Source organism: Quercus suber, unplaced genomic scaffold (genome assembly GCF_002906115.3).
Source record: "Quercus suber isolate HL8 unplaced genomic scaffold, Cork oak 2.0 scaffold_119, whole genome shotgun sequence".
In the NCBI taxonomy this organism is placed as follows: Eukaryota; Viridiplantae; Streptophyta; class Magnoliopsida; order Fagales; family Fagaceae; genus Quercus; species Quercus suber.
This window is the reverse complement of record NW_027069584.1, coordinates 905316-970184: the sequence shown is the minus strand read 5'-3', so window position 1 is coordinate 970184 and position 64869 is coordinate 905316. Positions and strand designations below refer to the sequence as shown.

The 64869-nt window shown below is 34.5% G+C and overlaps 5 protein-coding genes across 5 annotated transcripts; 2 read left to right on the top strand and 3 right to left on the bottom strand.

The window, feature by feature from the left end:
• Window positions 1-23332: 23332 nt before the first annotated feature.
• Window positions 23333-24199, bottom strand: LOC112036607 (18.5 kDa class I heat shock protein). Its single transcript, XM_024069442.2, has one exon. The coding sequence runs from the start codon at window positions 24051-24053 to the stop codon at window positions 23586-23588; it is 468 nt and encodes a 155-aa protein (XP_023925210.1). The 5' UTR covers window positions 24054-24199; the 3' UTR covers window positions 23333-23585.
• A 3711-nt stretch (window positions 24200-27910) lies between these two features.
• LOC136068519 (uncharacterized) lies at window positions 27911-28267 on the top strand. Its single transcript, XM_065775784.1, has one exon. The coding sequence runs from the start codon at window positions 27911-27913 to the stop codon at window positions 28265-28267; it is 357 nt and encodes a 118-aa protein (XP_065631856.1).
• An 8708-nt stretch (window positions 28268-36975) lies between these two features.
• LOC112036609 (18.1 kDa class I heat shock protein) lies at window positions 36976-38354 on the bottom strand. The gene is made up of 2 exons (XM_065775811.1): window positions 38132-38354; window positions 36976-37499 (listed from the first exon to the last, which is right to left on the bottom strand). Exons 1-2 carry the CDS (start codon window positions 38297-38299, stop codon window positions 37182-37184), a joined length of 486 nt encoding a protein of 161 aa, XP_065631883.1. The 5' UTR covers window positions 38300-38354; the 3' UTR covers window positions 36976-37181.
• Window positions 38355-40733: 2379 nt separating this feature from the next.
• On the bottom strand, window positions 40734-41847 carry LOC112010000 (18.1 kDa class I heat shock protein). The gene has a single exon (XM_024042360.2). The coding sequence runs from the start codon at window positions 41670-41672 to the stop codon at window positions 40986-40988; it is 687 nt and encodes a 228-aa protein (XP_023898128.2). The 5' UTR covers window positions 41673-41847; the 3' UTR covers window positions 40734-40985.
• Window positions 41848-51207: 9360 nt separating this feature from the next.
• On the top strand, window positions 51208-52154 carry LOC112017894 (18.5 kDa class I heat shock protein). Its single transcript, XM_024050352.2, is given in 5 exon segments — window positions 51208-51405; window positions 51408-51534; window positions 51537-51665; window positions 51668-51815; window positions 51817-52154. Coding segments are annotated over 5 exon segments (471 nt in total). The 5' UTR covers window positions 51208-51378; the 3' UTR covers window positions 51857-52154.
• Window positions 52155-64869: the final 12715 nt, after the last annotated feature.

Sequence of the window (64869 nt, the reverse complement as noted above, 5' to 3'; positions counted from 1 at the left end):
AAAAACGTGGCTAGGGTTTAGTTTATATACCTAGGGTAAAAACACAAAACCCTAAACGTTTAATGAAGTAGGGCTGAGTTGGAAAATCTGCAGAAAATTCAACCTGTGCGATTTTCGATCGATCGAGTCTATTCTTCGATCGATCGAGCCAAGCCGAAAGTCCCAAGTACTTCTGCAGCCACTCGATTCCAACTTTACAATATTAAACCAACTTTGAGCAATTCTAAACAAGACTAAATACACTGTTTTGATCATGGTTTGCCAACATTACAAATTAGAGTTCTAAATACAAAAACTCCTAAGACCTTAGAACCTAACAATATTATTTTATTTTGTTGAATGCTAAAATAAAACCACTAATGTTGGGTATTTTGTCAAGTAAAGTGGTAAAATAGATAAAGTAGTTTTTTGTAGTGTGAAATTGCTAAATTTTTGTCTCAACCAATGTGGATGATCTTACAACAAAGAAAGGAAAAAAAAAAATGGGGTGGGTACCATGAAGCCCCAATGGTGGGGAGTAGAATCCTCTCATTTTCAAGTTTAAAAACAAATAATATAGGAAAATTAAAAAGCATGGACAAAAAGCTAAAATTTCAAAATTAAAGACATAAATTTAAAGGGCAAATAAAAACTAAAATGAGGATCCTACATGGATATTATGGTGACTGATGAGGAGATCTCAGTTAAGTTATGGGGTCTAGAACCTTACAAAGCCCCTGGTCTAGATGACCTTCATGCAGGGTCTTTTCAACGCTTCTGGCTTGTTATGGGGGACCCTATGAAAAATGAGGTGAAGTCAATTTTCAGCACCGGGACTATTCCGGAGTATTTGAATAAAACACTCATCACACTAATTCCCAAGTGTAAGAACCCAGAATCTTTGAGCAATTACCAGCCTATAAGCTTGTGTAACATTATGTATAAGATGGTGACGAAGATAATTGTTGCTTGAATCCGGCCTTTTTTGTTGAAACTTGTCTTGCCTTTTCAGTCAGCTTTTGTTCCAGGGAGGAAAGGTATGGACAATGAGATAATTGTTCAAGAAATTATCCATACAACGGCTAGGAAGAAAGGAAAAGGAGGGATGATGGCAATCAAGCTGGATTTGGAAAATGCATATAACCATCTGGAGTGGAGTTTTATTAGAGACACCCTTAAGCTCTTTAGAATCCCTACTAATCTGATTTCTCTAATTATGAGCTGCATTTCCTCCTCAGATATCTCTATTTTATTTAATTGGGCTGCTTTAGAGGCTTTCCAATCCTCCCGAGGAATCCGACAAGGTGATCCTCTATCGCCTTACCTTTTTATCCTTTGTATGGAGGTGTTGGGGGCTCTAATTGAAGACAAATGCAAAGAGAAGCTTTGGAATCTCATTAAATCTTCGCGAAGTGGGCTAGCCTTTTCACACTTATTTTTCGCAGATGACCTAATGTTATTTGCAAGGGCATACCGAAAAAATTACATTGCAATTAGGGATGTGTTGGATACCTTTTGTTCTCTTTCAAGGCAAAGAATTAGTGAAGAAAGGTCTCGGGTTTATTTTTTCCCCTAATGTGGAGCAGAATTCTAGAGATGAGCTTAGTGAAGTGTTGGGTTTTAGGTCCACCCTACCCTTGGGAAGTATTTGGGTTTTCCCATAAAACATAAAGGTACACCGCAAGATTTTGCGTTCATTATTAACCGAATCCAAAGCAAGTTAGCAGGTTGGAAGACAAACTTACTATCTTTTGCAGGAAGAACTATGCTGACCCAATCGGTGACCTCTACCATTCCCAACTATGCTATGTAGTGTGTGGCCCTTCCCCCCAAAATTCTTAAAGGCATTGACAGGCTGAATATGAATTTTTTATGGGGGTTCATCGGATAGTAAAAAGAAAATTCATCTCATTGGTTGGAACAAAGTCATGAGAGATAAGGAGGAAGGAGGCCTAGGCATTCAAGCAGTGAAGCCGAAGAATACTACCCCACTAGCTAAGCTAAATTGGAGTTTTAAAATTGAAAAAGTAGCATTATGGGTTTGAGCTCTCTCTCACAAGTACTGGGGACAGAGAAGAAGTCCTCCAAACTTGCTTAATATTACCTCTTGCTCACCGACTTGGATCATCATTAAGTTGGGTGAAGCTACTGCGAGCAAAGGAGCCGAATGGGTTACTGGAAGTAATAGCGGCCTTTCTCTTTGGTTGGATAAATGGTTAAACATGGGTACTCTCAGAAGTTGCATTTTTGGTCTGCTAAACAGAGGTGACGAGGATATCAAATTGACGGATGTGGTAGGTTTCTTTGGTTGGAACTAGGAGGGGCTGTCTTTTGTTCATCCCAAACCGATTTTGTTAGAAATGAAAGCCACCCCTATGCCTTATTCTAGTCAAAGAGAGGACAGATTATCGTGGGGTCCATCTCCCAGTGGAGAATTCAAGCTCAAAGATGCTTATCACATAGCAAATGCCGGACATTTTGGGCTTTTGCCCTTATTATTATTATAATATTTTTATTTATTTATTTTTTGCAATTTGCCCCTATTTTGAAAATATATAGGGATATGTCTCTGTTTCGATACTCGATTACCTTAAAATCGAGTTTCAATGAAATACTCAATTCGTAGAAAATCGAGTATGCCCGATCAAACTAAAAAATAAAAAATTAAAAAAAAAAAGAGCATGAAACTCGATTTTACGGAAATCAAGTTTTAAAACGCCACTATAGGGCTTAAAAACGCCACTATAGGGCTCCCTAAACTTGGTATGGGGCAATCAGACTTATAAAACAAAAAAAATTGCAGAAAAACGCCGCCATAGAGCTTAAAAACATCACTATAAGGCTTAAAAACGCCACTATAGGGTTCCCTAAATCTGGTATGGGGGCAATCAGACTTATAAAAAAAAAAAAATTGCAGGAAAACGCTGTTATAGGGCTTAAAAACGTCACTATAGGGCTTTAAAACACCACTATAGGTCTCCCTGAATATGGAGCAATCACACTTATAAAAAAAATTTGCATGGAACTCGATTTCCCGAAACTCGAGTTCCATGCAATTTTTTTTTTTTTTTTTTATAAGTTTGACCGGGCATAACTCGATTTTTTACGAATTGAGTATTTCATTAAAACTTGATTTTAAGGTAATCGAGTATCAAAATAGGGGCATATCCCTATATAATTTCAAAATAGGGGTAAATTGCTATAAAAAAAAAAAAATTAAGGGCAAAAGCCCAGAATGTCCAACAAATGACATTGATCCTAAGTCTATGAATCGGCCTTTCAGCGAGGATTGGGTTTGGAAAGTTGCTGCCATTCCTAAAATAAATTTTTTGCTTTGGCAATGCAGTTATCAAAGCATACTGATTCGTGCGATTCTTGCCAAAAAAAGGTATGAACATTTCTCCTCTGTGTCCAGTATGTAATGCAGCCCCTGAAACAATTATTCATGCTCTTAGAGATTGTCCCAAGGCCCAAGTTTTCGGGAATCCTTTCTCTCCTCCATGCTCTGCTGCTTCCTTTTTTGGTACTTAGTTGATGGTGTGACTAAAAATTAATTGCAAGTCAACAAGGCAGTGTGATGTTTCTAAATTAAACTAGGCTATTATCTTCCCCATTGCGGTCTGGGTGCTTTGGTTAAACAGGAACGACATAGTTTTTGGAAAGTCTTCCACTCCAAAAGACTTGAACGCCGAGACACTAGCTAAGGCTGCTGAGATGGCATATCTAGGAATTGCCAAGAAACTTAGGAAGTCTAGAACAAGAATTCAGGTCTGGTGACTGCCCCCTCCAATCAATTGGTAGAAGCTAAACTCGAATGGTTCGTCTATGGGAAACCCTGGGCTGGCTAGAAGAGGTGGGCTGATTTGCAATGAAATTGGAGAATGGGTGAAAGGATACGCAAGAGCTATTGGCAGTGCCACCAGTGTTGTAGCGGAGCTGTGGGTGTTAAGAGATGGCATTTAGCTCTGTATCTCTCTAGCTGTGGGCGTTAAGAGATGGCATTTAGCTCTGTATCTCTCTCAAAGTTCCAGTGCTTGCAATTGAACTCGATGCAAAATTGGTTGTTGAACTCTTGAAGAAAGATGTGGAAAACCCGAATGGTATTAGTGTTTTGGTTGCTGATTGCAGAGAAGGGCTGAAGGAGATCCCTATGGTCCGTATTCAACACTGCTACAGAGAGGCGAACAAATGTGCTGATGCGTTAGCACATAGGGGAGTCACTCTGAAGCAAGATTTTACCTTCTTCATTGATCCTCCATCTAATGTAGCTTTTCTTTTAAATTTGGACTCTGTTGTTACTTGTTATTTCTGTGATGTAGCCTCTGGTTTAGAGGCTTTTTAGTTCTGTTAATGCATATCTTTTTCACCAAAAAAAAAAATAATAATAATAAAAATAAAAACTAAAATGTAAGAAACTCTCCTAGATGTCTTGGAGTAGAATCTCCCACTACGCAGAGCACAAGAGTGTAAGAAAAAGTATAAACTAAAAGATCAAAAACACTATAGGAAGAGAATCCTAAAAAATCCTTGTGAAATTCTTGAGCATGTCAAGCCTTCATTTTCCGTTGAATAGTTTTTATCTTTTGTGTGTGTGTATGTGTTTTGTTGCCTTGGGTACAGAATCCTCTTTCTATAGTTGAAAAAATGGTGTGTAAAATCCACTCCTCACTCCTCAACAGCATGAGACTAGGGTGTTGCACAAATTAATTTTTGTGATTTTCATCAAAAACTTCCCATATGTGATTCTAGCTATGGTTGTCAGCTACATACGCAAGGGCTGACCCTAAGTATAAAGCAGACTGGGGTTTTCAAAATATTTTGGCAACCTTACTGTGGTATGTAAGTGGCATCAAGTGGACGAGACATGTGTGAAAGGAGCTCAAAGAAATTAGCCATAATCCCTTCATAACTAGCCAGGGGCGAAAGAGGGGGGGGGGGGGGGTATATAAGCATGTAAGAATATGGGAGCATGTAATCATCAAAGCATGTTCACGTAGGAGCATATCATTATTAAAGCATGTAGATATGTAAGCATTTAATAATCAAAGCATGGGAGCATGTGATCATCAAAACATGTAGACATGTGAGCATTTAATAACCAACCATATTTTATTTCTTACCAAATTCCATCCCCAATTTTAAATCAAATTAATTTACAAAAGAAAATCTTTTAACATTGAAAGCATTTATGATAACTTTCTTTCCAAAACCTCATCTTGGAAATAGTTGACAAAAGATTTAATTCTTATAGATTAGAAAAGATTTCATCTTTAAATGCCCTTTCAAGACTTTCCTTAAATTGATCAATCAACTTTAAATTTGAATTCAAATCTTCAAGACCAATGTACAAGGAAAGTATTATGCATGTCAACCATATAAAAAAAGGGAAGAAAAAAAAATCATGCAATCACAGTTTAATCAAGTCATTGATTACCCAATTAAATGCAAGAATTTATTTACAAACTCCATGGGACTATTTAGCTATGTATGTCCAGACACGAGGTTAAATTAGAAAACAATGCAAAGAAGGATACATTGGCTGCCATGTTTAGATATAAAAGGAAACAAAATATTATCATGTAATAAAGGAAACTAATAACACTTGTATCAATCCAAGAATTACTAAATCACCTTAGTATGCACGACCATATTCAATGCCATTCAAAAATAAAAGGTTTATTGTAAGCTAGGCTACAAATACCAAATAAAATTTTCAATCAAACCAAAATCACCATTGCTACAACCTCCACTGCTAGCACTATACACTCTACTAACTTCATAAAAGTTGAGATTTCAACAAAGGGTGATAATTCTCAAGGACAAAACTTAGGAACAGTATCTTAGATGATGTTTCTTAAGTTCCCTTTTTAAAATTCAGCCATATGGCTATTTAAAAAATACACTTTCATTTCATAAGAAAAAATCCACATGGTAGAATCTTAAAAAGGGAACCTAAAGAACAGCCCTAAGTACTGTACGTAAGTCTTACCCTTCTCATAAACCCCCCCTCGCCAATTAAAACCCATTTCGATTATTTCTTTTAGGGTCAAATCAATAGTTATGCTTTGAGGAAGTTTCTTCTCAATTAAGTTTTAAGACAAACAAAGTGTAGCATAAATTCAAAATTCAATGATTGAGAGAAACACACTACTATCTAGGGTAGGATTTTTAAAGTACTAGCTAACTAGTTACTACACACTATTTGACCTACACAATTGAATATTCCTCAAAAAAAAAAAATTCAAATTATAGAATTTAGAGAGCAAAAATATTGAAGAACCTACCTATAATTGTGAAGGCCGAGGACCTTCTCCAAGAATGTCAAGCACTGTATACCTACCTATAATTCTAATCTATTGTACATCAACGAATTCAAGTAACATGCTAGAGAAAAGTAAATCAAAAGCCACAACTGTCACTCTCAATATCAAATTTCACTTACAACTAAACATAAGAGGGGTTTTAAAAAATCAACCTGATTTCATGACCAGTAAAAATAGAAATTTAAAAACAAAGGAATCTTTAACATGATAAGGTGTCAAATCATTACTGTAAAGAAAACAGATGCAATTTGAAACCTTAGTGGAAGTCACTACAAAGTTTGTAATCTATTCGTCTGCATCCTAAAATGTGCATCATTTTTACTTATAATAAGTTAAACTAGGTTTTAGTTTTATAAAACTGGTATAATGATCAAGAGACTATATCTTCTTTGACAATTTTTTTATTAAAAGCAACAAGGCTTGCCCAAAACATAACAGAAAACATGTTCATATATACAATAAAAATTTAGAAAGATTCGCCTTCATTGAGAAATTGGATAACCCAGCTTTTATTCAAAATCAAGTACCTACTCACATTCTGACCCAGCTTTTCCAATGAATTATCTATGTATCCCCCCCCCCTTCCTCTCTTTTTCAACATATAAAAATAACAAAGTTTGTAAAACATTTCATACTTGAAAATTTTAATCTCTAAGGCAAGATCATGCACAACAACCTACATATAGGTCCCAAAACAACCAAAAACAAAATGAGAATAACTACTGGGGCAACAAACAAGTGATACATCAACTTCATAAGGTAAGAGAGACTGCTCATAAGAGTTCATGAAAATCGTTTACATGAGATTTAACTTACTATAGAGCACATAAACTCAAAACAATCTTAGGAACTCAGCTCAAAAACTTTTGGGCATATCAAGAACAATGCATAACAAGAATAATGCAAATAATAAATAAACTACTAACATGAGTATGGTACGAAAGCACAACAATTTTCACCACAGAACTATTTAAAGAACTTATAATAGTGTTGCAAAACAGAGAAGTGCTAAACAAACTCCAAGCCATTACAATCAACCAATTTTAACACAAAATAGTTCCTCACCTAAACTACCCAAAGGAAACCACCTTGCAAGATATACTACAACAAAATCTAATGCTCTGACTCATATAATACAACAAAACCAATTCTATTGGGCTACAACAACTGATCCTAATCAAATTAAAAAGAAATTCTAAGCCACTTATTGGGTCTATTAATATTGTAAATTCAATTGGGTCTATTACTATTGTAAATTCTATTGTTATTAGTCACTGTTCCTATTACTATTATGCACAACAAAGTTTTGAATCTTAAAAATGTCACTGGAATATTTTCTGCTGCAAGCACAAAATTATTTACAGCTATTTGACAGAACAATTAACTTCTTTTTGCCTAGATGGATAAACTTTTTCACCATACAAGAAGTGAAACACAATAAAAATAAATAAATAAATAAATAAAGCAGTTGTTACCTTCTTCAACGGTTTCAACTCCAGGAAGAACCTTTGCAGGACTCTTTGGCCCCAACATTTCAGTGAACGAATTATACTGGTGGACATCCTGCAACTTTATAATGTTACGAAGACCAGAGTCAAGTGCAAATAAGGAAGTTCAAATTAATTGAAAAAAAAGGATTGATACCTGAACTTCAAACACCACACATTTGTTGAAAAGGAAGTACAAATTAATTAAATGTTACATATTACATTTTAAACAAAAGTTGATCAAATCTGATTAAGTTGAAATGGGAATAGGATTCTCTCCATCTCAAATGAATCGATTTCATGGTTCAGATTTTAAATATTAAAAATCTAAAGATGTCTCTAGTGCCATCATCATGTATACCTGTTAGATACAACAAATAAAATATGAACACTGAAATGGACTGTCTCCATTCGACTAGAAATTGAGAGGAACCTTGCTCATTCAAATGATAGTGTTCTTAAGGAAAATTCTTAGGTTGAAGATTATAGCATGGCTCCAATTATATGTTTTTGACATGGCTTCACATGCCACAAATTTCAGAGGAGAAACATAGAAAATAATTTTTTTTTTTTTTTTAAATCTTTGAAAAAAACAGGAGCATGAAAATTCATTCAAGTCCGTATACATTTGAAAGGATATTCCACACCAATTACAAGAAAAAACCAACGGGGTACACCTAAGACTACCACGAAAGGCATTCAAAATTATACAAAATTGAAAACTCTAGTTAATAAAAATCATTAACATTCAAAAACCAGGAAATTCCAAAAAGGAAGAGACCAAAGAAAATCCAAAAAGAAGTTTTTCATTACTGACAAGAATGAAAATTATCAGGAAGTTGTAATTCAATTCAAACAAAATCAGAAGCCAGAAAAAACCCATTAGTCTAAATCATATGAAAGCACAAAAAAATCTCTGACCTGAACATGTTTAACCCCCTTGCTGGAAAAATCTTGTTGTTGTTTCACATAGCCTTTTCTTAAAATTCAAATCTGGAAATCACTTTCCCGAGAAAATCTTGAAACCCTTTTCCTGAATTTCCAAGAAAAGTGTTTTTTATTTTTATTTTATTTTATTTTTTCAGTTGTTAGAGAACCACTTTCTATTTGAGGATAACTTAGAACATTCAGGAAGAGAGAGAGAGGGATCAAATTTTCTGGGGAAAATCTTTGAACCCGTTTCTTCAATTGAATGGTGAAGAAGATTCGAGAGAGTAGAAATGAATCTATATGTTTTTGGGGTAAGGAAATCCCCTTCTTAAGGGAAAATTTTCTGCGCCTGAAGATGGGTTGTCTGGGAAAGTGTCTCAAAGAGAGAGGATTTTTAAAACACAAACTTCTAAGACTACCAACGGGGTACAACTAAGACTACCAACAAAGGCATTCAAAATTATACAAAATTGAAAACTCTAGTTAATAAAAATCAATAACATTCAAAAACCAGGAAATTCCAAAAAAGAAGAGACCAAAGAAAATCCAAAAAGAAGATTTTCATTACTGACAAGAATGAAAATCAGCAGGAAGTTGTAATTCAATTCAAACAAAATCAAAAGCCAGAAAAAACCCATTAGTCTAAATCATATGAAAGCACAAAAAAATCTCTGACCTGAACATGTTTTGTTAAAGAGAGCACAGAGACTCAGAATCACAAGTTGAAAATTGAAGAAGAAGAATTATAACGGCTAGTTTTTGAGTCCAACGTCTCTTTAACTAAACGTTGCCGTTTCAGATGTTGTATAAGTGAAGCTGAAGAAACGGTGTCGTTGATGTTTAGTAGAACGATATCGTTTTATGTTTGTTATTATAAGAATGCTCAACGGTGTCGTTTAAGGTCATCTCCTCTAGCAAGCCTTTGTGCACAGGGAACGCAAGGTCTTGAAGCTCTGGGTTTTAGTTTCAGTTCCAGCAATAACTGTCAATCTGTTATTCCAGGATTTGCGGAGTAAAACCTGCATTCAGTTATAAGTTTGTTATGAGCAGTTGTAATTCTGGAAGATTCTACTTGTATCACACTTAACACTATAAATAGAATAGGAACTAATGTATCAAGGTCAAGCTGATTGAAATTGAAATCATTTTTCTCTCCATTTTGTTTTCTGCTTTGCTATCTCTCTCTCTTTTCGATTCTTTCTCTTTCAGTTACTTTGCTCATCCTCCATTGTTGATCATACTTCAAGTCGGTTGTTCTATCACTTTCTATTTGAGGATAACTTAGAGCGAAGAGAGAGAGAGGGATCAGATTTTCTGGGGAAAATCTTTGAACCCGTTTCTTCAATTGAATGGTGAAGAAGATTGGGGAGAGTAGAAATGAATCTATATGTTTTTGGGGTAAGGAAATCCACTTCTTAATGGAAAATTTTCTACGTTATTTGGGAAAGTGTCTGAAAGTGAGAGGATTCTTTTAGAGAGAGAGGTGAAGGAAAGTGTAGAAAGGGTGAGGGAAAGTGAGAGAGAAAGAGATATTGAAAACACTATGCATTTATAATTACTAGCCGTTAGAGTCTTGGCACAGTTGCACGTGCGAGTTTCTCTGATTTAAACCCAAAATGACGTCTCAATATTTGAATTTTAAAAGAAAATACTGACTTTTTTTCTAAAATAAAAAAATAGTGATTTTCAATTTTTCTTTTTTTTTTCTTTATAAATTTTTTCAAATATACCAATGAACATTCTAGTATTTTATCAAAAATAAATATAAAAAATAAAAAACGAACATTCTAGCATGTTTGTGAACCTTCCCTGGACTAGGCTCACTTGGATATTTCATTGCATTATTGACTCATGTATTATGCTTCTCCATAATTGGGCTTACACACGGATTTGGCAGCATATTTTGAAATCACCCAAGATTTTTTTTTTTTTTAAAAACATTTATATTTATTCTTTTTCTTTTTCTTTTTTCAACTATCTATCAATATTGGAATGCACGAAATGCGTGGGAATGAACAGGGAACTCATAAAAAATTCATATTAATTCTTGTAAATTTTAAAAGCGTCAAATTTAAATCAACATAAATAAATGGACAATTTTGAAAAAAAATATAATTTTTCATAAAAGTGGTATTTATTAAAGGGAAAAGTTAATATATACCTAGATTAGGATATAGTTTTAGAAATTTTTTATAGGTAAAGAAAAATGTAATTAGTTTTTTGGACAAATTTTTATATTTTTCATAAAAATGATATCAAAATTTTCTTAAAATAGCTTACTAATTAATGTCTTAAAAGCACCCGTTAATTAGGCTATTTATTAAAAATAATAAATCTACAGATACAAAATTTCATAAAGCTTGTTTGACAACTATTGATATGACATATTTTGGTTTTTACAAAATTAAAATCATATCAATGATGTGTTTATATGAAAATAATGTTACTTTAATGAAAACCTAACACCCTAATAATTTGTGAAGAAAGTTGTAAAAATTGAGCAATGTTAGAGACAACATACCTTTTATTATATAAGACTTACAAACTGATGACTTACAAATTGATGTCTTACAAATAATTAGATTGTTAAAGTTTATCAATCATATTCATTGCCACATCTAGGGCTATATTTGTTCTGATTGGAATTGACAAACCTAGTTGGAGCTGAGGGGGCCACACCACTCTTAACTGTTATCAAGATGCACATAATGGAGGTTAGAGATTTTGAGGAAAATAGGTCATTAGCTAGTGTGGTATCGATTCCTATTTTAAAACTTTCTTACGAAGTCCATATCATACCGTTCTTAGGGGTATATCCTTCATAAAACCCACCATTTTGTCTAGGGATTAACACTCTGTTTGTTTCAACAATAATTTTTCTAGAAAATGAGTCATTTTCCAAGAAGCATTTTCTATAAAACTATCACATTTTTCAATGTTTGGTAATAACTTTAAATGAGTTGAAAAACAACTTCCTAATTTCCTTTGTTTAGCTTACTGTGAGATAGAGTTGTTTTCCAAAAAAATTTAATGGAAAACAATTTCTAAAAATAAGCCATATTTTTTATGTTGACTAAATATATTTTTCCTTCAACTCATCATTTTTTATACTACCAAACACTAGAAAATAAGGAAAACTATCTTTATACAAGGTTTTCCATCGACACAAACGGAGCTTGAACAAAACTCCCAACTCCTTCTTCATTCTCCGCCTTTCACGCATTTGCTTTTGTCTCTATCACTCTCTCTCTCATAAGGTCAAACTTGTGTAGTGATGTCATCCACGAGGTTCACATGCCTAGCCTACGCCTCCATGATTTGGATTGAGGAACTCCCCCACATACTTAGCTCTCCGTGCTTTGGATTAAATTTAGGAAGGTAACTAAGATTTTGATTTGATCTTAAGATTTGATGTGGCCTTTTTTTTTTTTTTTTTTTGGTGTTTTAGTCTTTAGATTTGGTGTGGTTATGTGTGTGTTTTGATATTTGATCTTTGATCTTTAGATCATATGTTGGCATTTGACTGTCACACCAGCATCAATGATCGAAAATGTAATTAGGTATTTTGATTCTTGAGGTGTGGCATTGTAAACACTGCATTTTGTACCCGTTAATAAATTTTGGTCCTCGGCTCCAATGATAAACTTGACATTGTCAACCAAGGGTAATTAAAGAGTTCACAATAGTTTGGAAGTAATCACAACTTAAAAGTATATACCTAGATTAGGATATAGTTTTAGAAATTTTTTATAGGTAAAGAAAAATGTAATTAGTTTTTTGGACAAATTTTTATATTTTTCATAAAAATGATATCAAAATTTTCTTAAAATAGCTTACTAATTAATGTCTTAAAAGCACCCGTTAATTAGGCTATTTATTAAAAATAATAAATCTACGGATACAAAATTTCATAAAGCTTGTTTGACAACTATTGATATGACATATTTTGGCTTTTATATAATTAAAATCATATCAATGATGTGTTTATATGAAAATAATGTTACTTTAATGAAAACCTAACACCCTAATAATTTGTGAAGAAAGTTGTAAAAATTGAGCAATGTTAGAGACAATATACCTTTTATTATATAAGACATACAAACTGATGGCTTATAAATTGATGTCTTACAAATAATTAGATTGTTAAAGTTTATCAATCATATTCATTGCCACATCTAGGGCTATATATGTTCCGATTGGAATTGACAAACCTAGTTGGAGCTGAGGGGGCCACACCACTCTTAACTGTTATCAAGATGCACATAATGGAGGTTAGAGATTTTGAGGAAAATAGGTCATTAGCTAGTGTGGTATCGATTCCTATTTTAAAACTTTCTTACGAAGTCCATATCACACCGTTCTTAAGGGTATATCCTTCATAAAACCCACCATTTTGTCTAGGGACTAACACTCTGTTTGTTTCAACAATAATATTTTCTAGAAAATAAGTCATTTTCCAAGAAGCATTTTCTATAAAACTATCTCATTTTCCAATGTTTGGTAACAACTTTAAATGAGTTGAAAAACAACTTCCTAATTTCCTTTGTTTAGCTTGCTGTGAGATAGAGTTGTTTTCCAAAAAAATTTAATGGAAAACAATTTCTAAAAATAAGCCATATTTTTTATGTTGACTAAAGATATTTTTCCTTCAACTCATCATTTTTTATACTACCAAACACTAGAAAATAAGGAAAACTATCTTTATACAAGGTTTTCCATCGACACAAACGGAGCATGAACAAAACTCCCAACTCCTTCTTCATTCTCCGCCTTTCACGCATTTGCTTTTCTCTCTATCTCTCTCTCTCTCATAAGGTCAAACTTGTGTAGTGATGTCATCCACGAGGTTCACATGCCTAGCCTACGCCTCCATGATTTGGATTGAGGAACTCCCTCACATGAAGGTAACTAAGATTTTGATTTGATCTTAAGATTTGATGTGGCCTTTTTTTTTTTTTTGGGTGTTTTAGTCTTTAGATTTGGTGTGGTTATGGGTGTGTTTTGATATTTGATCTTTGATCTTTAGAGCATATGTTGGCATTTGACTGTCACACCAGCATCAATGATCGAAAATGTAATTAGGTATTTTGATTCTTAAGGTGTGGCATTGTAAACACTGCATTTTGTACCCGTTAATAAATTTTGGTCCTCGGCTCCAATGATAAACTTGACATTGTCAACCAAGGGTAATTAAAGAGTTCACAATAATTTGGAAGTAATCACAACTCAAAGTGCTTAAATCGCTTTGAAATTAATATTGAAAAATGACCTTTACTCACTATTTTGACCATAACTTTTTTTTCACAAAGAATATTTGAGTGATATTTATTTCATTGGAAATTAGACATCCTAGGCTTCAATTTGAACACAAATTTTGCTTAATTGGGCTTATATTGAGTAAGTTATGACTATTTGAATTTGGACTAATTGGGTAGTCCAATTTTCTGGGTTTTTAAACTTCAGTTTAAGGCCCAAAACATTACAAGAAAAAAGTGTAATTACTAGACTATTTGACACTAACTAAAGGTTGAAGAATGAAGCTGCAACGCATAAGAGAACCGCTAAGTGACTTTGGTGATTATTAGTGGTTTCTTAAATCAATAAGTGGGATTGTGATAGCCTTTTGTATGGGGTCCAGGTGTTAACGTTGAAAGTCATCTTTATTTGCAATGACTCTATATGTAGGAGTACTAAAAAAAAGGATTTGTAATCTAATGTATCTATATGTGAAAATTAGATGTAATGTAATATAAAAATGTTCACAACTATGTAATGTTCAACTTATGAAATCAATGGCAGTATTTTTTTTCTTAAGTTTAGTAATTATCTACAGGCTTGCTCAGAATTGTATTTTCCCTTCAAAAAGAGCTTTTGGAACTTTTGGAAGCCAAATATCCTTAGATTTTATAGTTTAAATTGCCCTATGTTTGTTAAGATGCAATTTACTGCATCTCCCTTTTCTCATCTTATTATTTAGTGCACTGCCAAAACTCAGTATCAATGGAAGTAATGTCTCTAAGCACCAAGGCCCATGATCTTTAGAAAAGCTTTTCTCCGGTTTGAATGTTTCAATAAAATTGCACCATAGCATTGGCTGCTTGCCACATTTCCATTTGTAATTCTTTAATTCATTCAATATATATTGGTCCATTCCAGATGTTGGTTCTTGGAGGAACTAATTAAAAACTAATCATTAAATTTAGGGTGTGGTAAGAAAATACTGGTAGGAAAGGCTGTAGATTCATTTATGAGCTTTATGGCTTCTATTTTAATTGTCATAGCTTTCAAGATGACCAAACAAATGTCACCCTAGTTTTTTACCAAAGTCAACTCTAATTTAAGAGTCCTGGTTAACTATTAGAGGCATTGACCAGTGATACTAGATTGATAATTATTTCTAGATGTTATATATAAGTTTAAACAGAGACGTGCATTTTAACTACATATATGGTATGATAAATCAAAAGCAAGCTGCCATGAATGAATCAATAACCACCAAAAAATGAATGTGTTCCAATCTACCATGAATTGAACTTTATTCAATAACTCTAAAGCTCTTTAATTTCTTTATTATTAAAAAAATATATAAATTTTTTACATTCCCATAGAAAAAAAAAACAATAATTATACTTTTCCAGCAATATTGAAAAGCAAAAGTATACTGGTTCCATCAGTATTCTTAAAAGGGTCTCAATATGCCATGAATTGAAATATTGAATGAATGTTTACAAATAGCATATTGTTTGCCAAAAAATAACACTCAATGAATCAATAATTACACTTTTCTAACAATATTGAAAAACAAAAGTATACCAACTCGATCAGTATTTTTAAAAGGTCGTGTATCAATGAACAAAATATTAAACTAAAAATGTATTTATCTTCTTGCTACCACTAAACCTTAGCTTTTCCCTTATCCTTCTTGCCTCCACTAGTGTTGTCCTTCTTTGTACAACTTTGGCTTGTATAATATTGTGGTAATATATTTGATTTTTTTTTTTCTTTCCAAATAACCTTAAATATCAAATAATTTTGTTAGTTGTCATGTTTCAAAACAATGTGGGAAACTAGCATCTCGAGTGTTTAAAACTCGAGTTCCCAGATAAAACTCGAGTTTCTAAGTCTCGATTTGTAAGCGATGGTATCTAATGTGGAAGAATATCTGCGTGGAACTCGAGTTTTTAAGACTCGAGTTTCACCGTTTTATTTTTTCCTGCGTTCTTCTTCCTCGCCTTCTTCTTCCTTGCATTTTATTTTATCCTTCTTCTTCTTCATTCTTCGACGGCAGATCTGAATATCAGATTGTGCCTCTTCAAATCGTCTCTTCGTTCTTCCTCTTCAGATCAGATTGTGCCTCTTCAAATCGTCTCTTCGTTCTTCAAATTGTGCCTCTTCAAAACGTCTCTTCGTTCTTCAGATTGTGCCTCTTCAAATCGTTCTTCCTTTGTTCTTCAGATCTGATGTTCTTCAAGTACAAAATCGAGTCTTAGAGACTCGGTTTTGCTTTTTGAAACTCGAGTCTCTGAAACTTGAGATCTATGTGGCATCATACTGCCAACTCATCAAGTGGGAATCATGTCTTTAACCTTCGAGTTTTAGATTGAAATCAAGTCTATAAAACTTGAGATGCTAGTTTGCAACATTCTTTGAAACGCATCTTAACTTATGATATACTTCCTCCTCATTGTGCTAGTTTGCACATTCCCTCTAGGCTTTTGTGAGTTGACACATGTGTCCAAGCACCCAACATTAATTTAATTTAAAAATAAATTCTGATCATTTTTTTTTTTTTGAGATAAAAGATAGAATGATAAAAATTTTTTTAAAAAGTGTTATATTATATCCCTTTTTTTTTAATTAATATAATATAAAAAAATCTCACTACGGATTTTGTTCCGATAATATATTATATATGTTACACTAGTAAAATTAATGTATTTTTTTTTATATTAGCTCATTAATTAAATAAAATTACTAACATAATTTTTTTATAAACACATTATTATATTTGAGTTTGACATATTTAATAGCCAAGTTTAAAATTGGTTTTGAAATTGACTTTTTCTTTTTCTTTTTTTCTTCTTAATGTGAGTTTTTGAACTTGATTTGTTTGCAAAAGAAGCAAATAAAACCCTTTTTTTTTTTTTTTTTGACCAAGTATAGATTGTAATCTGGGTAATATGGGCTTGAAGAAATGATCTTCGACTTGGAAAACCTGTAGACTACAGTTCCTCTCGACCAGCTGCTGCCTCAAAGAAAGGAGAGGTTGCGCGAGTTTAGCCTCCATAATTCCTTCACCATAACACTAGTGGGACAACCACCCACTTGTTGCCAATCTCCAAATAGAAATCTATATAAGGTGAATTTCGATGGTGCTCTATTTGAATCAAAATATAGTGCTGGTATAGGTGTGGTTATTCACAACAATATGGGTCAGGTCATGGTTTTTCTCTCGCAAAAAAACTACTCTCCCTTTCACAACCATTGCATTGAAGTGGAAGCTATGGCAGCAAGGAGGGCATTAGAATTGGCTTTGGAGACAGGTTTTGATCGAGTGATATTGGAAGGTGACACACAGATACTCATCTTGGGGATAGCTCTCATTCATTGTCACACTTCGGCCACATAGTGAAAGATATATAGTACCTTGCCACTTGTTGGTTGAGAGAAAACAATATTATTAAGCTAAAAGACTAATGACTTGTGTATTAACATTCTAGTGCAAGTAATGTGTATAATTCTCTAAATATGTCACTAATGAACAAATCAAATTAATTTTAGTACATTTTTAGACGTATCAAAATTTAAATCACCATAAAATAATGGGTCATTTTGAAAACAAATGCAATTCATCATAAAAGTGTTATTTGTTTATTTGTGGGTTCCAATTAGCTCAACTGATAAAATCTCTAATGGTTGAATAAGAGTCTAGGGTCATTTTGAAAACAAATGCAATTCATCATAAAAGTGGTATTTGTTTATTTGTGGGTTTCAATTAGCTCAACTGATAAAGTCTCTGATGATTAAATAAGAGATTTAAGATTCAATTACCACCTTCACCAAAAATTGATTGGTATTTTGGTTTGATGATAAAGAATTATTATCAGAGCGGAGGTCATAGATTGAAACTCTCTAAAAATAAAATAATTAAAAAAAAAAAAAAAAAAAAAACAACAACAACAACAACAACAAAAAAATGGGGATTCGAACTGTAGTTCTCTTTCTAAGAGAGATCAAGTTTTTATTTAAATCATAAATGTAGGGACATAGAAAATTTCAAAACCTTTTCACAACCATTGATAGGATTTGATAATGCAATTTCAAAACTGATGTCTCAACAAATTTAGTAAAAAATTGAGAAAAGTCTTCTAAAATTGTGTTTATTAAAATTTGAGGACCAACGAATTATCAAGGAAGAAGAAAAAACAATAATTGGAATGGAAATTGGTAGTGGAATATCACATAAAATAATAACAGTTCCATAATTTTCTTTAAGGACTCTATATTAGCAAAAAATAAAACAAGAAAAATAGCAAAAGTACTAAGGTATCATATTAGTAAATTATTTATTGTGGTGCATATTAGTAAATTATTTACCAACTTCACAATTTTATTCTAATAATTGACAACTTAATTATAGTTTTAAAAAAAAAAAACATCATTTGAATCAATTAGAAAGACATATTTTTTTGTGTATTTATAAAAATTAAATTACCAACTTTGTACAATATAAAAATTAAATTTTCAAAAAATGAACTATTTAATTCACCATTAAATTATAAATAACAATTTAGTGTCTAATGACTTAATGTATAAAGTATAAATCATACAAAAGGAACAATCGCAAGACACTCTCTTGAGGTACCCATATTCATCAAATCCAATACAAAACAATGCGGTAAAAAAAAAAAAAAAAAAGTGAAAATATGTCATATTTTGTTGTGTTGCTCTCTTGGCCTCTTCAATTTTTGTTAGATTATCTGCGCAACTATTTACTTCATAGAAGAGCCTTAGGTGGACGGTCCAATCTCGAGCCATCATGTTTCTGCAATCACAAAGTAATTCAACAATATCCGGTGCTAGAACACCATGAGGGGTTAGCCAATTAACCACAACTTGGGGATCAATTTCTAAAATGAATGAATTTATAGCCTAGACGCCATGCTAGACTTATCAAATTGCCCAATGTTCAGCCAAATTATTGGTTTTGGTGCCTATTTTTAAAGAGAAGCCTTTAATCCAATGGCCACAGCTATTTCTAAAAACACCCCCAAAGGGCGAGCTTGCTATTTTTATGAATTTTATTCTATTAAAACTCTTCATTGAGCATAATTTTGATAGAAGATGTAAATATTTTTTATTAAATGTTTTTGTTCATGTCTAATATCAAACAATACAACTTTTATATATTCATTAAAATTTAAAAGATAATAAATTCTCCTAAAAATATTTACTAAATATATACATAAAAGTTTATATTTTATGTGCAATATATTTATAAATTATGACTTATTCTAATAATAAAACATTGAGCTTTGTATATGTAAGTAAATGGTGGTTTACCTGGAATAAAATTAGAATCACAACTCCGCCTCCCTCAAACAAAAATTCTTGGTTCCTCTTCTATCCACCCCCTTGCTTTACCCGGGTTTCCTGAGACTCCCATTAATATTTAGAATAACATAAGGATCAATTGGCGGAGTTCAGACTATCAATTTCAAAGTTTTTAGGGGTTTGGACATAGTTGGTGTAGTTAGGTAATAGTGTTCTTGGGTCAATCATTATAGGTACAATGGTAGGTGCCAGGAACCAAGTTATTGCTAATTTTTTTTTTTTGGCCAATGTGTTAAGCTTATATATTTTTAGTAATAAATGATTCGCTACACAGTAAGATTAAAAAAAAAAAAAAAGGTTTATTGAGGTATTATCCATAGAATTTTTCTTGTTTTAATAAATGAATAGTCTCTCGCTAGTACCTTCCAGGCTTCCATATAAAAATGCTAAGCCACATCTAGATGGCTGATCAAAACGGTGAACTTTTCTACTAGAAAGATCTAGTTGGCAATTTGAGGAAGAAAAGGTATTTGAAACCAAATAATTTTACAAAAATTATCCATCTCATTTTTTTATGTTTAGTAATGAACTTAAAATAATTGAAAAAATTATCTTTTAATATATTTTTTTATTTAGTTTCGTGTAAGATAAAATTTTTTCAACAATTTTAACAAAAAATCAACTTAATTTCATGCTAAAAAGATAATTTTCTTTGATATTTTTTCTATACTACCAAATATTAGAAAATAATAAGCTTTTTCAATGAAACAATATATGGATGTAAACAGCAATATTATTATTATTATTTTGTTGAGAAAATGTAAGCAGCAATATTAGGCACTCTGTTTCTGCATTCTTCTTTTGAACTTTCAAAACAATACAAGCTTTTACATACTCCCCGTACAGCGTATACTTGGGGACAAATCATGACAATTATCAAAAACCCATAAATGTACTAATTTATTATCTTTCTTTTTCTTTTTTTTTATAAGACTAATTTATTATCTTTAATCACAATTTAAGGCCATAGTTTATTCTAATTATTATGGTATGGAGGACCACAAATCACAATTTAGGCAGAAATCTCAATGGCCTTGACATCAGGCTTCTTCGCCTCCACCTTAGGGACTGTCACAGTGAGAACACCATTCTCCATTGCAGCCTTGATCTGATCCATCTTAGCATTCTCAGGAAGCCTAAACCTCCTCAAGAACTTGCCACTGCTTACGCACTACCCACAAACCAATGATCCAAAATCTTCAAACCCACCACATCCACATCCACATCCACAAGCTTTAATCCTTCACCGATCTTCAAACCAATCACAACCATCCGATCTTCAACTTTTGTTTCACCGTGAGGAACCCAGGCTGAAGCTCCTCAAGCTTTAATCCTTCACCGTTGACCACCATAGCCACGAACGGCAGTGGGTCCTTTCTTCACCTTCTCCGTCACGAACTTGAACCCGTCCTTGATCGGCGGCGGGCTGGCTTTTGTAATCTCGCCGAACGAGTATACGGTCGGCGATGCAGGTGGGTTCCTCGGGCTAGTCAACACGATGGGTTCGCCGTCTGGGTTTTTGGCGGTCGAGTTCGATACCCTTATGGACGTTGAGTTCAAAGAAATTAATGGAAACCACGTGGGGTTGGATCTGAACAGCATGGTCTCGACGCAGGTCGCAGATTTAGACGCCACGGATATTGATCTTAAGAGTGGTGATGCGGTTAACGCGTGGATTGAGTACGACGGGTCGTCTGGAGTGTTCAACAAAACGGTTTCGTACTCGAATCTGAAACCGAAGGAGCCTCTTCTGTCGTTCAATCTGGACTTGGATCAGCATGTGAATGACTTAATGTACGTTGGGTTTTCAGGGTCGACTCAAGGGAGCACAGAGATTCACAGTATTCAGTGGTGGAGTTTTAGTTCTTCGTTTGATTCGACTTCTGGTTAATCCGATCTCAATTCATACGATTTTTTGTTTTTAATTTTGTTTTTAATTTTTTTTATTTAGTTATAATTAATAAATTAATTTTTTTAATTTAAATGCTGACGTGGCATTTTTTAATGCCAAATTTTTTTTTTATTATTAATTAAGCCACGTAGACATTAAAAAAATATTATTTATTCTTACCGTTTGTTTATGATGTAACGGTAGGGATCAAAATAAAAACCGTTTTTCAGGATAGGGACTAAAAGCGGTAAAAATAAAATGTAGGGACTAAAATGGAAATCGCCTGAAAATGTAGGGACTAAAATGTGCTTTTCGCCAAAAAAGAAATTAAAAGTGTTATATTATATACCTTTTTTTTATAATTAATATAATATAAAAAAATCTCACTACGGATTTTGTTGCGATAATATATTATATATGTTACACTAGTAAAATTAATGTATTTTTTTTTATATTAGCTCATTAATTAAATAAAATTACTAACATAATTTTTTTATAAACACATTATTATATTTGAGTTTGACATATTTAATAGTCAAGTTTAAAATTGGTTTTGAAATTGACATTTTCTTTTTCTTCTTTTCTTCTTAATGTGAGTTTTTGAACTTGATTTGTTTGCAAAAGAAGCAAATAAAACCCTTTTTTTTTTTTTTTGACCAAGTATAGATTGTAATCTGGGTAATATGGGCTTGAAGAAATGATCTTCGACTTGGAAAACCTGTAGACTACAGTTCCTTGTGGACGGTCCAATCTCGAGCCATCATGTTTCTGCAATCACAAAGTAATTCAACAATATCCGGTGCTAGAACACCATGAGGGGTTAGCCAATTAACCACAACTTGGGGATCAATTTCTAAAATGAATGAATTTATAGCCTAGACGCCATGCTAGACTTATCAAATTGCCCAATGTTCAGCCAAATTATTGGTTTTGGTGCCTATTTTTAAAGAGAAGCCTTTAATCCAATGGCCACAGCTATTTCTAAAAACACCCCCAAAGGGCGAGCTTGCTATTTTTATGAATTTTATTTTATTAAAACTCTTCATTGAGCATAATTTTGATAGAAGATGATAAATATTTTTTTATTAAATGTTTTTGTTCATGTCTAATATCAAACAATACAACTTTTATATATTCATTAAAATTTAAAAGATAATAAATTCTCCTAAAAATATTTACTAAATATATACATAAAAGTTTATATTTTATGTGCAATATATTTATAAATTATGACTTATTCTAATAATAAAACATTGAGCTTTGTATATGTAAGTAAATAGGTGGTTTACCTGGAATAAAATTAGAATCACAACTCCGCCTCCCTCAAACAAAAATTCTTGGTTCCTCTTCTATCCACCCCCTTGCTTTACCCGGGTTTCCTGAGACTCCCATTAATATTTAGAATAACATAAGGATCAATTGGCGGAGTTCAGACTATCAATTTCAAAGTTTTTAGGGGGTTTGGACATAGTTGGTGTAGTTAGGTAATAGTGTTCTTGGGTCAATCATTATAGGTACAATGGTAGGTGCCAGGAACCAAGTTATTGCTAATTTTTTTTTTTTGGCCAATGTGTTAAGCTTATATATTTTTAGTAATAAATGATTCGCTACACAGTAAGATTAAAAAAAAAAAAAAAAGGTTTATTGAGGTATTATCCATAGAATTTTTCTTGTTTTAATAAATGAATAGTCTCTCGCTAGTACCTTCCAGGCTTCCATATAAAAATGCTAAGCCACATCTAGATGGCTGATCAAAACGGTGAACTTTTCTACTAGAAAGATCTAGTTGGCAATTTGAGGAAGAAAAGGTATTTGAAACCAAATAATTTTACAAAAATTATCCCATCTCATTTTTTTATGTTTAGTAATGAACTTAAAATAATTGAAAAAATTATCTTTTAATATATTTTTTTTATTTAGTTTCGTGTAAGATAAAATTATTTTTCAACAATTTTAACAAAAAATCAACTTAATTTCATGCTAAAAAGATAATTTTCTTTGATATTTTTTCTATACTACCAAATATTAGAAAATACATAAGCTTTTTCAATGAAACAATATATGGATGTAAACAGCAATATTATTATTATTATTTTGTTGAGAAAATGTAAGCAGCAATATTAGGCACTCTGTTTCTGCATTCTTCTTTTGAACTTTCAAAACAATACAAGCTTTTACATACTCCCCGTACAGCGTATACTTGGGGACAAATCATGACAATTATCAAAAACCCATAAATGTACTAATTTATTATCTTTCTTTTTTCTTTTTTTTTATAAGACTAATTTATTATCTTTAATCACAATTTAAGGCCATAGTTTATTCTAATTATTATGGTATGGAGGGACCACAAATCACAATTTAGGCAGAAATCTCAATGGCCTTGACATCAGGCTTCTTCGCCTCCACCTTAGGGACTGTCACAGTGAGAACACCATTCTCCATTGCAGCCTTGATCTGATCCATCTTAGCATTCTCAGGAAGCCTAAACCTCCTCAAGAACTTGCCACTGCTACGCTCCACTCTATGCCACGTGTCTTTCTTCTCTTCCTTCTCCACTTTCCTCTCTCCGCTTATTTGGAGCACTCTGTCATCTTCAACCTCAACCTTCACTTCCTCTTTGTTGAGCCCAGGAAGATCAGCTTTGAACACATGGGCTTCTGGGGTCTCCTTCCAATCCACACGGGTGTTAACCAAAGCAGAAGTTTCTCTTGCAAATTGAGGTTCAGATGAGAATGGGAAATCCTTAAATGGGTCCCAAATCTCAAGCGAGAATGGGTCCAATATGTTGCTTCGGTGGCTACCAAAGAAGCTTGGAATCAGCGACATCTTAATTAAGAGCTATAGTATAAAGAAAACCTTTGAAGTGGTTGTTTGTTGAAAAAGCTTACAAAGACACTTGCTAATTCTGACTGGTTTGGGAAGAACGAGTGCGGTAGCGAATTTATAGGTTCGTGGGGATTCTTCAGGTATTTTCCAGGGAGTTCTGGTCGTTGTTTGTCTTTTTCCTTGCTGCTTAATGAATTTTCTGGCTGTTTCCTGATTACTTTCAACGAACTTTCCAGCATCTTGGTGAATCTTCTTTGGACTTGGCCCACTTGGGTATCTCGTGTTGCACACTTCCACTGATTCGTGTATTGGGCCTATCCACAATTGCATTAGCACAAATTTGGCAACACATTTTCATCCCAACCAAGATTTAACCAAAAAAGAAATCCTTTTTATTAAATTATTAGTATTATTATGATTTTATGGTTGAAGATATTTGAAATCTGATTTTGCTTCTAAAGGAGAGAAAAATATATATATATATATATATATATCAGTGAGATATAAGACTCTTCACGTGTGTATTAACATTCTAGTGCACATAATATGTGTATGAATATCTAATTATATCAGCCAGTTATGAAAAAATCAAATTAATTTTACTAAATTTTTTGAAGCATCAAAATTCAAATTAGCATAATTTATACTGGTCATTTTGAAAATAAATGCAATTCATTGTAAACGTGTTATTTATTGATTGGATAATTTGATAGTTATAAGGATTGGGAATGCTATGGCAAAAAGTTACAAAGCTCTTGGAAAAAACGGTGTTTATTAAAACCTTAAATTAAAGACACAAAAAATTTCAAAACTTTTTCACAATTGTTGATATGATATGTTATTACGATTTTTACATAATAAAAGTGATATCGGCAATGAGTTAATGTGAACGTGATGTTATCTCTAATGAAAGCTTGATATGTTAACAAGTTATGTAAAAAACTGTGAAAAATTGTGTCTCTAACATTGCTTTTATTAAAATTTGAGGAGCAACTAATAAGAAAGGGAGAAGAAAAAAAATTATAATTGGAATGATAATGTAAAGGACATCACATAAAATTATATCATTTCCACAATTTTCTTTAAGGAATCTATTATCTATATTAATAAAAAGAATAAATCATAGTGAAATTACAGTAAGGTAATGTATTAGATAATTATTAATGGCATTGCATATTAGTAGGGTTGTAAATAAGTCACGTTGAATGAAGCAAGTTCGAACACATCATCAATCTATAATATATATCCAAACTTGGTTTATTTTCTTGTTGAAGAATTTCAAGCTTGTTCACAACAAGCTATTTAATTAAATTATTTTTTTCCCGCATATAATAAGAACAACAATTAGAATTTTTTTACCGCCTTCACAATTTATTCCAATAATTGATAACTTAATTATAGTTACGAATATATCATTTGAGTTGATCTATTATAAATATATCATTTGAATCAATTAGAAAGACTAGTTTTCATTGTATAGTTATAAAAATTAGATTACCAATCTAATTCTCAAAAAAAAAAAAAAAAGATAGATTTACCATCCTTGTACTATATATAGTTTTTAGTACAAGATGAATTATTTATGTAAGGACGCAATTTGAGTTCTAAGTCCAAAAGTTAAAAGGATCTAGGCTCAAAGAGCCCAATACAATGAATTTATAGAGAGTGGGTTGAAAAACTAGGCTCTAATGAGTTGGGTAGCAATTATAGTGGGTCCAAATGACAATAAAGTAAAAATAGACTGATTTTATCTAAATAAAATCATCCTTGGCACAGTCCGAGAAAATCAATTCTTGTATATAATTCTTGAAGTTGATTACAAGTACAGGTCTTATTACTACAATATTTCTCTCTCAATTCTCCAATCCCCCCTTTCTTAAGATCTTCCTTCTGTTTTATATCTTTCTCCTTCCTTCATCTCTACCCTCCACGTATAGATTAGATTGATAGTGTTGATCTTTGTCCCATCAACACCTCTCTGAAGTCTTTGAGGAGCAGCTGTAAGGCTAAAAATTACTATTCATGTATCACTTCCTGATGGGATAGCAAAAAATGGCGCCTGTGGTTCGTCCAGAAGGGTCGTCCATGACACGCAGTTTGCCAAGCAACTAGGCCATCTCCTATTCGTCCAGACCTCTCTTCCCTGAGAGGTCGACCAATTAGGTAGACCCCGTAATCAAGTCAAAAGGGTCGTCCACAGATGAATCGCATGGACGACCAAAGAACAGCATGACAAAGGGTCGTCCATAAGCATTGCACATGGACGACCACACAATACTTAGCAAATTCTGAAGCGGTTAATCAACCCATGTTCATCGCCGTCAATTTCTCCCAAGTTTGTAACTTCCAGCAGCGGTTATGATTTCTATAACCGTTGAAGAAGTTATGTCCGGATTCCACAAATTTGGGGGAAGTTATCGGACCAATAACCGCCCTAAAGTACCCTATATAAGGACCGGTCTGAACTATGTAAAGGTATGATATTCTGAGATCTTTACACACAATACAGTTAGAACTCCATACAAGGGAAGACACTAACTTCACCATCGGAGGGTATTTGGCCGGTCCATCCCGGTTATCCTTTGATTTTTTTTCTTCTTTTACAGGCCTCTGCAAACGCCGTAGCCCACCGAAGTCGAAGTGTTCAACCAAACTGATTTTATCCACCATCAGTTTGGCACCGTCTGTGGGAAGCGTGAATTGTTTTGCGATTTGACTTTCTCAGAAAAAGGTTGAATGGTTCGGACTAGGTCGAGGGCTACAAGCCCAGGCCATCAGGGAAGCAGAGATGCTTCAAGTAACCCCCATCGCGATCGCCAATCAGCGCCTATCATGCAGTCGCCTTCCATCCAACACATGCAATCTATGGCGGCCGCGATGGCGGAGTTAACTCGCCAAAATCAAGAATTGACTAGGGAAATGGAGAGGCAGCGCCATGAAGGACAGGCCGAAAGATAGTCCCAAAGTCAGGAAGATAGAGGAGGAAATGCTGAGCCTGAGGCTCAGTCAAGAGGCACCACTTCACGAAGGGTGCCACAGTTGGAGAAGGAAATTGATCAAATGAGGAAGGTTATGGATGAGATGAGGGAGAACATGAGAAGAGCAAATCCCGTTAAGGATTTGGTTCACCGGACAGATTCCCCTTTCATGGCTTCCATCAATGGGCATCCCTTGCCACCGAAGTTCAAAATGCCTTCCCTGGATTCATATGATGGAGCACGTGATCCTTTTGACCATATTGCTACTTTCAAGACTACAATGCATCTCCAAAGGGTTCCAGACGAGATTATGTGCAGAGCCTTCCCTACCACCCTTAAAGGACCAGCGCGAGTATGGTTCAGCAAAATACCCTCGAATTCTGTAAGTTCTTTCGAGGAGTTGAGCAAATTATTTGTCAATAATTTTATTGGGGGACAGAGACACAAACGTTCCTCGTCCAGTTTGCTGACCATAGAGCAAGGAGAGAATGAAAGCCTGCGTTCCTTCATCACACGCTTCAACAGGGAAGCTCTGACAGTAGACGAGGTGGACGATAAGCTACTTTTGGCAGCCTTCTATAATGGAGTTAACTCAGACTTATTCATTCACAAGTTGTATGAAAAAGAGCCCCAATCCATGGCTGAACTCGTCATTCAGCCCAAAACTTCATGAATGCAGAAGACGCCATCATAGCTAAGAAGAGGAAGAGAGTTGAGAGAACGGAGGTCAACCCCCCGCGTCATCCTGACCAAGGGCCTCGCCCAAAGAAGGGATGAACGGAAGATAAGAAGGACCGAGACAGGGATAACAGAAAGGCAGGCCCATCAGCAAGGAATCAGAATTACACACCCTTGAATGCCCCACTTGATCAAGTGCTTATGCAAATCAAGGATGATCCTTCCTTGAAGTGGCCGGAGAAGATGAAGGGAGATCCTAACAAGCGCAATAGGAATAAATATTGTCGCTTCCACAGGGATCATGGGCATGACACGGACGAGTGTTATGACTTGAAGCAGCAGATAGAGAATCTCATTAGACAAGGAAAGTTGAGGCATTTCGTTGGAAGAGATCATAAAGATGAAAAATTGAAAGCGAAGACGGAAGAGTCACCGCGGCCCCCACTAGGAGAAATAAGGGTTATCATTGGAGGGACTTTTCAAGGACAATCCTCTAGATCAAAGAAGACGTATCTTAAAGTGGTGCAGAATGTCCAGCTCTCTGGACGATCTCAGTGAACGGGGGGGAAGGACGAGCCAACCATTTCTTTCACAGATGAAGAGGCTGAAAGAATTCATCATCCCCATGACGATGCAATTGTCATTACCCTACTGATTGCAGATTACAGAACTAGGAGGGTGCTGGTGGATAATGGAAGTTCAGCGGATATATTATATTATCCTGCCTTCCAGAAGATGAAGCTTGGACGAGATCAGATTCGTCCAGCATGCTCACCACTGATAGGATTTGGAGGAATCAAAGTGCAGCCCGTGGGTATCATTACCTTGCCTGTAGTGGTAGGGTCATACCCACAGCAGATAACTAAGGAAGTAAATTTCCTTGTGGTGGATTGTTCGTCCTCATATAATGCCATTATCGGAAGACCAACTTTGAACAGTTGGAAGGCAGTAACTTCCACCTACTATCTATCAGTTAAATTCCCTACGGAATGCGGAATTGGACAAGCACAATGAGATCAATTGGCAGCCAGGGAGTGTTACCTAGCCATGTTGGCTATGGACGAGCAGATGCATACTATGAGTATAGAAGAAAGGAAAATTGTTGCAGAACCGACTGAAGTATTGGAAGATGTTTTATTACAAGAAAATGATCCTGAAAAATTCACTAGAATTGGAACAAGTATGAAGGAGAAGGCGAAAGAAGATCTCGTCCAGTTTCTAAAAAAGAATGCTGATGTTTTTGCATGGAGCCATGACGACATGCCTGGTATTGACCCAGGTGTAATCACTCATCGACTGAAAGTGTCCCTCTCTTCTAAGCCTATTCGTCAAAAAAAGAGAGTGTTCGCCCCTGAACGAGAGAAGGCTATCAAGGAAGAGGTTCAAAAACTGACCACAGCACAGTTCATCCGGGAAGTCTATTATCTGGATTGGTTGGCAAATGTAGTGATGGTGAAAAAAGCAAATGGCAAGTGGAGGATGTGTGTTGACTTCACTGACTTAAATAAGGCTTGTCCTAAGGATAGTTATTCCTTGCCTCGTATTGATCAACTGGTTGATTCTACTGTTGGCCATCAACTGTTGAGCTTCATGGACGCCTTCTCAGGATATAATCAGATAAAGATGGACGAGGCAGATCAGGAAAAGACATCTTTTATTACAAGTCAAGGTTTATTTTGCTACAAAGTGATGCCCTTCGGTCTGAAGAACGCAGGGGCAACTTATCAAAGACTGGTGAATCACATGTTTCGTCCATAGATAGGACGGAATGTAGAGGTGTACGTGGATGATATACTTGTGAAGAGCTTAGACGAAGGAAGCCACTTGGACGATCTTCAAGAAACCTTTGAAACACTTAGGCGATACAAGATGAAGCTGAACCCAAGTAAATGTGCCTTCGGAGTATCTTCAGGAAAGTTTTTAGGATTCATGGTTTCAGAGAGAGGAATTGAAGCAAATCCAGACAAGATCCAAGCCATATTGAACATGGAACCACCGAAGAACATCAAGGAAGTCCAATCTCTAACAGGACGAGTTGCAGCACTAAACAGGTTTGTCTCAAGAGCCACTGATAAGTGTTTACCCTTTTTTAAGATTCTCAGGAAGGCATTTGAGTGGACGGACGAATGTCAAAAGGCCTTCCAGGACCTAAAGCACTATCTTGCCACGGCCCCGTTGCTAAGTCCGTCCGTGCCAGGAGAAGAACTATATTTATACTTAGCAGTGTCCCCACACGCCGTGAGTTCAGCGTTGGTCAGGGAGGAAGAAAAGGTACAGAAGCCTGTGTATTACACTAGCGGGCACTGAGAGGGGCAGAAGGAAGGTACCCATTGATAGAGAAGTTAGCCTTCGCACTAATAACAGCTTCTAGGAAGTTAAGACACTACTTCCAAGGTCATGTCATCATTGTCATGACGGATCATCCACTCAAGAAGGCAATGAGTAAACTTGAAGCTGCAGGACGACTAATTCAATGGGCAATTGAGCTCGGTGAGTTTGATATTCGGTACCAACCGAGGAATGCGATAAAAGCTCAAGCCCTAGCAGATTTCATCGCAGAATTACTCCGAGTTATGATGACAAAGAAGGCAATAAAAGATGGGTCGTCCAGTAGATGGATCATCTACACTGTATGCAGGAGGTATAGGAGTGGTTTACAATCACCAAAAGGAGATAAATTGATCACAAGGTTCGCTTGCAGTATCAAACAACTAACAATGAAGCAGAGTATGAAGCCCTTCTCAAAGGGTTGGAGTTAGCTAAATCTGTGGAGGCAGACTCCGTACTCGTCCTGGAGATTCACAGTGGTTATAAACCAAGTAAATGAACATGTGAAGCCAAGGAAGATAGAATGAAGAGGTATCTGAAGAAGGTGTTACGCCTTATGAAGAAATTCAGAGAAGCTAATTTCGGCAAATCCCGAGGGAGAGAACATGGAAGCAGACACTCTAGCGAAGGAAGCCTCCGCCAATGAAGCAATGGACAAGTTAGATGAAATACAGTACCTGCCGAGCATAGCCTTCTAGAAATGTTGCAGATAGAAGGTGAAGAGAATTGGATGACCCCGATAGTCTCATACCTGAAGGACGGAAGGCTTCCAGAAGGGAAGGACGAGGCCAGGAAGCTAAGAGTTAAATCAGCCAAATACATCCTTATAGACGAGATTTTTATACAAAAGAGTTTTTCACAACATACCTGAGGTGCTTAGCTCCAGACGAAGCAAACTACGTATTGAGGGAAGTTCATGAAGGAGATGTGGCAATCACTCAGGAGCCAGATCACTCGTCCACAAGGCCATCCGTGCAGGTACTACTCCAACCATCCAAGCTGATGCTAAGGCATATGTAAAGGTATGTNAAATGCAATTCATTGTAAACGTGTTATTTATTGATTGGATAATTTGATAGTTATAAGGATGTGGAATGCTATGGCAAAAAGTTACTAAGACTCTTGGAAAAAAGGTGTATTAAAACCTTAAATTAAAGACACAAAAAATTTCAAAACTTTTTCACAATATGTTGATATGATATGTTATTACGATTTTTACATAATAAAAGTGATATCGGCAATGAGTTAATGTGAACGTGATGTTATCTCTAATGAAAGCTTGATATGTTAACAAGTTATGTAAAAAACTGTGAAAAATTGTGTCTCTAACATTGCTTTTATTAAAATTTGAGGAGCAACTAATAAGAAAGGAGAAGAAAAAAAATTATAATTGGAATGATTATGTAAAGGACATCACATAAAATTATATCATTTCCACAATTTTCTTTAAGGAATCTATTATCTATATTAATAAAAAGAATAAATCAAAGTGAAATTACAGTAAGGTAATGTATTAGATAATTATTAAGGCATTGCATATTAGTAGGGTTGTAAATAAGTCAGTTGAATGAAGCAAGTTCGAACACATCATCAATCTATAATATATATCCAAACTTGGTTTATTTTCTTGTTGAAGAATTTCAAGCTTGTTCACAACAAGCTATTTAATTAAATTATTTTTTTCCCGCATATAATAAGAACAACAATTAGAATTTTTTTACCGCCTTCACAATTTATTCCAATAATTGATAACTTAATTATAGTTACGAATATATCATTTGAGTGATCTATTATAAATATATCTTTGAATCAATTAGAAAGACTAGTTTTCATTGTATAGTTATAAAAATTAGATTACCAATCTAATTCTCAAAAAAAAAAAAAAAAGATAGATTTACCATCCTTGTACTATATATAGTTTTTAGTACAAGATGAATTATTTATGTAAGGACGCAATTTGAGTTCTAAGTCCAAAAGTTAAAAGGATCTAGGCTCAAAGAGCCAATACAATGAATTTATAGAGAGTGGGTTGAAAAACTAGGCTCTAATGAGTTGGGTAACAATTATAGTGGTCCAAATGACAATAAAGTAAAAATAGACTGGTTTTATCTAAATAAAATCATCCTTGGCACAGTCGAAAAAATCATTCTTGTATATAATTCTTGAAGTTGATTACAAGTACAGGTCTTATTACTACAATATTTCTCTCTCAATTCTCCAATCCCCCCTTTCTTAAGATCTTCCTTCTGTTTTATATCTTTCTCCTTCCTTCATCTCTACCCTCCACGTATAGATTAGATTGATAGTGTTGATCTTTGTCCCATCAACACTCTCTGAAGTCTTTGAGGAGCAGCTGTAAGGCTAAAAATTACTATTCATGTATCACTTCCTAATTAATGCGACCAGAAAGTTAGCTACAGAGCATACAATGCAGTGGTAACAACTCTCTCTTAGATATTTTGTAGTCCTCATTTGTCTCGTACCTTCTGGATGTGTATCCTTACCAGTAGAATCTCTTGGAATGTTGCTTGGAAGGCAAATCACAACTTTGGACTTTGGCTTTGATCAACCGAGGAGACATCTCTCCTCTTATCACTTTCTTAGACTCTCATGACCATATCTCACATTTTCATTCATTAATACAGACTCCTTTGACAGTGTTTCCCTATCTTCGAATTACTTAATGTCCTCGGATTGGGCTCCCAACCCAATATATACATAGATACATACTACTAGGCCTACCACCCCTACAATTTAAATCATCAATAAATTTTAAATACAATAGTTTAGTATCTTATGAATTAATTTATAAACTTATATATTATAATTCAATCTCAAGTATATATAATTATAGTGTAAAATACATAAACTAACCCCGAGGTTTAGGCTAATGCCAAGAAAGTCCAAGACTTTTCAAAACTAACCAAATTAATCCCTAAGAACAATTTGGCCCTAAACGGTGTGACTCCCTCTTCTCTCTCCTCACTTTTCTCTCTTCTCTCATATTTCTTACTTCTTGTCCCTCATTTTATCATGCAAACCAAAAACAAAACCCACCACAACCCAAAAATCTACTCTTTGAGACCACAACCACTACCTTACCACCATTGTTACAAAGCCCAACACCACAAACCAAAACCATAAATCGGAACCCAAACCACCATAGACCCATACTCACAGCCACCAAACCACCCAGCCATGTAGATTTGAAAGGACACCCACCAAGCTCAAACCCAAATGGTATCCAAGTAGAGGAAAGATTGAAGATAATATGTGTATCCAAATGGTATCCAAGCAGAGGAGAGATTGGGTTTGAATTCATACCCACAAACAACTATTCACAGACACAGAAAATACACAACACTTAAACAACAACAACAACACATAAAGTTCACAAATCTACAACTCAAAAAAATACTAAAAATTTCAATAAGACCCACTCCTCTCAAACCCAAACCCATCATCAACAAGACTGATAAATAGAAAACCAGCACCACCCTTTCCCAAAAAAAAAAAAAAAAAAAAAACCAACCATAGAAAAATACCAAATCAAACCTAGCAACAAAATTAACCTAGCAAATACCTCAAACTAAACCTCAATCACAGTAGTGGAGAAATCAATAAATTACAAATAATAAGTTAACATATTATGAATATATATATTTACAAATTTATACAATCCAATTTCAAGTCTATGTAATTGTGCTTAAAGACCAAGTTGGTTAGTTTTAAAAATTCTTGAACCTTTTTGACCTTAGCCCAAATCTCAGGATTAGTTTATGTATTTTACCATAATTATATTTTTATACATGTAGACACAGTTGTATATAATATTTTGTATTCAAGTTGAATGTCATAACCATGAGCACATTATTTTGTTTGAATTATTTTTCTTATATAGTTATGGATGTTCAATTATATATATATATATATATATAGAAGTATTTTGAACTTTTTGTTTCCGCGAGTTATTTCTTTGAACATTATTTTTATAATAATTCAAAGCCCACAATTTTATTCTAACTCTTAACTTTTAGCCAGTAAATATTAAGGTGACTTGGTTCTATTGCGATTCAACCAAATAGTAAAGAAACCCACATATTTCCTTCCTTGTGTCTATAATTTTATTTACATTGGATTTGCAAGTTGTGAGCAATGACCAACCCCTTAGTATATCACATATCTTTCGCACGACTATACTACTCTTCCATGTCAATCTATAGGAGAAATATTTTTAAGTTTCTTCCTAAATTTATGGTAAATAAATGAATATAAACAGTTGAGTTAAAATTGTTCATAAGGAGGACAAAGAAGTTGATTTACAACTATAGATATTAGAGATATACATACACCAACAAATTAAACTTTTCACCCGTACTATGATACTTTATTCATAGATTTGCATGTTAGCATACATAAAATTTCCATATAAACACTTTGAAGAAAATTTGTTCCCTCTAGTTAATGCCTGTGAAGATCTAAGGAAACTAATTAAAATGATATGTGGGAGATACTACTTCTCCCCGATCCTGCAGTCCTGATCAGACAAGTGCCCGTTTGTTTCAACGTTTTAACGGGTAGATTATTATTAGCTAATATTGGTGAGAAAAAAATAATTTTTTTAGAAAGAGAAAAAAAATAGTTTTAATAGTACGTTCAAATTAAAATCAGTATCAATTTTTATCACAATATTTTCACAATACTTTCACAATAAATCTTAAGTGGTAGATTATTATTAGTTAATATTTGTGAGAAAAAAATAATTTGTCTAGAAAGAAAAAAAAAATAATTGTAATAGTACTTTCAAATTAAAATCAATATAAATTATCACAATACTTTCACAATAAATCTTAAGTAGTAGATTATTATTAGCTAATATTGGTAAGAAAAAAATAATTTCACAATATTGATTTAAGTATGAAATAAAATCCCTTATATATACATTGTCCTTTTTGGTAATTTATCTTTCAAACTGTCACTTTTATAAGTGCTAACTAAATACTCAGTTTTTTCAAAAAATACTTTTTAACAGCTTTTACCAAACACTCAGTTTTTTAAAAAATTACTTTTTCATTATGCACTTTTTGAAAACTCAACTTTTTCATTATACACTTTTTCAAAAAGCTAAACCAGACTCACTCATAAGACCCTTTTATTGAGGTAATATCCAAATAATTTTTCTTTTTTAATAGATGAAGAGTCTTTTATACCTTTCGCATAAAATGCTAAGCTACATTATGCATGATTGCTGATAAAAACGTTGATGCCCTTTGCACTTAGAAAGATCTGGTTGACCATTGGCAACTTGAGGAAGAAAGGAAATTTAATTAAAACTGTTAAGAGTAAGCACCAATTTTAATCACAATATTTTTGCATTCCTTAGAGCATCCGTATCAGATGTGCCAAATGTGCCAAATGCCAAATATTTGGCACATTTGGCACACCAAACACTAAAAACACTCATTTATCAGATGTGTTAAATGTTCTAAATTTTTGCAATATGCTACAGTGCCATCACAAATTTGGCACTGTACGGACAAATGTGGCATAATATATATTATTATTTTATTATGTATTCTCTCTCCTCATATCATATCACTCTCTCCGTCTCATCTCTGTCTTCTCTCTCATCTCTGTCTTCTCTCTTCGTCTTCCACAGCACACCGAATTGTCTATAATTTTATTTACATTGGATTTGCAAGTTGTGAGCAATGACCAGCCCCTTAGTATATCACATATCTTTCGCACGACTATACTACTCTTCCATGTCAATCTATAGGAGAAATATTTTTAAGTTTCTTCCTAAATTTATGGTAAATAAATGAATATAAACAGTTGAGTTAAAATTGTTCATAAGGAGGACAAAGAAGTTGATTTACAACTATAGATATTAGAGATATACATACACCAACAAATTAAACTTTTCACCCGTACTATGATACTTTATTCATAGATTTGCATTTTAGCATACATAAAATTTCCATATAAACACTTTGAAGAAAATTTGTTCCCTCTAGTTAATGCCTGTGAAGATCTAAGGAAACTAATTAAAATGATATGTGGGAGATACTACTTCTCCCCGATCTTGCAGTCCTGATCAGACAAGTGCCCGTTTGTTTCAACATTTTAACGGGTAGGTTATTATTAGCTAATATTGGTGAGAAAAAAATAATTTTTTTAGAAAGAGAAAAAAATAGTTTTAATAGTACGTTCAAATTAAAATTAGTATCAATTTTTATCACAATATTTTCACAATACTTTCACAATAAATCTTAAGTGGTAGGTTATTATTAGTTAATATTTGTGAGAAAAAAATAATTTGTCTAGAAAGAAAAAAAAATAATTGTAATAGTACGTTCAAATTAAAATCAATATAAATTATCACAATACTTTCACAATAAATCTTAAGTAGTAGATTATTATTAGCTAATATTGGTGAGAAAAAAAATAATTTCACAATATTGATTTAAGTATGAAATAAAATCTCTTATATATACATTGTCCTTTTTGGTAATTTACCTTTCAAACTGTCACTTTTATAAGTGCTAACCAAATACTCAGTTTTTTCAAAAAATATTTTTTAACAGTTTTTACCAAACACTCAGCTTTTTAAAATATCACTTTTTCATTATGCACTTTTTAAAAAATCACTTTTTTATTATGTACTTTTTGAAAACTCAACTTTTTCATTATGTACTTTTTCAAAAAGCTAAACCAAACTCACTCATAAGACCCTTTTATTGAGGTAATATCCAAATAATTTTTGTTGTTTAATAGATGAAGAGTCTTTTATACCTTTCGCATAAAATGCTAAGCTACATTATGCATGATTGCTGATCAATACGTTGATGCCCTTTGCACTTAGAAAGATCTGGTTGACCATTGGCAACTTGAGGAAGAAAGGAGATTTAATTAAAACTGTTAAGAGTAAGCACCAATTTTAATCACAATATTTTTGCATTCCTTAGTACTTTGAAAACATTACAAAGTTTTTACATATTCCCCGTACAGCATTTACTTGGGAGGACAAGTCATGAAAATTATTAAACAATGAAACAAACATTGAACTAAAATTTATTTTATGCAATTAGAATTTAAGGCCTATGTTTATATTAACTATGCTATATAGGGACCAAATCACAATTTAGCCAGAAATCTCAATGGATTTGACATCAGGCTTCTTCACCTCCACCTTAGGAACAGTCACAGTGAGAACACCATTCTCCATGGAAGCCTTAATCTCATCCATCTTTGCATTCTCAGGAAGCCTAAACCTCCTCAAGAACTTGCCGCTGCTGCGCTCCACTCTATGCCATGTGTCTTTCTTCTCTTCCTTCTCCATTTTCCTCTCTCCGCTTATTTGGAGCACTCTGTCATCTTCAACTTCAACCTTCACTTCCTCTTTGTTGAGCCCAGGAAGATCAGCTTTGAACACGTGGGCTGCTCGGGTCTCCTTCCACTGCTACCAAAGAAGCTTGGAATTAGCGACATCTTAATTAGGAACTATAGTACAGAGAAAACCTTTGAAGTTTGATGAAGTAGTTTGTTGGGATGCTTACAATGGCACACGATTTCTGACTGGTTTGATAGAATACAGAGCGGTAGTGAAATTTATAGGTTCGCGGAGGATTCTTCAAGTATTTTCTCAGGAGTCTGGTTATTAGTCTTTCTGTTTTTCTTGACAAACTTTCGGTCGGTTCTAATTTTCAAACGAACGTTCTAGTATGATCTTTGTACACCTTATGTGGATCTGGCCTACTTGGGTATTTCCTTGCGTTACTGATTCATGTATTGGCCTCTCTACAATGCACTTACCGGATTTGGCAACATATTTAAACCCAACCTAGATAATAAAAACGTGTGTATATATGTGTGTGTATATTATATATATATATTGGGAGGGGTGGTATTAACTGATTAACGTTGTCAAAAAAAAAAAAAAAAAAAAAAAAAAAGAAAAAGAAAGAAATGTGTGCAATAGCTGTATATGCAATATTAATTCTTGTAACTTTTAATAAAAGCACTAAAATTTTAATTAGCGTAAAATAATGGATCATTTTGAAAACAATGTAATTCATCATNCACGTGGGCTGCTCGGGTCTCCTTCCAATCCACGCGGGTGTTAACCAAAGCAGAATTTTCTTTTGCAAACTGAGATTCCGATGAGAATGGAAAATCCTTAAAAGGGTCCCAAACCTCGAGTGAGAATGGGTCTGAGATGTTGCTTCGGCTGCTACCAAAGAAGCTTGGAATTAGCGACATCTTAATTAGGAACTATAGTACAGAGAAAACCTTTGAAGTTTGATGAAGTAGTTTGTTGGGAAAAAAGTGGTATTTATTTAAACAATAATTTAAGGGCAAAAAAAAGTAAAAAGTTCTCACTTTTTTGAATCTACTATTATTACAACTTGTTGTGATTGTTACACAATAAAATTTGTATCAATAGTTGGCACATGTAAAATGATGTTGCTTCAATCGAAACTTTTTTATTTTAGAACTGCTCCAATTGAAACTTAACACCTTAATAAGTTGTGACAAAATTTGTGTATCTAACATTGTTCTTATTAAAAGTTGCAGCAAATCAAGGAAGAAGGAAAAATCATAATTGGCATGGAAATGTATATACACACACAAACACACAATCAGTCCCATAATTTTTTGAAGGACTCTGGATTAGTAATGAAGAAAAGTAGGGAGAAATAACAAAAGTAGACTAAGGTATGTTTGAATAATTTACTAATGAAGTTGTATATTTATGGGTTTGTAAATGAGTTGAGTTGAGTATTTAAAGTTAAGTTTACGCACGAACTCTTTGATTAACTTATTCTTTTTCTATATAGTAAACACCTTAACTAAAATTTTGTTCCTCCTTCACAATTCTTTAATAATAATTAATAATAATTACCATCGGCAGGTTTATGCAAAGATAGGAAGCACTTGAAAAGACTCATAACTTCAAACCAAGTGTCAAGAGATTGTGAGTTCGAGTAATAGCACCTTACTTTGCACTAGTGGTAATCATGAGCTTACCCAAAAGCTTAAGTGGCAATATATCATTGGGCATGTGGCAATGATTACACACAGAAGCCCTCTTATTTTTGTTCTAAGAAAAAATCATATATAATATAATATATTGAAGTCAAAGCACAATCTTTATTTAATTTTTTTAATTGTTGTCTAATTGTTCTTTACATGTCCAATTTAATTTTCTTTATTTTGATGCCAAATGAGTCGTTTATAATACTAAATGCGAAAGCAGAGATGACCCCTTCACTCACCTTGGTAAGATTACTATATTGTTGCTTCAATTAAATGTTTGTGTAAGCATTGGTTACAACCTAGTTAAAGTTAAAATTACATTATTTAAGTTCATGAGATAGACTAATTTTCATTTGCAAGCTTATAAAAATTAGATTTACCTAATGCTATAAAAAATTTATATAATTATTTACTACAAAATAAAATGTTTTATATTATCAATAAATTACAAATAATAAGTTAACATATTATGAACACACACACACATATATATTTACAAACTTATAAAATTCAATTTTAAGTCTATGTAATTATTTTTTGTGCATGTTTAAATATATATATATATATATATTCAAATCTAGTATTTGAGCCTCATATTAATGGGCTTGTTCACAAGCACTTGATTATGTTTGAGTTTAAGTTATTTACTAAATAAAAAGTATAAACAATTTTTGAAAGTTGAGTCTAAATTATTTATATATAGTTTGATTCATTTACAACCTTTCCATTAGAAAGATACATGCACCAACAAATGAGCTTTCTCATTTATCATATAATTATAATCATACAATTGACATGTTGTACATATAATAAAAATATCATACTAAATACATAAAACTCTCACTTTTTGCAAGATCTAAAAGGGGTTATAATAACCTTACCTCTAATTTGTTTTACAAAGGCCAGTTCCAAAACTCAAGTAGGAAAAACCTGCTACTACTTTTGCTAAAACATTTGTTATCATATCAAGGCTCGACGTCTATGTTGGCATAACATATCACTTACAAGAAATTTCCCTATCTTTAGTTTGAACAAAATTTGTTCACCATAGGTAATCCATGGGAGTTTGGGAAAGAAAAATATATTGAGGGTAGAGAAACGTCGTGGAGGTGTCTCCTTAAAAGGAATGGTGGGTTTGTTATTCTGTTGGATGGGTAATCCTATCCTACATAATTAGTGGTAAGAGGTAAGGTAACCTATTAAATAGATGAAGAGACTATTAGCTTCCACATAAAAATGCTTGTCTACATTTAGATCTTAATTATTAAGGTATTGAATAGATGAAACCATGAAGAGGCTCACAGTCACTAGTCACAGCTCCTGCGGTTGCTTTAGATCTTTTTATTAAGGTATCATCCGCAGAACTTTCTTGTTCTAAATTTTTAATAGTTGAAGAGTCTCATACCTTCCACATTATAAAAAAAAATAAAAAATAAAAAAAAAATAAAAAAATGCTAAGATACATATAGATGGTTTAATCGGAATGTATCTCGAAAAAAGATGGTTAATCGGAACATTGATGCGCTTTGATCTTAGAAAGATCTGAAATTTGTTAGAATCCACAGAAGACTGATGGAATCATACACACTAAAGTATCTGATTGGATGTTGTCAATTTAAGGAAGAAAGTGAAAACAAACTGAAGAGAGTCGAAAACATTTTAAGTAATCTGTTTTTACATTCTTTAGAACTTTCAAAACAAACCAAAGCGTTTACATACTCCCCGCACAGGTAGTCGGGGACACATCTTGACAATTATCAAACAAACATAAAACTAAACACCTTCCCAGAGCTATGCCTATTTATTTTCTGCAATCAAAACTTCTATTTTTGAAATCTTCCGCAATCACAGATTAAGGCATATGCTTATATATTAATTACTATGGCAATATAGATACCAAAATTACAATTTAGCCAGAAATCTCAATGGACTTGACATCAGGCTTCTTCACCTCCACCTTAGGAACCGTCACAGTGAGAACACCATTTTCCATTGAAGCCTTAATCTGATCCATCTTTGCATTCTCAGGAAGCCTAAACCTCCTCAAGAATTTGCCGCTGCTACGCTCCACTCTATGCCACGTGTCTTTCTTCTCTTCCTTCTCCACCTTCCTCTCTCCGCTTATTTGCAACACTCTGTCATCTTCAATTTCAACCTTCACCTCCTTTTTGTTCACCTTAGGAACCGTCACAGTGAGAACACCATTTTCCATTGAAGCCTTAATCTGATCCATCTTTGCATTCTCAGGAAGCCTAAACCTCCTCAAGAATTTGCCGCTGCTACGCTCCACTCTATGCCACGTGTCTTTCTTCTCTTCCTTCTCCACCTTCCTCTCTCCGCTTATTTGCAACACTCTGTCATCTTCAACTTCAACCTTCACCTCCTCTTTGTTGAGCCCAGGAAGATCAGCTTTGAACACATGGGCTTCTGGGGTCTCCTTCCAATCCACGCGAGTGTCAACCAAGGCAGAAGCTTCTTTTACAAACTGAGATTCAGTTGAGAACGGAAAATCCTTAAATGGATCCCAAATCTCGAGCGAAAATGGATCCAAGATGTTGCTTCGGCTGCTACCAAAGAAGCTTGGAATCAGAGACATCTTAGTTACTAACTATTGTTAAGAGAAAACCTTAGAAGTTGTTGTTTGATGGGAAAGCTTACAGTGACACCTGCGAGTTCAGATTGGTTTGAAAAGAAAGAATGTTTTGTGTATTTATAGGTTCTTGGAGGATTCTTCAAGTGTTTTCTCGCGAATTCTAGTAGTTGTTTGTCTCCTCTGGTCAGACTGGTCTCGTTCCCGAACTTTATTGTTTTTCAATGAACTTTCTTGTTTCTATAGTATCTTTGCGAACCTTCTGTTGGACCTAGCGAATCTAGCCCAGTGAGTACTTAGATGTGCCGCAATGCCAACAACTGCCCGTACGTATTGGGCCTAATCCATTAGTCATCCAAAGTTTTTTTTTTTGAAAGGGGTCATCCAAAGTTTTGTAAATGCATAATTATTATTATCATTATTTTTTGAGAAAAAACCCGACCAACAAAAAAAAATAAAATAAAACATGGAAACTTATGACACGCTCTTGGTGCACAACGACTCGATATTTCCACCGTTCGTATAAATAATAAATCCAACCACAAGTTTAACTAATATTTTTTTTATACAAAATAACAATTCTACTTTTATTTGTGAAGTAACCATTGCACCAAAGGTATGTGATAGTACAAGTTTAACTAATATAATCTCCTATAACGTGGAATACGAGAAATTATTGTGTACTCTCAGAGTACCAAAATTTGCACTTCCTCCTTTCACATAAATAATGGGTCCCACTAATTAAATTCATGTTGGACCTACCATTTATGTGAGAAGAAGGAGTACGAATTTATGATATTTCAGGAGTACTTAATAATTTTCCAATAATCTTTATCACTTTTTGTGTTCCACTTTATGTTCCACTAATTACAAATTTGTCATGTGTTTTTTTTTTTTTTTTTAATTTTAAACTTTGATTGTTTTATAAAGAAATTTAAACAAAGTTGTAATTGATGAAACATAAAGTAAAACACAAAAAATAATATAGAAGATTTATATTCTATATTAGTTAACTATTTTTTTTTTTTTATACAAGATAACAATTCTACTTTGACTTGTGGAGTACCCACCACACCAAAAGTGTGTAGTAATCAAATTTAACTAATATAATCTCCTATAACGTGGAATACAAATAATCTTGAGAAATTATTGTGTACTCTCAGAATACCATAAATTCGTACTTCCTCCTTTTACATAAATAATGAGTCATACTAATTAAATTCATGGTGGACCTACCATTCATGTGAGATGAGGGAGTACGCATTTATGATACTCCGGGAGTACTTAATAATTTTCCATTAATCTTTACCACTTTTTGTGTTCCACTTTATTTTTCACTAATTACAAATTTGTCATTTTTTTTTTTTTTTAACTTTGATTGTTTTATAAGGAAAGTTAAACAAATACATAGTAAGTTGTAATTGATGAAACATAAAGTAGAACACAAAAAATAATATATAAAATTTATATTCTATAACATGAGATGAAGGAGATCAACGTGAATTTAGTTCTTGAGCACTAAATAATTATTTTAAAAATATATATATTTTCTCTTCTCAATAGTTTGTATTTAACAAAATTTGAGTGCACGTGCATGAATATGTAACTCCATACAAAGTCATATTAATTCTTATAAATTGTTCAATATTGAAGTATTGAATGAAGACAAGTAACAGAATGCAAGGCTAGCTAGCGCATAGCATCAGCTAGAGCTCTGTTGATGTGCTTGCCAAGACGAGTTGTATCAGGTAGAAGTTTTGTAATCCATTACACGCCTCTGGATAACTCTGATATATTTTCCACTCGTTTAATTTGTACGATTAAGTACATCTTCTTATATATAAAAATAAAAGCGCCCAGGCCCGCTACAGTACTTTGATACTGTGCAAATAACGTATTGTACTATACACGCACCATAGCGGCAACAGTTCTTTTCGTGAGGCACTTATCTTTTTTTTTTTTTTTTTTTTTTTCAACCCTTTTGTTTAAGTTTTGTACAGTAACTACAGTGCTCCAGTGCCACAGTAGTTATACTTTTTTAAGTATTTCGTTTGTATTTTTTATTTTTTTTTATATATTGTTATATTGGCCCAACAAATTTTACAATATTTTTACAATTATTGAGGTATTAATTTCTTATAAGTCAAAATAAAATAATAAAATATGAAATTGTGACCAACCACAACTGAAAATAAATATTTTGTCAAAATGTTGTGACACTTATTAGTACAGTATTTTTGCACTGTAGCTACAACCAAGCGGCATGTAGCTACAGAGGCTTTTTTTTTTTTTTTTTTAAGTAATCTATTTGTTTTTTTTTCTTTTAACTATTTATGTAAGGTGGTATATATATTGTTATACTGACACAACAAATTTTACAATATTTTTATACTTATTGTCATGTCAATTTCTTACAAATATATAAAAGTGACTATGCCCCCTACAATGCTTGGGCACTGTGCACCCAACATATTTCACTTTGTAGCACTGTAGCTGCAACAGTGCTTTGGTTTCGTGAGTCTTTTTTTTTTTTTAATCCTTTTGTTTAAGTTTTGCACAGCAGCTACAGTGCCAAGCGGCACTATAGCTATAGTAGTTACATTTTTTTTTAAAGTCTTCCGTTTGTACCTTTTTTTTTTTTTTTATATATTGTTATACTGACATAACAAATTTCACAATATTTTTCACAATTATTGAGGTATTAATTTCTTATAAGTCAAAATAGAATAATAAAATATGAAACCGTGACCAACCACAACTGAAAATAAATGTTTTGTAAAAATATTGTGACACTTATTAATACAGTATTTTTGCACAGTTGCTACAATACCAAGAGGCACTGTAGCTACCGTGCCTAATTTTCTTTTTTTTAGTAATTTTTTTGTGTTTTTTTTCCTTTTAAATATTTATATAAGCTGATATATATTGTTATACTGACACAACAAATTTTACAATATTTTCACAATTATTGACGTGTCAATTTCTTACAAATCGAAATAAAATAATAAAATATGAGACTGTGACCAATCACAACTAAAAATAAATGTTTATAATAAAAGCGCGAATGCGCGGATAGTGTCTTAGCACTATACATCCAGTGTTTTTGCATTGTGCAGCATAGTAGCTAGAACAGTGCTTTGGTTTAGTTAGTCATTTTTTTTTTTTTCAGTAATGGGTTTGTGTTTTTTTTTTTTTCTTTCAAATATTGATGTATGCTGACATTTATATTGTTATACTGACACAACAAATTTTACAATATTTTCACAATTATTGATGTGTCAATTTCTTACAAGTCGAAATAAAATAATAAAATATGATGTTGTAGCCAACTACAACTGAAAATAAATGTTTAAAAAAAATGTTACAACACTTATTGTTATCACAATATTTTCACAATTGTTGAAATCTCAGTTTCTTATATATTAAATAAAAAGATGTTAAATCCACAACATTTTAACATTAATTTCACAATAAATTATAAGTAAGCTACTATTGATGGATAGCACTGGAGCTACAGTGCTATTGGTTTATTGGGTGAGCCAAAATTGGGTGAGCTACATTAAACTTCTTTTTTAGGCTGCGTTTGGTTTGGCTTCAAACCACTTCCGGAAAAGCATTTCCGGAAAATTAGTGTGTTTGGTTGGTTTGTAAAATTCGGTCAACTGTAATGCATTTCCCCTTTGACCGTAAAATAAAGGCATGAAGGTGGAAAATAAATTCAGTTCTCATTTTCACTTTAAACAAATTCCGGAAAAGAGCTCTCTCATCTCTCACACGCACTCTTCGACCAACTGCTCTCCAAGCTCCAAGCTCACATCGACGTGCTCCAAGCTCCAAGCTCACATCGACGATCCACACACCGACGAGCTCCAAGCTCCAAGCTCCGATCCACACCAAGCACTGCGCCGATCTAGCCTTCGATCGCCTTTGATCGCCTCCGCTCGAGCTCGCCTCTGCCGCGCAATCTCGCCTCCGCTCGAGCTCACCTCTACCGGCGACCCACGAACCCAAGGCCCAAAGTGTTCGACCCAGACCCAGGCGTTCGACCCAGACGTTCGATCCATCGCCTTCGACCTTCGACCGACGACCCAGACCTTCGACCCAGATGTCGTTGTCGACCCATCGCTGAGACCCAGACCCAGACCCAGACCCATCTTAGTTTTATTTGTTTAAAGTTTGATTGTTGTTTGTTGTTGTTGTGTTATTGTTGCCGGAATCAATTTGTTGTTGTTGTTGCCAGAATCAATTTGTTGTTGCCATAATCAATTTGTTGTTGTTGTTGTTGTTGTTGTTGTGTTGTTGTTGCCGGAATCAATGTGAAAAAATGGTAGGAAAATAGCATTTTACTAATAGAACCAAACACATGAAAATATTTTCCACAACAATTTTCATAATTCAACCAAACACTTAAAAATATTTTCCTTTTCCGGAAAATAGCATTTCTGGAAAATATGTATTTTCCGGAAAACGTTTTACACGAAACAAACACAGCCTTAATATAATCAAATTGAGTGAGCCAAAATTCACGATTTTACACATAAAATCTAAATTAATTTTCTCACTATTGGGGAAGTACGTGCAGCCAATGCTAGTATATATAAAAACCGTTATGCTCGCTACAGTGCTTCGGCACTGTGCACCCAACGTATTTCACTGTGCAGCACTGTAGCTGCAACTGTGCTTTTCGTGAGGCACTTTTTTTTTTTTTCCAACCCTTTTGTTTAAGTTTTGCACATTAGCTACAGTGCCAAGCGGCACTATAGCTACAGTAGTTACATTTTTTAAGCCTTTCATTTGTATTTTTTTTTTTTATATATTGTTATACTGACCCAACAAATTTTGCAATATTTTCACAATTATTGAGGTGTTAATTTTTTATAAATTAAAATAAAATAATAAAATATGAAACTGTGACCAACCACAATTGAAAATAAATATTTTGTAAAAATGTTATGATACTTGTTAGTACAATATTTTTGCACTGTAGCTACAGTCCTAAGCGGCATGTAGCTACAGTGCCTTTTTTTTTTTTTTTTTTAGTTACTTTTTTTTTTTTAAGTCTTTCGTTTGTACTTTTATATATATATATATATATATATTATTCTGACACAAAAATTTTACAATATTTTAAATTATTGAGGTGTAATTTCTTATAAGTCAAAATAAAATAATAAAATATGAAACTGTGACCAACACAACTAAAAATAAATGTTTATAATAAAAGCGTGAATGCGCGCAAGTGTCTTGGCAGTGTATATCCGNAACGTATTTCACTGTGCAGCACTGTAGCTGCAACTGTGCTTTTCGTGAGGCACTTTTTTTTTTTTTCCAACCCTTTTGTTTAAGTTTTGCACATTAGCTACAGTGCCAAGCGGCACTATAGCTACAGTAGTTACATTTTTTAAGCCTTTCATTTGTATTTTTTTTTTTTATATATTGTTATACTGACCCAACAAATTTTGCAATATTTTTACAATTATTGAGGTGTTAATTTCTTATAAATTAAAATAAAATAATAAAATATGAAACTGTGACCAACCACAATTGAAAATAAATATTTTGTAAAAATGTTATGATACTTGTTAGTACAATATTTTTGCACTGTAGCTACAGTCCTAAGCGGCATGTAGCTACAGTGCCTTTTTTTTTTTTTTTTTTAAGTAATTTGTTTGTGTTTTTTTTTTCCCTTTAAATATTTATGTAAGCTGGTATATGTATTGTTATACTGACACAACAAATTTTACAATATTTTCACAATTATTGATGTATTAATTTCTTACAAATATATAAAAGTGGCTATGCCCGCTACAGTGCTTTGGCACTGTGCACCAACGTATTTCACTGTGCAACACTGTAACTGCAACAGTACTTTGGTTTCATGAGTCCTTTTTTTTTTTAACCCTTTTGTTTAAGTTTTGCACAGTAGCTAAAGTGCCAAGAGGCACTATAGCTACAATAGGTATACTTTTTTTTAACTCTTTCGTTTGTACTTTTATATATGTGTATATATATATATATATATTGTTATACTGACACAATAAATTTTACAATATTTTTACAATTATTGAGGTGTTAATTTCTTATAAGTCAAAATAAAATAATAAAATATGAAACTGTGACCAACCACAACTAAAAATAAATATTTTGTGAAATATTGTGACACTTGTTAGTATAATATTTTTGCACTGTGGCTACAATACTAAGCGACATGTAGCTACAATGCCTTTTTTTTATGTGTTTTTGCACTATGCAACACTGTAGCTATAACATTGCTTTGGTTTAGTTAGTTTTTTTTTTTTTTTTTTTAGTAATGGGTTTGTGTTTTTTTTTTCTTTTAAATATTGATGCATGCTGACATTTATATTGTTATACTGACACAACAAATTTCACATTATTTTCACAATTATTGACATGTCAATTTCTTACAAGTCAAAATAAAATAATAAAATATGAGGTTGTAACTAACCACAACTGAAAATTAATGTTTTAAAAAAATGTTACAACACTTATTATTATCACCATATTTTTACAATTGTTGAAATCTCAGTTTCTTATATATCAAATAAAAAATGATAAATCCACAACATTTTAACATTAATTTCACAACATATTATAAGTAAACTATTATTGATGGATAGCACTGGAGTTGAAGTGCTTTTGGTTTATTAGGTGAGCCAAAATTGGGTAAGCTACATTAAGCTTCTTTTTTAATATAATCAAATTGAGTAAACCAAAATTTATGGCTTCACACACAAAATCTATATTAACTTTCTCATTATTGGGGCTGCACGTGCAGCGTATTGGTTAATGTCTTCTTCTTTTTTTTTCTTTTTTTAAGACCAAAAACCCAGGAAAAAGATAGCCCAATTATTTTAGGGCCTATTATTCCTTTCTTTTTTTTATTTATTTATTTATTTATTTTTTTGAGAAGGATTCCTTTCTTTTATTTTATTTGCCCCAAACCTGTGTAACTTTAATGGGAAATTCTGAAGGAGTGTACTGTGGGATTGAGATTTGAGATCAAAAAGGAGAATCTATTTAAGCTTACCTATGGGACTAGGATGCTGATTTTGAATAGGGGCTTGGACCCGGAGCAGTTGCGAATTCCATGAACCTATCGGTAGTAGACCCACGCGCAGGCTACAAGCCCAGAAAATAACGCCCTAATAATTTGTTGTTTGTCTCCTAAGTTTAGATAAACAAGTTTATTAAAAAAAAAAAAAGTTTAGCAAAACCATGAAATCCATCTTAACTCTCATTTAATGCTAACTGACAAGATCGCTTTAGATTTATTAAGTTTTTAAGGAACCATTTCTTCTAGTAAAGCATTACAAAGATCGTTTAGCCAACTAAGAGCCGTTTGTTATTTTTGTTTAAATAATAATGTTTAGTATTTAAACAATATTAAATATATTTTTACGTATTTTTTTTATCTATATGTATTTTTAAAAAATATAAATAATATTACTAAAACAACAATACTAAACGGTCCTAAATTATCATCGTCTAGAGTTAAACCAAATTGTTACAATGTCCAAAGAAACCAACTACACAAGGTTGTTATTCCTTCTAATGTCCAACAACTATAGGCCTTATTCACTACTTAAAGTTGGATCATAGACGTTCCTTTGATCTTCTCTAGAGTCTGGACCAAATTAAAGCATTAAACAACAACCCATCTACCCCTACCAACCACATTTACCTTGCTAAGTCCCTTACTATTTAAAAGAGTTAAAATATCAGATTACATAAAATAAAATAAAAAGATTTAGAAGGGTGTGCATGTGTGTCTGATGGCACAAGTAGGGTTCTCTTTCTCTCCCTCACCATCTCATTCCTTTTAACCCAACCTGAGCAACCTTTTATATTGTAATTGTGATTTGTTATATTATAATGAAAGCATTGTTTTAAATTAGTGCGATTTTCTATGAATGGTAGTGTTTAAGTGAGCCTTCACAGTATACCACTAGCCTTCATTACTATGGCATTGAATTGAGTAGTGAATTTGACTTGCTCCTTTAACTTGGGTCGTTAGGCACAAAACATGTGGCAAAGGAACCAAATCAACCCTAACACATGGTTTATAGTTTCTTTTCCACCTTTTGAGATTATGAAATAAAGTGTTGTATACATTATTGGCCTCTCAAAATTAGCCTCAATTCTTCATAATAGAATACCATAGAGAAAGTATTTGAAACATAATACCATAGATTAACTCTCTTTAATTTAGCCTTGATTTTTCATTAATATATATATATATATGTGTGTGTATGTATATAAAATAGAATTTAAGCTTATGACATCCGTTCTAAGATATCAATTATTTTATAATATATATGAGAATTTAAACATGAGATCTCTTATTTGACGATAAGTTATTTTACCAAGTGACTTAATTGAAAACCCCACATAGAGGTTAATATTTCAAGAATTAGAAATTGAATATATTTCTTGAATTAATGGTCTTTTAGAGGATTTGAACACTTTCATCAAACATTTATAAAATAACTTAGAAGATTGAGCACTTTCATCAGACATTGATAAAATAACTTTTTCTTTTATTTTCAATTTTCTCTAGTGGATTAACAAATGGCAAGTTCTAAATAGGAGGTAAGAGCATTTGCTCCCACTGTGTTTACTTAGGCAGTTGTAAATCTACCGTTAGTTTGTAAAAATAATATATGGCCAGTTGGACTTGTAATGTATGATATTTATGCCCTGTTGGGCTTGTTATGTATTGACTTAGGCAGTCTACTATGATTTTTTTTCATCAGTCACATATACATATACATTTTCACACACATTGCATGCACTCACATTGCATCCACTCCAATGTTAATATAGAGGGAAAAAAGTCTTTTAAGTTTGAGATGAGTTTTTTTTTTTTTTTTTTTTTCATCAACTTAGAGTAAAAAAAGCCCATGGGCACAACACATCTCACAATACTTTTACAAAATATTTGCTATACATTGTAGCGAGTCTAGTTTAATTTTTTTTTTCCTTCTTATTTTGTTTTATTCGAGTTATAATTTATTGACAATTTGATATCTCAACTTATTATGAAATTGTTGTAGGATTTATTGTATCTATAAAAGAACTTATTTATAATTAATCTTTAGACACTTGACAATGGTTTTCTTGAATTTTTTTTTTTTTTTTATATGATTGTTTAACATACGAGTGCATGCAATATGTGTATTAATCATAGTAAATTTTTAGAATAACTAAAATTTAAAGCATCTTGAAAACAACTGCAATTCCTCATCATAAAGTGGTATCCGATTTTAGCCCATTGGATGACCCATTAATAACCTGTGGGCCTTATCATTAAAGTTTAAATGGCATAGACTACATTATAGGCTTTAGCCTAGAACGTTCGTCAATCAATCAAAGTGCGAGAGTGCAATCATGCTAGCCATTTGGGATTCCATGATAATGACGACACCTCTCCTCGCAAGCACTAGAATGCTCCTCTAAGAATATAAATAACACAAACCATTTTGACCCAAATGTAGCGTGAAGTAAAATATTTAGTATTCAAAAAAAATAATAATAAATAATATATGTAGCGTGAAGTAACACAAGCACCTTCTCAGTTTAATTCCTCAGCAACCAACCACTCTCAGTTCCTAATCTTCTAGTATTTTATAGCTTTCTCTTTACCTCATTTCAAAGCAACAAAGTAAGTAGCCAAGCAAAAAAAACATCAAACATGTCGCTGATCCCACACTTCTTTGGTAACGACGAAGCAACAACGTTGATCCCTTTGCTCTTGATGTTTGGGACCCATTCAAGGACTTTCCTTTCCCTTCTTCACTTTCAACTTATTTCCCTGAGTTTTCTCGGGAAACCTCAGCTTTTGTGAACCCGGGATCGACTGGAAGGAGACCCCAGAAGCTCATGTGTTCAAGGCTGATCTTCCTGGGCTCAACAAAGAGGAAGTGAAGGTTGAAATTGAAGAAGACAGAGTGCTCCAGATAAGTGGAGAGAGGAGCGTTGAGAAGAAGACAAGAATGATGCTTGGCATAGAGTGGACCGTAGCAGTGGCAAGTTCTTGAGGAGGTTTAGGCTTCCTGAGAATGCTAAGATGGATCAGATTAAGGCTGCGATGGAGAATGGGGTTCTCACTGTGACTGTTCCTAGGTGGAGGAGAAGAAGCCCGATGTCAGGCCATTGAAATTTCAGGTTGAACTCAGTGAAATCATTTTGTGTCATCTCTCACCATGCGACAGGATGATATATATATATATATATATATATATATAGTTGCAGTGTAATCTAGCTAATAAGGGTCTGATTTGTGTCCTTGTTAATTCTGTATTTTGGGTTTGTGGTTTCATTGGTATGTCTAGTTAGACGTGCTGGGTCATTATATGTGGATGTTGATGATTTGAGTGTTTGATGCAATCTACATTGTGTGGAAGCACTAATGAAAGTGAATGTAATTAACGTCGTTATAATAAAAATGTTAAAATCGCATTATGAAAATCATTGTCTTTTTTGGCAATGATATTTCTTTTACTAATGTTTTGGTGGATGTATTAGAACATTAGTATAGGGGATAAAAAAAACCAAAAAAAAAAAAAAAACGTAGAATTTTACTTCTTCTTTTTTAAATATATTTTACATCTTTAAACACCACTTATCTATTTTACTAACTTACTACTATCAATACACTTAACATCTTAGTTTTTATTTTTTACATACAACTATATAGAATAATATAAACTACAATACCAAAAAAAAAAAAAATACTCTCTCTCTCTCTTTCCTCTTCCTTCTTCATCTCCGTCTGTCTCTCTGTCCATAGCAACCAAAAACACAATCAAACACCCACCCCTCGGCTAAAAACCACCACACTCTAGCAGATATGCACACATGCACGTGTATGCATACACATGAGATGTCTACAAATAACCCTAAGGCATGCGTACATGTACACATGTATGCGTACGCATGCTCAAGCTCTATGCATGCATGCATGCGCATACGCTCAAGCTCTGCGTACGCATGAAGCATGTGTATGCATACACGTGCATGTGTGCGTATGCTAGAGTTCCAGAAACTATGTAGAACAAGTTTTCTGCATTTAACTAGGTTTGGAATAGATCCTACATCATCCGAAAGCTGCCCCAAGCCCTTATTTTTCGATTATATAAAGCCATACATGGTACTTTTTCAAGGAGGGCGAATTCAGGTGGAAACGCATAAGATTTACTAGAAAATAGTGAATCAAATAGGGAGTTTTTCACAAAATATCCTCAAGTCAAATTTTGTTTTGATTGGACATTTCCTGATCTTGATCTTTGAGTTCTAAGTTTACTAACTCATCTTTGATTTGGTTGTAAATAGATTGACTGAGGGGAATGGTCAAAATCAAGTTCTAAAAAGTTCTAGTGTTGAGGTAAATTTTCTAATTTGGGCTTTTCGCTTTTCTTTGCTTTTCTTTTTGATCTTGTGTTTATATATGTGTTTATGCGTTTATAACATGTTTGTTTAACCTAGGTTTACTATGTGTTTATATTTTGAGCATGGTAGATTGTTAGATTCTTTGTTTTTATGTTTCTGTTTTGTAGTTTTTAGGTTAGGGTTCTTAAGGCGTGTATGCGTGCGCGTGCTGGTTGCATGTGTATACATACTCGTAGTATGTGTACCCATATAGATGGGTTGCGTATGCATGCCCTTTGTATGATCATGCATATATGTAGCCCATTTGTATGTGTACACATACTCTTTCCTAGAAACTCTAATTCACTCATGTTTGTCATTCCTTTGTCTTACTTACATGTTTAGCTTCTGTTTTAACCGAGTTTATGTGCCTTTAAATCTCTGTCTCTCTGTTTTGTTTTGTTTTGTTGTCGTTTTATCTCTTTGATGATAACTAGGGTTTTAGATTGCTTGAATATCATGAACATGCATTATAATATGATAATGCATTGATGCATAGGTGTTGTGATGCAGTGAGGTAAGTCATGCATAATACTATGAACATGCATTTGATTTGGTTAGTGTGATATGGTTGATATGCTTGGTTGAACCCCATGTTTTTGATGTCTAGATGCCATAGTATGTTTATCTTGATCTACCTTGTGATGTTTCTGTCCCTAGACGTGCCTTTTGTTTTGTTTTTTATTTTGTTTATTATTATTATTATTATTATTATTATTATTATTATTATTATAAATGCTATGATAGATGAGTGATTAGGTTTAGGATGATTATGCCATGTTAATTGCTCTAGATGTATGCTAGAGTGTGTGTGAGTTAGAATAACATGTTAAATATGCCTTTAACGAGATTAAGACTTAGAACACAATAAGTGGAAGCCGACCCACAAGTTGGGTGGAGTTGGATGCCTAACACCTTCTCATCCCCATACCTAAACTCCGAACATGTGCTTTGATAAAGATCAATCCTTCCACGAAGAGTGTTATATTTATGGTTCTTAGACCTAAATTATGTGGCAACTCTATATACACTCTCCGCCATAGTCCACCTTAGACCAAGGCATACTTCCCATAAAGGAGGATGACATCACATCGTGGGCACTTGTGCCCACGCACCACCGAACCAACACCCACAACCGAAGCTACAGACACCAATGAAGCAAATCCAAATCATAAATCCAAATCACCTAGTTAAACCCAAACCTAGATCACAAGCCCAAACCCTGGCCACCATTTATGTCTCTCTTCCACACCACCACCCCAATCACTAAACCACCCCAAAACCTAATAGAAACCCACAAAAAGCAAAAGCCCCAGAATCCAGCAGCAACCCCAAAACCTAGCAGAAGCCCACGATGCCTCCACCATATGTGTCGAGCCATTGTTGTTGCCATTGTATGACCCACATATCCACCACGCCAGCACCAGACTATTTGACAGAGAGAAGTGAAAGGGAAAAATAGAGGGAGTGAGTCACAAAGAGGGAGTGAACGAGAGATAGAGAATAAAAAAAAAAAATGAAAAAAGAGACCGAAGAAGTTAAGAGTGACAGATTGTAAGAGAGCAAAAATTAGTGAATAATATAATAAATATTTTTACAACCTGTGAACAGTTGGTTCTTAAAAATGAGAGCCAAATGTTCAGAGGCTATTAAAAAAAATAAAAATAAAAATAAAAATAAAAAAGAAACCCATACCCAGATGGGGATGAGTTTTAGCTTATTAGTTGCTAAAATAGTAATTGGAGGGTTTATATACCCCCAATGCTAGTGCTAAGAGCATTAACAACCAGGGTAATATAAAAGTTGCTATGTTACAACCTAAAAAAATATTTTGTCTATTATACCATCCCACTTTACAACACACTCTACATCCCAGTTATTATTTTTTTATACAACACAATAAAATAATATAATTCAACACAATAAAATAATATAACTACAATATAAAATATTATAAATCTCTCTCTCTCTCTCACCACTTCCATCGATTCAAATGCAAGCCCCAGCCACCAACCACCAGCCACTGAAACTGAAGCCCTAGCACCACTGAAGCAACCTAGCAAAACAACCTAACCCCATCACTGATTGCACAATTTCACCGATTCCACAACCTAACAACCCACATTGATTCCAAATCCCAACTAACACTGAAAGGACCCACCTCTAAAACCCAGCCATCGAAAGGAAATATGGTATGCCAATCAGAAAGAGCCATGATTTGCTTACTGGTTTGAATCGGAGAAGAGATTTTGGGTGTATCATGGAAAGGATTTTGAGCACCACATCCTCGAGGAGATAGATGGATATGGCTCCACCACTCCCCAAGAGTACCCACCTCTCCGTCGGTTATCCAATTTGGACAGAGAGGAAAATGAAATAGATAGAGAGAGCCAAAGATGGGGGACGAGACGGTGAGAGGAGAGAGAGGGAGAGTCTAAGAGTGAGAGATTAAAGGGTGAGAGAGATAATAAGATATTTATATTTAAGTACTTTTAGTGCCACAACTCACCTATGTGGCGAGTTGGGGTTAGTGGAGGGGTTTCCCCACATGGATCCACCATCACCCCTCCACTAACCATAACTCGCCACATGGACGAGTTGTGGCACTAGAATTTTTCTTTATATTTAGGTTTATGATCTATGAATAGTGAGAGCACTAGCATTAGAGGGGTGTAAACACCCCCCCCCCCCCAAATTACTGTTTTATAACCCAAGACACCCAAAACTCACTCCATCTTGGTTTGTAAACTTAAAAAAATTTGCAACCTATGAATAGTAAGGTTGCATATATGCAACCTTACTGTTTATAGGTCGTAAAGAAAAAAAGTATTATTTTAATTTTATGGTTTTGTGTGAAGAGAAAAGAGAATAGGAGGAAAAAGAGAGGGAATAGTCATTTTTATTATTTTATCAGGCATTTTATATTATTTTATTGGATTGTATATTAAAATAAAAATTGAGATGTGGATGAGGTGATAAAATAAATAAAGTAGTGTAGGGACTGAGTTTGAGCACTTCTACTACTGAAAGAGCGGACTCAAGCCCAACTAACCCAATACAATAAATTTCTAGAGAGTAGGCTAAAGAGCTAGGTCTTAATAAGGGATACTACAACTAGGCACGATTACAGGTTGATTTGAATAACAAGAACATAGGCTAAAAATATGAAATTCTGTTCTCGACCCTTATAGAAGGAGCATGCAGTTCTTATTGCTTCTTCAGTGCTTGGTTAAAGGGACTCTCAAAGACCGTGCAAACGGCTACTGAGTCTTTCTCCTTCTCCCCCCCCCCCCCTTTTTCTTTTTGATCCCCCTTCTTGGAGGATCTCTTACATTATATACCCCCTTTCAGTCGATCTTGGCCCTCCATTTATCGACAATGCAGGCCACTATTCGAGTACTTGTCCCATCAACCGTCTCCCCAAACCTCCTGTGAGTTGCAGCAACCAAGGTAGCACTGTTCAGGGGTCATTTCCCTATTAATACGACCAGAACGTTAGTTGTGGCCATTTAATGTAGAGGTAACAGTTTCTTCTCGAATTGCTCCTCCACCATGCTCTTATGGCTGGTCCATTATACTCGTCCTTCTTTTTGGAATGCTCTGGGAGGCTGTCTTTGATGGTGTGCCACTCTTCCTTTTGAGGATCTCGGTTGGCCGAGGACAAGGTTGTCCTCAGCGATATTCCTCGACAATTTGGGCTTTCTTTACTCGTCCTCGAATATTACCTCACCCTCGGCATGGGCCTTGGGCCCATTATGAGATGGGCCAGGGTCGCCAAATTCTCTGGCCCCATAAGTAGTGTTTGAGAATGCAAAATAGTTTTTTTTTTTTTTTTTTGCATCCCAGATGCTAGTGCTTTGAGGTTGTATATACACAATCTTACTAGTGCTAAAATATTTAACATACTGATACCTGGATGAGAGCACTCACATTAGTGGGCGCATAATAGAAAAAGTGGTGAAATTTACACAATATTGCTCAAAACTCATCCACATTAGTGCTTACATACCTTTGCATATATCCACACCTGCTACAGTAACTGTGCATATATGCACGGTTACTGTAGCTTTGCAAATCATTATTTTATTATATTCTCTCTCACACAGTGAGACTCTATTTCTTCTTCGTCTCACATGCTCTCTCTTCATCTGCACAATTGATCAACCATTTGCCCACCACCATTCAACCAACGCAACCCACCACCACCATTTTACAACACATACAAATCCAACCACAAATTCAATAGAAAATCAAAACCAAAATCAATGGAAAATCCAAGCCCACCCAATGGAAAAGACAAAATCAATAGAAATCAAACCTAAAATCAACCCCAACCTATCAAACAAAAAACCCAAACCCACCCGAAGCCCTCTCTAATCTCACCCTTACTTTCGTTCTTACCCTCAATGTGGTTAAGTGTGGCAGTTTTCCTTCATTTCTCGTTGAAGCCCTCTTCAATCTCACCCTTGCTGAAGCCGTCTTCGAACCTAAGCCGCTCGTCGCTTGCCATTGCCACCTTTGTGGTGGTTTCAATTCTTCTATTTTTTCTTTGTTTGATCAATAAGTTTTGGGATTTTGTTTTGGCTAGCCTGTTAAGATCTAATGTTGCTTGCATGTGCTTGGGATTTTGCTTGATTTCATATGTTGATTTCATATGTGGCTGATATCGTTGATGGTGGGTTGATGATGGAGGCTAATATTGTTGGTGGTGGTAGGGTGGGCTAATGATGGTGGTTGGGTGGGTTAATGGTGGGTGTGGATTGATCATTGATGGTGGCTGGGTGTTGGTGATTTTGGTTGTTGGGTCTATGAGAGAGAGAGAGAGGTAGTGAGTGAGGAAATAATAAAAAATGTCAAAGAATGAATATTTTATTTAATAAATATATAGAATAGATAAACTGATGTAGGTGGCTTGTAAAAGTGGCTATATAAAAAAGAAATAGTAGTTATATTTTGCAAAGTAGATAGAAATTTTTACACCTACTAATGCAATTACTCTGAAGGCATTTTTTGTGTGTCTTGATTGCTAAAATAGCAACTGGGAGGTTTTTACACCCTCAATGCTAGTGCTCTTAGTAGAAGTGTTGTGTCAGAAATTGCTTGATGCCATTATGGGATTGAGATTAAGTGCAATAGCTAGGACTATTGTGCAATTCCTTTTTAATGGTTGTGATTAAAAGTTAAGAATGTTACTTTTAATATCAGCCATTGGATCAAAGTGATTTAAAAGTTAAAAAAGTTAAAAGTTAGAAAAAGTAAAAGATTGATGCTAGTGCTCTTAATAGAAGTGTTGTGTCAGAATTTTTTTTTTTAAAGAAATAATTACAACATGTTGCTAACCCTGTAACTCGAATTCTTTCCCCCCTAGACCCCCAAGCACTTTGTGCATGGAGAGGTGCCAATTCAGTTAGGGGTGTCCAAGTAGACCTAGAACCCGCCCAACCTGGCCCGAAAACCGGCCAACCCAACTCTGACGATGGTTGGCAACGGGTCTCCGCCCATAAAACCTAAGACCAGCAAGTCAATTAACGGGTTTGAGCATGAAAAATCGATTTTCAACCGACTCGACCAGAAAACACATCAGAATTTCTGTTCTCCGCCGATTGGAGTGGTTGCCAGTCTATTTTTTCGATATCTTCGAGTTACATTGAGATCTCGCCGGATTTAGCCTGATCTTTTCAAGATCTGCTGAGATCTCTTCAAGATCTGCCGAGATCTCTTCAAGATTCGACCTAATCTCATTGAGATCCGCCAAGATCTCTTTAAGATCTAATTATATCTAGCAAAAACCAAAGATTTCGGCAAAATTGGCGACGATTTCCACAAAATCCGGCAACGATTTCTGAAAAACCGACGATGATTCACATAGTTTGATATCGATCGATACCCAACCAGAAATTGATGACATCCAACCACCTGAACAGCTGCCTTCGGCGGGTTGGTGGCAGGTCTAGGTTTAGGAGACTCAATTTGGCTGGGTCGGTTCTGGGTTGGACACAAATTTGACCCAGACCGACCCGTAGACATGCCTAAATTCAGCTACGTGTCATTTGGTTGTTGTGTCAAAAAATTACTTGATGCAATTGTGGGATTGCGATCAAGTGTAATAATCCTTGTACCATGCAATTTTTTTTAGTGATTGTGATTAAAAGTTAGGAATGTTACTTTTAATATCAACCATTGGATCAAAGTATTTTAAAAGTTAAAAAGAAGTTAAAGTTAGAAAAAGTAAAAGATGTAAAAAGTGAGGATTTTAAGTGGTATTGCGCTATTGCACCGGATCCACATCCTCAATTGTGGCTGCTTAGGACCTGTTTGGATACGGCTGAAAACTGAAATTGAAAACTGAAAAATACTGTAGCAAAATAATTTTTAAATGTGTGAATAGTATCGTGGGACCCATTTTTAATGAAAAAGTTGCTGAAAAGTGAAATTTGTGAGTCCATAAACAGTAAAATTGTGCTGAAAAGTCAAATTTTGCGGCTACTGTTCAATGAACAGTAGCTACTACAGTACTGCTACAGTGAAAAACAGTGGACTGAACCGCGTGAGGAAGAAAAAAAAAAAAAAAGCAAAACGCAACGCAACAAAACCTGCCACCCAAACGCTCTCTTAGTTTAGTGCTTACTGCCTGCAGAAATTGACGCAACTGTACGTGGATGGTGTGGCTAACGAACGCATAGTTGAAAGCATAGTCAGATTGATGAGCAAAAATGTTTGTGTTTATCTTTGTTTGTTTCAATGCATCATTGTCCTTTACGCCGCGAATAATTAAAAAAATAAATAAATAATATACTTGCTCTTCTTTATTCCACCGACAGGACAGGACAGCTTTCCAGAAGCTTCGCAGAAAGAGTGGGGAGGTCGGATTTTTTGAAGGGAAAAGAAAAAGAGTAGTGTGTTTGTGGTCCTAAATAGATATATATTTTTTTTTGATAAGATAAACCAATATTTTTATTGTACTCATTGTCGGTTGATTTTCACTACTTTTGTACTACAAATTTCTTGGAGCTCTTTCATTTTTTTTTTTTTTTTGAGTTTTGTAACGTATGATCTAAGAATATATAGTAGCAAATTATTTTAAAAGTTTTTTTAATAAAAAAATAAAAAAAAGTGATTAACTTATTTGACAACGTTTTTAATTTCTCATAAAACTTTATTAAAATTGATGATTAATGTATATTCTAAGAGCATACATTAATCAGACTTTATTATTTTTATTATTATTTTTTCATAAACACATACTTTTTTTTATTTTACATAATCATTTAAAAAAAATCCTCAAACAAATTATCAGTTTTATACTATATCTTAATAAAATATTATTTTTTTATCAATTTTTTTATTTCTCTTTCAAATTATCTCTCTTTCTCTCTTTGTATATGAGTAAAAATGGTATTAAAAAATAGATTTGCATATAGCAATTGATGATGCCAAAAAAATTACTAGTGAGTCGCACGGTTTCAACACACTCGATACCAGACCTGCCCAATACAGAAAAAGAAGAAGACATTGCAGAGAGTGTCGATGTGGTACCGGCCAAAGACCCTCCGAAGGTTAAGTCAGAAGAGAGCCCCAACAAGGGCTAATCGTGTGTCGCAAGTATTTTCTATTTAAAGTTCCCTGGAGACCACATAATAATGGGTTGGATGCCACGTGACTGTTCGGTTCGTACATGCCACGTCTGTCCGTGCCACCTCCGTCCAGATACCTCCGTCATGCATAATTTTTCCTCATCAGTTGACCCCTTCACCCAGTGGGTCCGTGATCTCAGAGTTGAAGGACCTGTGGGGTGACAGCTTGATTTGGATCCAGAGACACTTGTCAGTCTTTGACAAGCTGGCCTAGAATTATTTATGGCGCAAGGGACTTAAATTTTGACCAAGGCACTTTTAGGTGACATGGTTCGTCTGTCCTCCCGAAGGTAGGAAGACTCCGAATTTTCATTAAAGCACTCATGGGCGACTTGGTTCGTCCATCTACCTGTAGGTAGTAAGACTTAAAATTTTCACTAAGACACTGGTGGGTGACTTGGTTCGTCCTTCCACTCGTAGGTAGGACTTAAATTTTGTACCAAGGCACTTGCTGGTGGCTTGGTTCGTTCTTCCACCCATAAGTAGAAGGACTAAAATTTTGTAGCAAGGCACATACTAGTGGCATGGTTCGTCCATTCACCCGTAGGTAGTAAAATTTAAATTTTGTACCAAGTCACTTGTGAGTGACTTAGTTCGTCCTTCCACCTGTCGGTAGTAGGACTTAAATTTTGTACCAAGGCACTTGAGAATGACTTAGTTAGTCCTTCCACTTGTAGGTTGTAGGACTTAAATTTTTTACCAAGACACTCGTTAGTGGCTTAGTTCGTCCTTCCACCCGTAGGCAGGAGGACTTTAAATTTCGACTAAGGCACCCGTGAGTGACTTGGTTCTTCATTCCACTCGTAGTAAGAAAGACTTAAATTTCGACCAAGACACTCATGAGTGACTTGGTTCGTCCATCCACCTGATAGTAGAAGGACTAAAATTTTGTACCAAGGCACTTGTCGACGACTTGGTTTGTCCTTCCACTCGTAGGTAGTACTTAAATTTTACTCTAAGGCACTTGTTGGTGGCTTGGTTCGTCCTTCTACCTGTAGGTAGCACGATTTAAATTTCGACCAACACACTCGCGAGTGACCTGGTTCATCCTTTCACCCGTAGATAGAAGGACTTAAATTTCAACCAAAACACTCGTGAGTGACTTGGTTCGTCCTTCCACCCGTAGGTAGAAGAACTTAAATTTTGTGCAAAGGCACTTGTTAGTGGCTTGGTTCATTCTTCCACCCATAGGTAGTAGGAATTAAATTTCGTACTAAGGCACTTGTTGGTGGCTTCGTTAGTCCATCCACCCGTAGGTAATAGCACTTTTAATTTTGACCAAGCCACTCGTGAGTAACTTGGTTCGTCCTTCCACCAACAGGTGGAAGGACATAAATTTTGTACCAAGGCACTCGTTGGTGGCTTGGTTAGTCTTTCCACCCGTAGGTAGTAGGACTTTAAATTTCGACCAAGGCACCCATGAGTGACTTGATTCGTCCTTCCACCCGTAGGTAGGAAGACTTAAATTTTGTACTAAGGCACTTGTGAGTGACTTGGTTCGTCCTTCCACCTGAAGATAGTAGGACTTAAATATTTTACCAAGCACTCATTAGTGGCTTAGTTCGTCCTTTCACCCGTAGGTAGGAGGACTTTAAATTTCGACCAAGGCACCGATCAATGATTTGGTTTGTCCTTCCACCCATAGGTAGAAGGACTTAAATTTCGTACCAAGGCACTCGCTAGTGGCTTGGTTAGTCCTTCCACTCGTACGTAGTAGGACTTTCAATTTCGACCAAGCTAATCGTGAGTGACTTGGTATGTCCCTCCCCCTGTCGGCAGAAGTACATAAATTTTGTACCAAGGCACTCTTTGGTGGCTTGGTTAGTCTTTCCACCCGTAGGTAGTAAGACTTCAAATTTCGACCAAGGCACTCATGAGTGACTTGGTTTGTCCTTCCACCCGAAGGTAATAGGACTTAAATATTTTACCAAGCACTCATTAGTGGCTTGGTTCGTCCTTCCACCTGTAGGTAGGAGGACTTTAAATTTCGACCAAGGCATCGATGAATGACTTGGTTCGTCCTTCCACCCGTAGGTAAAAGGACTTAAATTTCGACCAAGACACTTGTGGGTGACTTGGTTCGTCCTTCCACCCGTAGGTAGAAAGACTTAAATTTTGTACCCGTAGGTAGAAAGACTTAAATTTTGTACCAAGGCACTTGCTGGTGGCTTGGTTCGTCCTTCCACCCATAGGAAGAAGAACTTAAATTTCGTACCAAGGCACTCGCTAGTGGCTTGGTTAGTCCTTCCACTCGTACGTAGTAGGACTTTCAATTTTAACCAAGCTAATCGTGAGTGACTTGGTACGTCCCTCCCCCTGTCGGCGGAAGGACATAAATTTTGTACCAAGGCACTCTTTGGTGGCTTGGTTAGTCTTTCCACCCGTAGGTAGTAGGACTTCAAATTTCGACCAAGGCACTCATGAGTGACTTAGTTCGTCCTTCCACCCGTAGGTAGGAAGACTTAAATTTTGTACCAAGGCACTTGTGAGTGACTTGGTTCGTACTTCCATCCATAAGTAGTAGGACTTAAATTTCTTACCAAGGCACTCGTTGGTGGCTTGGTTCATCCTTCCACCCGTAGGTAGGAGGACTTTAAATTTTGACCAAGACACCTGTAAGTGACATGGTTCGTCCTTCCACCCATAGGTAGAATGACTTAAATTTCGTACTAAGGCACTTGCTAGTAGCTTGGTTAATCCTTCCACTCAAACGTAGTAGGACTTTCAATTTCGACCAAGCCACTCGTGAGTGACTTGGTTCGTCATTCCACCTGTCAGTGGAAGGACTTAAATTTTGTACCAAAGCACTCATTGGTGGCTTGGTTAGTCATTCCCTCCATAGGTAGTAGGACTTCAAATTTCGACCAAGGCACTCGTGAGTGACTTGGGTTGTCCTTCTACTCATATGTAGGAAGACTTAAATTTTGTACCAAGGTACTTGTGAGTGACTTAGTTCGTACTTCCACCCGTTGGTAGTAGGACTTAAATTTTTTTACCAAGGCACTCGTTGGTGGCTTCGTTCGTCCTTCCACTCGTAGGCAGGAGGACTTCAAATTTCAACCAAGGCACCTATGAGTGACTTGGCTCGTCCTTCGACCCGTTGGTAGAAGGACTTAAATTTTGACCAAGACACTCGTGAGTAACTTGATTCGTCCTTCCACTTGTTGGTAGAAGGACTTAAATTTTGTACCAATGCACTTATTGGTGGCTTGGTTAGTCCTTCCACCCGTAAGTAGTAGGACTTCAAATTTTATTCTATGGCACTTGTTGGTGGTTTGGTTCGTCCTCCCACCTGTAGGTGGTAGGACTTTAATTTCGACAAAGGCACTCGTGAGTGACTTGGTTCCTCCTACCACCCGTAGATAGAATGACTTAAATTTATTACCAAGGCACTCATGAGTGACTTGGTTCTTCCTTCCACATGTAGGTAGTAGGACTGAAATTTTTTACTAAGCACTCGTTTGATGACTTGGTTCGTCCTTCCACCCTTAGGTAGGAAGACTTTAAATTTTGACCAAGGCACCCATGAGTGACTTGGTTCGTCCTTCCACCCGTAGGTAGAAGGACTTGAATTTCGACTGAGACACTCGTGAGTGACTTAATTCGTCCTTCCACTTGTTGGTAGAAGGACTTAAATTTTGTACCAAGGCACTCGTCGGTGGCTTGGTTCATCCTTCCACTCCTAGGAAGTACTTAAACTTTACTTTAAGGTACTTGTTGGTGGCTTGGTTCGTCCTTCTACCTGTAGGTAGTAGGACTTAAATTTCGACCAACACACTCATGAGTGACCTAGTTCGTCCTTTCACCCGTAGATAGAAGGACTTAAATTTCAACCAAGACACTCGTGAGTGACCTGGTTCGTCCTTCCACCCGTAGGTAGAAGAACTTAAATTTTGTGCAAAGGCACTTGCTAGTGGCTTGGTTCGTCCTTCCACCCGTAGGTAGTAGGACTTAAATTTCATACCAAGGCACTTGTTGGTGGCTTGGTTAGTCCTTCCACCCGTAAGTAGTAGGACTTTTAATTTTGACCAAGCCACTCGTAAGTGACTTGATTCGTCCTTCCCCCTGTCGGCAGAAGGACATAAATTTTGTACTGAGTCACACGTTGGTGGCTTGGTTAG

Excerpts from the sequence above, each read along its gene's own strand:
- LOC112036607 (XM_024069442.2), bottom strand. The coding sequence starts at position 24,053 with ATGTCGCTGATTCCAAGCTTCTTTGGTAGCCACCGAAGCAACATATTG.
- LOC136068519 (XM_065775784.1), top strand. The coding sequence starts at position 27,911 with ATGCAAATCAAGGATGATCCTTCCTTGAAGTGGCCGGAGAAGATGAAG.
- LOC112036609 (XM_065775811.1), bottom strand. The coding sequence starts at position 38,299 with ATGTCGCTAATTCCAAGCTTCTTTGGTAGCAGCCGAAGCAACATCTCA. Across the intron at positions 37,500-38,131 it reads TGGATTGGAAGGAGACCCGA|CAGTGGAAGGAGACCCGAGC; the intron begins GCAGCCCACGTG and ends CTTCTTTGGTAG.
- LOC112010000 (XM_024042360.2), bottom strand. The coding sequence starts at position 41,672 with ATGTCTCTGATTCCAAGCTTCTTTGGTAGCAGCCGAAGCAACATCTTG.